The sequence below is a fragment of the Anopheles stephensi genome, chromosome 3 (assembly GCF_013141755.1).
Source record: "Anopheles stephensi strain Indian chromosome 3, UCI_ANSTEP_V1.0, whole genome shotgun sequence".
Taxonomy (NCBI): Eukaryota; Metazoa; Arthropoda; class Insecta; order Diptera; family Culicidae; genus Anopheles; species Anopheles stephensi.
Genome location: NC_050203.1, coordinates 66,764,914 through 66,828,545, shown reverse-complemented (window position 1 = coordinate 66,828,545; position 63,632 = coordinate 66,764,914). Strand labels below are relative to the sequence as shown.

General features: G+C 44.8%; 5 protein-coding genes across 8 annotated transcripts; 3 read left to right on the top strand and 2 right to left on the bottom strand.

Annotated features, from left to right (window-relative positions):
- The first annotated feature begins 17,918 nt into the window (after positions 1–17,918).
- Positions 17,919–53,878, top strand: LOC118511757 (developmental protein eyes absent). Of its 3 annotated transcripts, none has more exons than XM_036055225.1 (8): positions 17,919–18,238; positions 24,824–25,508; positions 30,815–30,861; positions 49,649–51,209; positions 51,497–51,692; positions 51,830–51,947; positions 52,029–52,273; positions 52,343–53,878. In XM_036055225.1, the coding sequence occupies exons 2-8, from the start codon at positions 25,428–25,430 to the stop codon at positions 52,522–52,524; spliced, it is 2,430 nt and encodes an 809-aa protein (XP_035911118.1). In that variant the 5' UTR covers positions 17,919–18,238; positions 24,824–25,427; the 3' UTR covers positions 52,525–53,878. The 3 variants fall into 3 exon arrangements, with proteins under 3 accessions (XP_035911118.1, XP_035911119.1, XP_035911117.1); XM_036055226.1 differs by having other exon boundaries at positions 17,919–18,297; positions 51,833–51,947; XM_036055224.1 differs by having other exon boundaries at positions 17,919–18,297.
- Positions 53,879–54,466: 588 nt separating this feature from the next.
- Positions 54,467–55,935, top strand: LOC118511755. 2 transcript variants are annotated; one of them, XM_036055220.1, is made up of 3 exons: positions 54,467–54,621; positions 55,158–55,369; positions 55,471–55,935. In XM_036055220.1, the coding sequence occupies exons 2-3, from the start codon at positions 55,163–55,165 to the stop codon at positions 55,795–55,797; spliced, it is 534 nt and encodes a 177-aa protein (XP_035911113.1). In that variant the 5' UTR covers positions 54,467–54,621; positions 55,158–55,162; the 3' UTR covers positions 55,798–55,935. The 2 variants fall into 2 exon arrangements, with proteins under 2 accessions (XP_035911113.1, XP_035911115.1); XM_036055222.1 differs by having other exon boundaries at positions 54,545–54,738.
- Positions 55,936–56,591: 656 nt separating this feature from the next.
- Positions 56,592–60,388, bottom strand: LOC118511753 (protein shuttle craft). The gene is made up of 4 exons (XM_036055218.1): positions 60,249–60,388; positions 57,497–60,105; positions 57,067–57,418; positions 56,592–56,993 (listed from the first exon to the last, which is right to left on the bottom strand). Exons 2-4 carry the CDS (start codon positions 59,989–59,991, stop codon positions 56,862–56,864), a joined length of 2,979 nt encoding a protein of 992 aa, XP_035911111.1. The 5' UTR covers positions 59,992–60,105; positions 60,249–60,388; the 3' UTR covers positions 56,592–56,861.
- LOC118511754 (alkaline ceramidase) lies at positions 60,267–62,337 on the top strand. The gene is made up of 5 exons (XM_036055219.1): positions 60,267–60,504; positions 60,598–60,723; positions 60,979–61,235; positions 61,315–61,452; positions 61,535–62,337. Exons 1-5 carry the CDS (start codon positions 60,373–60,375, stop codon positions 61,848–61,850), a joined length of 969 nt encoding a protein of 322 aa, XP_035911112.1. The 5' UTR covers positions 60,267–60,372; the 3' UTR covers positions 61,851–62,337.
- On the bottom strand, positions 62,315–63,406 carry LOC118511756 (6-pyruvoyl tetrahydrobiopterin synthase). Its single transcript, XM_036055223.1, has 3 exons — positions 63,116–63,406; positions 62,976–63,055; positions 62,315–62,905 (listed from the first exon to the last, which is right to left on the bottom strand). Exons 1-3 carry the CDS (start codon positions 63,181–63,183, stop codon positions 62,523–62,525), a joined length of 531 nt encoding a protein of 176 aa, XP_035911116.1. The 5' UTR covers positions 63,184–63,406; the 3' UTR covers positions 62,315–62,522.
- Positions 63,407–63,632: the final 226 nt, after the last annotated feature.

Below are 63,632 nucleotides of genomic sequence, written 5' to 3'. Positions count from 1 at the left end.
CAGGACGAAGGAGCCATGTTCAACCTGTTGTGTGTTTGTGTGGTTATTTTGAGAGTATTTTTTGTTGTTGTTTCAAGTTTTCGATGTAGACGATCGCGAACGCAGATGAAGAAGTTCCGCGAAGTCTTCCGAATCGAAGACGGCCTGTGCGAGACCACCGAGTCGGAAGGTGCGAGTAAAACGCCAGACCAAAAAAAAAACCAGCTGGGAGAACGTGGAGCTGCTGTCTTAAGCTGTTACGAATTTCGTTTTCCTTATCTCGCCCCAAGGATCAGCCCAAACTGCCGATCAACGATGCCTGGTGGATGCTGCCAACGCAAAACACACACACACGCACACGCACACCGAAGAACAACCATTACCACCGGGGGGAGATGTGTTTAATTTATAGATCAGATGAATGCACACAGATAAGTGGCGTGAGGAATTGATAATTTACATAGATTCTGACCAGCCCGGTTTTCTTTTTGTTTCGGTCGAGCTGCTTCTTCTTCCCCATTGGAGCTTTGGACCTTGGAGGATCGAAATCGATCGAATGCTTCTACTCTGGGCTCAATAAGGCGTAAAGCGAAAGAATACTACTACCAGCCCAGATGGAAACGATTAGCGTTCTTGTGACAAATTTTTATTGGCAACAACTTCCCCTCACAAAACCTCCGTCCATGAACCCAGCCACCGCTAATAGAAGAATGGTTAGTGCAAATTTTCGACAACATCGATTTGTTTGAAGCTCTTTTTGTTTATATATATTTTTTGTCTGTCTTGTACGTCTATCTTCCAATCCCGAGAGACACCCGCAGCGTGACGGTATGCTGTCGTAGTGCAGGGGCCCCCGAATCTCCCGTGTAAGTTGGGGGGTGATCAAATGGTTTATGAGATATTCGATCGAATCACACCGATAATGAAGGTTCGTCTCTGTGCGGATTAGCTGCGCACGGTGAGTGAGGTGGATGTGGATGTTTGGGGTGCCCAAATTGAGTTATGATGTGGAGCGAGTAATATTTTCCCTCACATTCCGTTGCATCGGTTCCGGGCAGCTGCCCGGGCAGGCCGATTTAATTAGTGAGTATAATTTATTCGGCAAAATATGCGATGATTCAAATGCACGATAAAGCATTTGGGGGCTTGTGTGATCGGGCTCCACCATCTGCTTTGGGGTGCAGTGGTTTGGTGTTAATGTATTTAAAATTGAAATTGATAAGTGATAGATTGCAGTATACATTTTGGTTTATCTTTCAGAACTTTACATCAAATTGATCAATATAATAAGTATTATTTGAAATTTAGAACTTAAACCTCCGCTAGAACATGTTGCAAGCTTACTTGCCGACAACTCTCAATAGAAACCACATGTCCCAACGACAAACCGGCCCATCGCAGAGTCCAGTCCATATCGAAAGGATTCTCCGCCCCACCCGGAGAATCGCTCGACCAGACACACGCACATATGTGCCTCGGACTCAAGTGAAACATTAGAAGTTGAGCTGTCCGTTTAGGGAGAGAGAGAGTGCATCAGGCTCTTACCGTTTGCCACACACACACAAAAACCCCATCCGATCAACCCAACTTAACGGAGGGATCAAGTGCGTCGCAGAAGCATCACAACGGCAACGGTGCGTTATTCGCCGGGTTTTCGGTACTTTCAAGGTTGCATCGGCACCGAACCGAAGTGGCCACAATTTTGAAGGGCACGATCACGGCGGCCGGCTGGTACGCTACTAGACTCCTGCGAGCGGCGTGAAACCCTTCAAAGTCACTTTTGGGACTTAAGCGTACGTCCGGGCCACCATGTGTGTGTGTGGGTGAGTGTCCGGGTTTCCCGAAAGCCAGACCTAAGCCACAATCATTTGTGAACAGAAAGTGCTTCTCAACGTCCATCCAGCTTTGATTTTTTTTCCTCTCATACACTTAGTGTCTGTTGTGGCCATTTCCCCGGGCGAAACATAAAAAAACAACAACGGAAGACACTTCATTTGGGGACTACTAATGTTGGATAGAACGTAACACCCGAAACCGTTCCGAAATTATGCGAAATGTGAAGCATCTAAATATGTTTCGGATTATGCGGAAGTGGATGGGACAGATCACAAAAAAAAACAGGAACCCCCTACACATGCACACACAATGAGCTTATTGTACATTATGCTCGTGTTAATTCCTTCCTAACTGGTGCGAGGGGTCACTACTGCGGGAGAGTCTCTGCCGTCTGCCAACAAAACGGTTCAGTTCCTATGCCAGCAAAACAATTGGCAGAAAGAAAAAAAAAACAGGAGGTCTGGTGGGTCTTCACAAAAGGGGTGCAAAATTTGTTTTTGTGTCTGTTTTAATCATCACGCACGGTCTTCCTTCATCAGCACGTCTGCGTGAGGTTTCGGCAGCCTTTTAGCCGCCGAAAGAAGTCGACATTACGCATAATCCCTTTTGCTGCCGGTAGCAGCTACCTAGGGCTGCTACACCTGAATGCTTTTGTTATTGTATGTTTGCTAACATTTTTGCAAACACCTTCCATAAGCCGATCGGAGCTCCCGTTATCGGGGGTGCTGTCTTAAACATATCGGGAAGGAAGGAAAAACATGGTAAAAACAAGCGTAAGAGGATCGTTATGCACCTTGTGTACAGTGCGTGACATTGCTTGAAGAGGTCTGATGGAAAAAGTAGGATGTGTTTGCCTGTGTGGAATCATCCTTGGTAGTTTGGAGGGAAGTTTGCCTATTTTGATTTATTTATATTTTTAGTACTACGGCTCGACGCCGCATTTTCAACACCACGTGTGTTGATTATTACAAATTCACAAAAATTAACAAGACATTTCCTCCCTGATATTTGCCTTATCCCGGGCATGCTCGGTTGTGAGTGTGAAGTGGTTGCGGGGTGTGATGATCCAGGTTGTTGGTGTAGATGATGGAGATGTTAGTTATCTGGATCCGGTTCTATTGCTGTTTCTATTGATGTGAAGGCTGGATTTAGGGTTCAGGTGCCGGTGCGGATCGGAATTTGGACATCGTCCTTCTGTTTATCGGGTATGGGTTGAAACAATAACCAAAACAGTAAACTGGACATCACAAACATTGCCCATTTGAACACTGTTCCTCAAGCACCCCAGCAGTGATAGCCCGTGGTCGACCAGGCCAGCACCGAACTCAGAAGCTTTCGGCGAGCTCCATCCCATAACAGCAGTATCTCTGCTAATCACGATATTGAACTCCGAACTCAACGCCAGCAAGGCCGAACCCACTCCATCAAGGCTGGACTGGGATGAAGAACACTGTCCAAGAAGACCAACAGGATTTCCCTCGTTGACCGACGAGGCCACTGTCCCGGTAGTCCCCTAACTAAATGCATCATTCCATTGTTTGATTGCAATTTTGTCCAACGGGTTTGCAATATTCCACTATCCAGAAGAAACATTGAAAAAGTTGAGATACACATTGCCAAATCTTTTCTTTAATGGCTGCAGCATGTAATATCGATTAATGGAATGCACTTCTTTTAAAACATAAAAATCGCTTTTATGATTTAAATTTGTTTTTTACATTTTGAAGTCTCAACTTGCTTGCCCCGTGACCACATCAGAAGGATTGCTTTAAAACGGCGGCTAGCAGCACTCATACATCTACCACAACCAAAAGAACTCCCGCCACGATGGTCCCGTCAATCAACCGGGCGGAAGAACAACGTAAAATCCTTACGAACCTCCCCGGTACGCTTGAATTGCTCCGCATTCTTAGGGGTTTGAAGATCACAAGGGCCCTGACCGCAAAAGGCAAACGGCCAGTACCAAAAATGGACCTACGGACGATTAGCCAAACGGATTTGATGCTCTTTCCCCGGTTGTGCCTTGTCGGGCTTCGGCCTCACACGAACCTCACCGGAGCGTGGTTGAACAGTCATCCATCGGTGGGTGATCCTCGCCGTGGGCTTTGATCCCTTCAGCTTCAGATCAACTTTCCGCTGCACAAGGGTGAGCTGCATCCATTTTTTTTCCTGGTGAGTGAGCGGGGGGGGGAGGGAGGGCACAAAATTCGGAAGCCAGATACTGTCATGCATCGTTGAAATCGATTACAGTTTTCGGTCGAAGATTTCTAGGAAAATTTCATTAGCCATCACCTAGCCGCATCGTTGCTTCGCGCTCGATTCGTTGCCGGTCTCGATAAGTTGGTGTTTGGGCTACTCTCGTTCTCGTTCGCTAGCCTATAGATAGGTTGATGCAACACAAGGTCAGGATTGTCCGTGCGTGTGTGTGTGTGCCTCGGGTTTGGAATTATCTTAGCCGGTGGGCTTCGCTCACCTATCGATGGATCATCGTAAGGAAGCGAGCAAGGGTGAAGAGCGTTAGCTTTCTTCTGCGATGCGTTGTGTAAACAAGACTCAGCACTCCGCTTCCTTTATCTTGTCAGCTTCTTGACTGATAGTCGGGAACTGCCGTGGGAAATGTGTCTTATTTTTTGGTCTAGAAAAAAAGTCAGAATGTCAGGTGCATGATACGGATTATGAAGGATGCGTTAGAGTCATTGTTTTGAGATTGAAGAATCTTGAGAATGAGCCAATTGAGCAATAATAAAAGAGTGAAGGATTAAGACGTTTACTTGAAGGATTGTATTTTCAACAGCTTTTTTTTGATTGCCCAGATTTCTTCAATTGAGAAAATAAAATAGAGGCTTGTACACAAATCTTCTACTCTTGCCATATGTGATTCTGATGTGCTTCCAATTAAGTCAATACTGAAGCAGCATAATGATCTAATAAAAAAGGCCAAACCCCCCCGAACGCAAACGCTGCTCTGAAGTGCTCTGAAGGGAAATTCGAAAACGTATTCCTCAGCAACAAAAACTTTGCCACAGCAGCGAAGAAAAGGGCAAACCGCCGGTACAAATAATAACGAAACACTTGTTGAAGAAATCCGACTCCCAGTTGCTCCGAGTGGTAGAACGGGGTACGGTGGATGTGTGCGCTCCCGTGCAACATGACACCGTATCGGATGTATGAAATATTCATTCAATTTTCGGTGTTAATTTGGCCCATTGGGAGCGTTATCACTCGGCACGATCGTTATCGGGGGCTGGTGCCTTTTTTTCTCTCTCTTGCTTGACATCAAAAATCCCCTGAAGGTCCCCCATGTCTCAGTTCTTCAACCCGGTTTCCATCCATCCAGCTAGGGTGCGAAAGCTGGGAGTTCAATCCCCTTAAGGGTGCAGCGGTTCGCTCGGAAGGGCTGATGATTTATAAGATCAGGAAGCCGCATATCAAAATCCACAAATGATATGATTAAATTATTTGGCCACTTTATTACGGTGCGCAGGTGAGGGTGGCGCCTGTGTCAGCAAACGATAGCCGTCGTTTTCCCGACCGTAACGTTGGGTTTTCCCAGTGATGATAGAGATTGGCCGCGTCCGTTCGGGTGGGCTAATTTTCAGGACAAACTTACTTTTACTTACCGCGGGACACACAAACACACGAACGTATGATTTGCACGCAGTGGATGAGAAGAAAAATGTATGTAATTAATTTTCACACAACCCTTCAGGGGGTTTCGGTTGTTTGCGGAGTTTAACTGTTAGGAAGCCAATGGAGTTTGCGGGATTGCCTGTACAGTGGCAGATTTGAAGATCTAAAATATATAAAAAAAAAATAACGGAATTGGGACAATTTTTCATACTTAAAGTACAACTGTTTAATTTAGTTATATTTTCCGCTATTCATTATTTTTATTTATGTTCAATCAACAACAAAAATACACAAAGTTCATTAAAAAGTATATATTAGGAGATAAAACTATAAAAAAAAATGTTTGGATGTTTGGATTTATAGCTGCAATACAGTGCTTAACAAAGCTATCCAAACATATGGTATTTTGAAAATTAACCGAAAAAAGTATAGAAATTTCTTCAAAAATATAAACAATTTTAAACAATCGTTAGAAATGTTAGTTATGAAGTTTTGATTCAAATTTAAGATTTTTCTGTTTTAAGTTTTTTTCTTCATATTTTTCAATATTTATACCATGCCAAGTGCGGTCCAGGAGTAGATGCGACAGCGGTGCAGGTCTTCACACGGCCCAGGACCGTGGTTCAAATCCCATCTGGACCGTTCCCCCATAGTAAGGACCATAGCTATGCGGTATGACGTTAAGAGGTCTTCAGGCTAAGAAAGATGAAGAATAAGACCATGCCAAGTATTGAGCAAAAATTTCATAAACAGACACCAGGGAGGAATTATTGTTTTGTCCCACACTGTATATTAAGTAAAGTCTTTCATATTTAAAAACAGAAGAGTTTCTTCATAACGTACTAGAACATTGCTTTTATGCAGTTTTTTGAGCTTTTATTTTATTCTCAAATAATATGTGATGCTATAATTGCGCAAGTGACTGAAGAAATTAAATTTATCTCAACTTATGTTTTTTTTTTTTGCTGCTCGTTACAAAACTCAACTATTAGATTATTACATGTTTTTTTTGTCATTGATTTTTAAATTTGTTCATGTATATTTTGATCTCATAACGATCAAATGTAATGAAATTTGGGTTTCTTTATTCATGTCCTTCACCTTTTTCCTTTTTTCTTTCTTCCTGTTTATAATAAAAACAGGATAATCACACATTTCTTTTATCCCTTATTGCCGCCAGAGTAAGCTGGATTTAATCAAACACGAAAAAGTAGGGGGAAAAAGCTGACACACTCTAACCAGCCGCTCGCGCTACCGACGAGCTCGCTCGGAAAAGACACCCGTAATTTAAGGCATGCGAACATGACTCTCCGGTCCTGGCAGCATAATTCCCCACTACCGCTGCTGTGCAATTATTCCGGCTCGGTGTCCCGGGTGGTGCGTTTTCGCTGCCTAACGTTTTGCTCTTGGGACCTTTTTTCCTCCTGCCCAAGGTTTTTCCTGTATTTTTTTTCATCCTCCACTAACTCCAAACGTACGCGGTGGAAAATCTGTTTCGTTTTCTTTCGCTTTCGTACCAACCCAAACGGCAGGGGAGGAAAATGTGGCAAACTGCGGGCAAAATGAACTGAATTATAGGTACAATAACAACGGGCTTAGCGCGGTTTTTCGTAGGAGTGTGGGTTGTGTTTTATGGTGGGTCGTAGCAAGTAATGCTGTCACGTTCACTTGAAGGGGTTTTTGGATGATTTAGCAACACTGAATAGGAACAACAACAAAAAAACCTGCCACGGAAACACGGTGGATGATGGTGGCAACATCCAATTTCCCTTATTCTTGTTGATTTCCGATTCCTGGTCTGGGGAGGTTGAGTCTTCACGGTAGCAGAGAGATGTCGAAGTAATTTAAGGGGCGTTGCTATAACAACTTAACTTGCTGCTGTTGCCTGTCGGTGATGCTGTTGAGTTTGATTAGAATTTCCCGGGAGAGCAGGGAAAGTTTTTCCACCGGGCCGAAGGAATCGCATTATCCGCTCATGTACGGGAACACCTCCTCGGGGCGGCGGCACTCGACGGTTTGAAGACGGAAGCATATGTTTTTCCAGTTGTTCTGTTTATTGATAGCGTCGTTGGCTTTGGTCGATGATGATGATGATGATTGTTATGTTCTTTTGCAATAAATTAATTTACGCAAAGTGGTATTAGTATTATTACACCGATAATGAATTCAATAGGAATATTAATTAAATTTTCAGTTAATTACGACACTAAAGTGTTTTTTAAGGTATGGAGGGTATGGGAAATAGAGTTTACCAGAAATAACTCGTCGAATTAATATTATAAAGAAATATTTTCTTCTCATTTCATTACAACAATCTTATGGGTAATCGCTTTTCTTGATTTGTCACTCAGTTTGAATCACAAATTTGGCAATTTCCCTCACTGGGAAGGGTGTTGTTCAAAACCGATTGTAACCCATCTTTATTTTAGGAACCGTTGTCCGCTGTCCATCATTATCTAATGAGCGATGACAGACAAATTCTATTAACCAACTACCATGCCAGTCAATGTGAGGTGATGGTGGTTTGGCATGCTGCTGGCTGCCATAGCAACTTGTTCCTCCGCCTGCTTTGCTACCCGATCCCGATGCCCGCGTGACTGCATCCACCCGACCGTCGGTCGCTGTCAGTCTTCATGAGCCGGTTGGTTCCTGCTGTTTTGCGGGAACCTGAGTTGTTGCAGGGTATAAAATTGAGTGCAAATTTGCTGGCGTGTGATGCGAGCTATGGCACGTGTCCGCGGGATGTACGGCATTAATTATGGTGCGATAATGTTGATATGCTTATGGGGTTTGTTCTTTTCCTGTGATACGGTATGTGTGTGTGTGTTTTTGTTTTTTATGTTTTTCGGTGGATGGATGTCTTCTGGGTGAAGACTGACCTGGGTTGCTTGATGCCCCTTATCTTTTCGAGAGCTGTCGTGGGAAAATTGAAGTGAACAGTTTCTCGTACGGATTGGAAAGTTTCTTCAAAGCACAAACAACACGAACACAAAGGCTTACACAATTTTTTATTCGAATTTTTCGCTTTTTTTAATTATTTTTCAAAAAGGGTTGAATTAATGCTTTTATGCAATCCAACTTCCAGCGTAGCCTTGTGTTACAATAAATCAATCGGGAGGTCTAATTCAACTCACTATTGATTTTTGTGCAGAAAAGTGATTTTCCTCACAAATATTTCACAAAGAAACTCTTGTTAGTAAAGGTAGAAGAAAGAAATTCGCACGGAAAGCTGTGCTGATTGAATAATAGAACCGTTCTCCTTTCATTATTTAACCCTTTTTGATAAGACGTTGTTCGATTGAACGGGTTGTGCTGGGAAGCGAAGAAGTTTCCCCCTATTTTTTGTGCCCTAACCGAGGGTCATTAAAAATTGCCAATTATTTCGAATGAATCAAGCCTTTGAAAATATTTATCCTAAGTAAGTGTAAAATATTAAAAAGGTAAGGAAGTATGCTTAATTTAATATTCTCTACTGGTTTTTTTTATATTTCTTTCTTTTTCATTTGAAATAGAATTATTCTGTATTCTTTGAATTGTTTTTTTTTACTAATTTTTGATCGGGTGCATTAGTTGTATATAGTGTCTAAATACTAACCATATTTTTTATGTTTATTTGAATGTGTTATTAAGTTGTTGTTGAAAAGCATTATCTTTTAGGAGAGTAGGCGATATACCAGCTTGCTCTAGTTTTTGGAGTAGAATGTCTATGCAGGCAGAATCGAAAGTGCCCTGAATATCTAAGAATACGCAAGTCATTTCTCGTTTTTTTTTAAAAAAAAAAAAGCTAATTGTGAGAGGTATCGAGGATTGTTGCAGCAGGCCAAGACCGTAAAGCGATTGTAGCGCCTGATAATACTATAAATAATAATAGAATATAGAAAACAATGTAGAATTCAATATATAATAGAATAGAGATTAGAATAAAGAAAAGAATGTAAAATAGAATATAAAAAATAGAATAGAATATAAAATAGCAAATAGAAAAGAATAAATAATAGAATACATAATAAACTATAAACTAAAATATAGAATAAAAGAATAGAATATAGAACAGAATATAGAGTAGAATATAGAATAGAATATAGAAAATGAATCATGTTTTATTAATAACTTCTGTTGCAATTGTAGTTATTCCTAACCGTCGTTACACATTCTTTCCTAGTTTTATTTTAAATCATTTAACTTTTTTAATATTTTTTTTTATTTTACTTTATTTGCTATAAAAACAAAGGTCAAGGGAATGAATGTATTACCCTTAAGATTAAAAAATCCGGTCAAATTTTTCCCAGGGCTGGTAGAGAAAATATTTGTCCAAACCTTTGAACTTTTGTGCGTGTAAACAAAACAAAAGCAACCGACAATAAAGTGCAATAAAGATTGCCCCCGGAACGATGCATCGAATCAATCGCCGCAATCAATGTACCGTGGCATGTGAGCGTGTTCCCTAAACGTTCCTCTCCAAGGGTGAAGTAAAAGAAATTTTTAATTACAAGAAGGCTGCAGTAAGAAACGAGACAGCTTTAACGTTGCTGGAAAAGGGGTGTTACCATTCCTTTGAAGAACTGATTGCACATCTTTCTTGGTGCGAAAAAGATATTTTTAGCCCAAAAATTCTCACCACTTTTTTCCGTGCTGCTTCTCTTTAATTATTGAACTCTGAAGGGATGCACTGTGGAACGAACGGTCGGACGCGCGCGCGCACCCTTACACCGGTGCACTTTATTTCGATTGACCTCCCAATTAAGGGCACCTTTGCACCCAGAAGTTCAAAGCCATTAATGAAATTGGTTATTTGATACATTTTTTTTTCGTTGTCTTGTACTTGTTTGTTCGGCTCGTTTCGGTCTAGTTTTGTGTTTTATTGACGATTCGGTTGAAAAAAATAGGAAAGAAGGAAACCCACTCCAACGGTCAAAATTGGCAAAAGGGTTTGGCTGTCGGATGAAATATTCCTCACAACTTTGTATGATTCGCGCTGCTCGGGTGTACCGTGTCGAGTGGAGAGACCCGTAAATAGTTCCAATTATTGATGCCTGTAGGTCTTCTGGTAGGTTTGTTCGCTGTGCTACTACTACCATCGTTGGCCATAGCCTGTACGGGTTAGGAATGAAAAAAAAACGGTCCATCGAATGATTGTTCGTATTGATTGGACATCGATCCCACCATCGGTTCAACGCTTCGTTGGCTACCGGGCACAGACAGAGGCTCGGAAGGATTCGTTTATCCTTTTTCCCGTGCCTCTGCCATATGCTACCAGCGTTTTGATCTCACTTTAGCGTTACGTTAGCCTTTTCCTTCGACCTTAGTCTCTCGTGCGAGCCCCTCTTTGGTCCGACGTGCCGTCCCCGGGCGCAGGATGGGCAAAATGGCAATGGGTCGAAAAATTGGACTTGGAAAAATAAAATATCCATTTCCATTCGGCCATTTGCAAAGCCATGGGACATGGGCTGCCAGGCCTCGAACCGTTGTTCACTTCTCAGGAAAACAATTATTATTTATGTGCCCGTTGAGTGGAGCGAGTGAGATCATCGAGACCACAGACGAAAACCGCGACGGCACAAAGCGGTCGGCCAGGGGAGTTACGTCTTTTGGACTGCTTCGGTTGATTGATTTTTCCACCGAAACGGAAACAGATTGATTTGGTGCGCTTTTGTTCGTTAATACTCGCCATGCGTTCCTTTCGACATTGGAATGCTATTTCATTTCATATCGAGAGCTATCATTTTCATTGGTTATTGGTATGATGGTGGTGGTTTCGATTGTTGTTCGTATTGTTTTTTTTGTTGTGTGTCTATTTGACGGTACTCAATTTTTGTGTGGCCAGTTGCCATTTTGAGGTGGTGTAAGGTCGAATGGATTTGAGGGTTTTTTTTTTTTGGTTTGGTTTGGTCCTCCTTGGATATGGATCGATTCGTCAGCTTTGTTGGTGGCGGATGATACGACCGAACGGGTGGATCCAATTACCGAGCGCGATGTGGATGGTGAAGGAATAGTAAATTCGATCACCATATGCTGGTGATAATGAATTATGATGCAGGCGATACAATAGAGAGTGTGTGTGTTGGGTTCGTAACAACACGAATTTATTGAATTACAGTTTAATAAAACAAGATTTAACAACACTGTAACATAGCAGACAGAATCCTATTGACTACCGTCGTTTGTTATGTATAACATCAGCTTTTATATCTTAAATGGCTATTAAAAAAGGATGGAATAGTATTATCTACAAAGACTACAGTGTATGTCAGGCATAGCAACAAGTTAGGCAACCTACTACCTACTGTTCACTAATTGCGTGGAGGTATATAAGGAACCTTGAAGTCATTTAATTTCCACGACTAGGATCTTCAGACAATGAGCTGTCTTGGCAGACGAACGAGATCTCTTCATAGATAGGCTCATTCGACTCCAAGGTCTGTAGGAGCTAGATGAGGCTTGGATCTTTCAAGATGTGAATCCTTGAGGTCTCTTGAGAGTCTATGACTATGAGGTCTCTTCGGAGTGGAAGTCGTTTCGAAGACAAGATCCATTTAGACAACGAATTCCTTCAGGCGAGGAGTGTCCTGTTGAATGATAAGATATAGTAAGCTCCTCTAGATGGTAAAGACCCTTGCGATTTTGATGTCCCTTAGCAGTCGAAGAGCTCTTTTAGCAAATAATCCGCCTTCACAATCACAACACAACCGATGACGCCTCCAAGAGACTGAGCATTGTTTTAAGCAAGTGAACGTATCTTTTAAGGTCATCTTATGGTCTCATCTCGTTATATTCTTTATTCATAACTCAGAACTGTAGATTGATACATGAATGAGTGATCTACACTTAGTATTAAGCTATTCACTGCCTTACTGCTTTCGATCAACACTTGATCGATCCGTTTCGTACACCCGTTTGAAGCATTCCAGGAACGCCAACGAAAAGAAAAACTCTCCATTCTTCTACTTACCATTCATTCACCAAAGTGCATGCGGGGCTGGTAGCGAACTGTCGAGAAAACTGATCGAAAGAAGACAGAAACCCGTCCCATCAGCCCTCCAGGGTGAAGCAGGGTGCCAAATGTGCATGCTACCGCATGGTTCGGGTCTGTCCCACTCGCCCACTCTCCAAAACATTCTTCCTTCCAGCGGTGATCGATCCCTGGCCAACGCACGTTGATGCGTGCCTCCCATTGTGGGTGCGTTCGTGCTGACTACTGACAGTCGGCGGTCGGTTCGAGATCAGCTACTGTTTGCGGCACGGCACTACCCCATCACCAAACCCCGTGTCTCGCTTCTCCCATCCACTCTCAACCGACACTTGGCCCCGTGGTCCTTGTTTGCTTCCTGCCGCGATTTTGACAGGCAGCCAGGACTGGAACAGCCGGGATTGGTATGCGAGATTCGAGCTGCACGGGACGGAACGGGGAGGGGGGAGACGATGGACGACGGACGGTATCACGGTAGCCCATGATCCGATCCGAACGGCGAGATGGGTCGGGAACGCACGTCATAATTATGGGGCAAAATGCTTCGTGTATCTTATTCTAACGTCTGTCACTTTTGACAGTTGATAATTTTCAAACGAATCGGTGCTGCGTTTTTGGTGCGTTGTTGTTTTTTTCTTCCCCTTTTCGCGTTAGAAGGATTGTGGTTCATTTCTTGTGCGTATTGTTTCAAGGTGTATCTGTAGAAGTTTGAAAAGATGCTTACTTAACTTATGATGAGTGTGCAATAAATTTAATTTAATTTTATTTTTATAGCTAAAGCACAACGAGGACAGCACCTAAAACATTTGCTTAGAGCCTTCTATACAATCTTGATCGTTAAATCACTCGAAAACGATGGACTACAGGAGCAATCTGCTTCTGGATTTTGTCTTTATGATTTTTTATGATAGTTGTGTTTTTGGTTTTTGCTCCCCAGCATACATGCTCAAATCCCGTTTGATGTGCCGACGTCACGATCGCGGCTCGGTTTTGCTCGACGTTCATATCCCTGCTTTACTTCGATCCTGATTATTTCAGAACGAGTCGGTACGGCTAAAATGCCAACAGGGCGGTATGAAGAAGAAGAAGACGCTCGGGATCGTTATGATGATTTTGTTTTCGTGTGCTTGCAGGCTTGCTTGTGCCAGAGTACAATTACGTTTTTTTTGCTTTTCTCCTCTGGTTTTTGCTTCTCCGGCCACCATTCTCGTTCAATATGTGTGTAACATCTTACTCGAGCAAGGTAAATGTTTCGAAAAGTGACATATTAACGTCGGCCGTCCGTCGCTGTTGATTGATATGGTTAAAGAGAAACAGGAGACAACAAGTTGTTTCACAATCTCCCTTTGGGCATCGCAGCGGTGTATGGATGCTGTTGAATTAAATATTAAAAAAGAAACTATCGAATCGGATTGTTCAGTACTATATGGCTGTAAGCTAATGTTCTCCAACTGGAATAATATTTGTTTGAAAATATGAGCAATATGCAATTAAAGTTAAGTAATAATTTTTGTCATTAATGTTATGATTATCTCTAATCAAGCTGGAAAAGCTAGTGATATCAATCAAAACACATGTTTTTTAAAGGTATTTTTTTAATCGTGTTCAATAAATTATTTGAAAAAGAGAAAAAGACCGAACATTTACATCCTTGATGAACTCCAGAATAGAAGATATAATGCCCTTATTCTGCTAAACACATGATTATGTTATATGAGAACGGTTGCTTGCTGTATCAGTCTCTGGGCAAAAACAATCCTTGGATAGAACTAACATATATGCTCAGTTGATTCTCTCAGACACTCTGGCGATATTATCAAATATATTGTAACATACCGACTGGAAGAACAAGCAGGACCTTTGACCGCAAGGCTGTTTCCTTTGACACATTTTCCTCGAAGTTCTCCTCCAAGTCATCCTTGAAGAATTTTTAGCATGTTTTAGATCTGGCTGAGCATTTGTTTTGCTTTCACTGTAAGTAATTTGGCTGAAGTTTGATGGGCAGATTCAAGGTTTGTCAGATGTTGAAGTTAATCTTCTAACAAGAGTAGCTCGAAGGTGCATCGGCATCTTAAAGACCTTGCTGTGTGTGTTTATGAATTGCCGAATCAAGCTACTCATAGGAATATCCCATTATAAAAAAGAGTTAAGGCATTATTAGCATTAATTTCAAGGTTGCCCTGCTTATTTTAACACGGAAAAGACAGCAACTGTAGGAGTGTTAAAAAAAGGATCTGCTTAGCAATTTGCATGACTACATCCCAATTGTCGTTCATGGCCTTGCCAGTTTAGTTATTAATTTCTACAAATCTTAGTGATATATTTAAAATGCAGTTATTATCTCCTATTTTATGTAAAGCGTCAAACCAGGCATTATTTGCCTCGATCGCTTCTCAAGCACATTTAAGCTTGAATGCATTGATCAAGCCGTCCTGGCCGTTGCAGATGTCTCCAAGCTTAATAATGAGCTGGTACAGGTACGACAACGGATCACCTTGACTTACCCAACTTTAGGAAATAGGATAAATAGGATTAGAAAAACGTCCATTTACAAGCGGTCAAGATGAAGATCGGCTATCCATCCATCTCGAAGAAGACGAACTAGTCTTGCATCTAGAAAACAGTTGTAATAATTGCATATTGTTTTATACTTAAAAAGAAAATCTCTCGATGTCAAATACACCAGCAAGTGCTTTTCTTTCTGCTGCTTTAAATCCATTCCTTTGTGAAGAACTTGCAAAGCTAACATCGCAAAAACTTATTATACAGACAGTATTGCTCACAACAATAAACGCTAAAAGATAGAATTTGCAGTGTCGCCTTCAATATCTATGCTTTTGCTACCCTTAAAATTTGATCATCCCCGTATTTGCGTGTGTGTGTGAGCCGCACGCGAGAAGAGAGCAATCATCCCCTCCCCACACATACTCTGGGTCTCTCTCCGTGTACTACAAGGGCGAGGAGAGCATAAAGTAGGCGTGGCTAAACCCCGGTTCAGCAGCAATACATAAACGCGCACATAACACCACAGCGCGTGAATGATGTTGAACGATTTTGCGAAAGATTTTAGATACGTTTTGTGGAGGGTTTGCTTTTTTTTTCGTTTTCGCTTGCATGGATCATTTTGTAGAGCCAAATTGTTCTTTTCGTCAACCATTTCGTCCAACAGGCAGGCGCTGGAGAGAGAGCGAGCAAGAGAGGCGAGTTCGGTGGCATCGGGTGCCTGTCATCATGCATTCAAAATGCTGTTTTGAAAACCACTTACAAAAGCTTCCGCCGAGAACATGGTACAAATATCCGTGGCCAGCCATCATCAGCAGTTGTTAGGTGATCAATTTGAACATTGAAGAGTTTGCTGTGCCGAAGAACATACATTGTGTGTGGGTGGTGAAAGCTGAATGAAAAATAGTGTTCAAACACTAGACTCATAGACACACACACAGAGAGAGCTGTGTGATCCGGAATTCGAATTGCAAAGCGCAATTAGATAGGGATATTTGATGCTACGATTAAAGAACGCGTACACACACAATCAATGAATGATTTTATGCTCAACATTTCCGAACAAAGCGCGCGTAATGCAGTAGTTTGACGTTCAATCAAGTTGCCGTTTGGATTGGATTTTGTTGTGCGTTTGTTTGGACAAAACACGCTTTTCCTGGTAGCGCAGTGTTCGTGTTCCAAAAGCAATCAACGATATGCTCGTTCACATAATTATCAAGGGATGTTTGTGTTTGGCATGCGGAGCTGCTAAAGTACGATCGATGCAGCAGAAGGAGGCAATTATGTTTTTAAAACGGATTCCGCAAAGCATAAATTGTAGCACGAGAAAAGGTTTTTCTTCTTTCATTCATACTGCCGAGGCTAATCGATCGTTCACGATCGTACGTGATCGGTAGTTGTTGTGTTTACGCCACAAACGACATCACCACTTGCACTGAAAGTGCAACAGTTGGGTCGTCGGAAAAGGGGATCGGACTAAACAGTTGTGCCATTTTTGCCCCCTCTTCTTCAAATGTTTGCTCTTCAAGCCTGCCTTCAAGTGGGGGCAGCTCAAAGTGCAACGATCAATGCAAATCAATTAAGTTGTAATCCATCGAAAAGTTCATTGAGACGGTCGCGTTGAATGAGGAACGTGATGTGTTTACGTTTTTTTCGCAAACCCCCATAATACAAAAGTGGCGATGCTGCGTGCTGCACAAGCCTCTGGTTTATGCAAAACTCCCAATGCAAAGCGCAAACAAACGCAACCCAAACTGGGCCCTTAATTGTCAACAGTCGGTTGGTATGTTGCTGGCTTAGGCTTGGACTGAAGAATTGTTTACACGAGACTGCGTTGCGCTGTTTGTTCTACTTTCGCTTTGATTTTTTTTTTGCTTTGTTCGCTCTGAATGAAGGATGCAATGAATGAAGAGAATAAACACTGAAAAAGAACAAAAAGAAATTTAGTCCAATAAGATGTAATTGCAGTGACGATCAAAAAAAAGAAGATGAATTTTATATTTATCATACCCATATTAAGTTTATCTATTCCAACTATGGAAACAGTATCAGAAACGTCTTAACTTTCTTCGAAATTCTGTGTTAATATTACTTAAAATTATAAAACCATCCATTATAAATAAAGACCCACAATACGGCATCGTACTGTAATAATCAATAAATAAATAAAATAAATAAAGACCCACGAAGAGGTCAGTAAATTTTGTATTCAGAAAGTCTAACGTACTATGGTCAAAATTGAACCAGAGTTTGAGTTTTATAATAATATGGATATAGATGTAATTTTTTATTCAAATCTAAATCTGAATCCTGAAAGTACAAGACAAAATTTCTAAAAATAATATGACATAATACTTATCAATATAATAAGAGCATATTGCATATTGAACCATCAAGCATTGGAGTATTATTTTGTTCTCTTACAGAGGCAACAATAAGCATAAAATGCGCAACATACTTCCTGCCCATTCCTGCCCAATAATGACCGTGCATAAGTTCTCCAATAATGGGCACATCTTCTACCACTGCACAAAAAAGGACTTCTTTCGAGTGCACTTTTCGCTCCGTTGCATTGCTTTTCCCTTTTTGCGAAACGATCGCTCAGCACGAACTGGCGTAGGAAAAAGAAGCAAAGAAAACATTACACAACAAAATGTGAGAAGAAAATCTCCGAATGTGCTGAGGGCACAGGGAGCGAAATAAAAGCACAATCCTTCTCACAAAGAAAAGGGCGAAGCCAGCCAGCCCGGAGGATCCAAACGGTCTCGCACACCGTGTCGCTGGCAAAAACAGCAACAACACGCATCAACCATCATCAGGGGTGCAACATAAACCAGCATAAGCTTGGTAAGACACACACACACACTGGCGTGCTCTTTCTCGCACGCACGCATCGGACGTACTCTTTCTCACACTCACAAGTGCGCTCTCTCGCACGCGGCTAGGCTCTCTCTCTCCCGAGCCCCGTTCAGTGTAAGTTGAGGGAGATCAAAAAATGTGTTAAAAATTAGTTTCCATTTAAATCTCCGTCCGAGTGGATCGTGCGTGGTCCCGCGACCACGTGTACCGTTTGCGTTGTCGTGCGTTTCGAATGAAAAGTGGTTACGATCACGTAGTAGAAACGGTTTGAAAAGTGGACGAGAGAGAAAATAAGAAGGACGGGGAAACCTAGTTTGGTAGACTGGTTCGATAGCGAGTGATAAGCAAGTGGAATTTACTGAGTGTTAAAAAGCTTCAAAAACATGTTCATTTCACAAAAGAAGGGAAACGAAATTATGTGAATATGTGTGTGTGCAATATAAAAAATAATTAGCAGTTTGAAAAGTGAGTTGCAGATTGCTCAAAGTTATGTCCTCGCTGTAACAGTGCTCTGATTGAAAAAGGTGAATTTCCAATGCCTCCTATGCTATCTTCAATACATTTAAAAGGGGACAGTTTTTGGTTGTTGCTGGCTCAAAGCTGTGTGTTAAACAGCGGCTGTCCACAGAGAGAGATGGTTCAAAGCGCGAAGGATTAACACCGTTTTTACACGGCGGAATCGTCAACAGGAACAGCCCAAAGTGTACGATTACAGCTTAATCTTTTGCAGATGAATTGTTTGTTTGTGTTTGAAATTGAACGTATGTGTGTGTGTGTGTGATAGAGGTTTGTGCGTGTGTGTGTGTGTTTGGTTGTGAAAAAGGACGAATTTATTATGCTTCGAGTTCTGGCAGCATAATAGCGCCTGATGGGCGGACCATTGTAGCGTGTGACATATGAAACCGACCGGCACCAGAAGAAGATGGGCATGCAAAAGAAAAACCACCATCACCACCACCAGTGGAATCAAGGGAGCAGGACACACGGACAGGGACCATTTCGTGGAAGAGAACAAGATTATCCGAGCGTGAAAGAAAGTTCGGAGTATTGTTCGTAGCTGGCAAGGCTTCTGAAGAAATTTGAGCTACGCCAGCGAGGGAAGCGAAATTTTCACATTCCTAACCGTCTAGGGCTTTCTCTAGTTTGAGTTGCACTGTTGCGCTTGATTCAACATAAATGCTTTAATCCGTTAAAAAAATCTACTTGATTAGTAAATCCTGCTTGCTATTACAACCAGGATTGCGTTGGGGAATAACTCACATTCAAGCCTACTACAAAGTCAGGTCTGCTTAGCAGGTCCTCAGCGTTACGCGACAAATCGTTTTGTCACTTGACGGCGAAGCCCTACTTGACATCCCCACCGTAAAGGCCAGCGCAATTAGCGTCAACCCGTTTACAGAGCTCGTGCCCGCGGAACCCTTTTTGTTGCAAATCCGTCGGCAAACTGGGCAACCGCTGGTAGCGAAGGTGTACTACGTCCGGACGCCAGTAATCGGCGGATAATGTTGCTTTCTGTTCAACTGGCGGTGGCCTGCAGCAATTACCCGCCTGTGGGCACGTTCGTTATTTTCCGAGGAAAAAAACAACGATGCATTTAACAGTCTGGATGCACTTCCACTTGTGTGCAAAGAAAGTAATTAAAGACTGCAGCGCGCTTGGCTACGTTTTTCCGGTGTTGTTGGGATGATAAGAAAAAAGAAGGAATAGATAAAGGGCAGGGTAGTACGTGTCAGCTCCTCTACCAACTGCAACTGAAGATGGTTGCCTTATCATTGCGTGGTCATCGTCAGCCTACACTTACCCCCGGTAAACACGTCTAGCTAGACGATTGTTTGTTGTTTTCAGGTGAAGTTTTCCATTTGTTTGTTTAAACGAATGTGTTAAAAATGGACTAAAAGCGGTAGGGATTTGTTGGTAAACACCTGCACAAACTGGTGCATGAGGTTTGGGTTGAAGTTATGGCTTTGTTCCACCATTGAATGTTTGGCTGGTTTTGCCTACTTTTTAATGGACACACATCCATATTTAAAGGAGTTCAAAATAAGGTTGTCTTATTAACAGACTGCAGACTGTCTGGACAGACAAACAATGTTTATTATAAGTTAACAAGATTGTTACATACTGGTTATGAATGCTTTTTAATGAAATTTATGCTAAATCGAATTTCTCCTGCATAAAATGTATGAAAATCATATTTAGGAATGATACTTCATATGAGAGATATCTGAATTAACGCCCCGGCGTTTGTCTATACGTTGCAGCTAGGACGCATGGACTACGAACTTTCTGGCTTACTCAAATTCATGAGGCCGTTAATACAATTATAAAATTCTTAAAACAAATTACAACTCATTTAACACCGTAACATGACAACTAATCAGCCTAAGACTTTTTCGAAATTCAGTGTTCGTTTACTCAGTATTTTCTTTGCGGATTAAGTATTGTACTTTGAGCCTTTTTTTATCAGCATTTTGGCCATAAAAACAGTGTTTTTACCATTTAATTGTTTGTTCAGAAAAGAAGAAAAATAACAATCATTTAATTGGTATATTTTTTTTTAAATACGAGGGTTGTTAAGGTTAGCTGGCCAAGATGAAGAATATGGATAAAGAATAGTTATTAATATTGAAAACAAGTTATAAAAATAATCGTATGTAGGGCAGTACAGTTTACATTATTTTTCCGCAATTTTAGAAAAAAAGAATATAAATCGAATCATGTTTTTGCTCTCGTATTTGAAATAATTCTTTTGAGAATAATAGAAAAACAATATTTCAATGACACACAGGCAACCTCTGTACCCGTTAACAGTCTTCGATTGTTAGACAATTGGAGGAAATATTCTCTGACTCACAGAACAATACGCACTTTTATTAGATGTTTATACTTTGTTTACTATTCAATTTACTTTTTTCAGGTTTCTAAATGTAAAACATCTTTTCGATAGCCGCGAAACAGTTTTTACCTTTACAATTGAGCAATGACTTGACTTGAAAAGCACTTTTATGACTACATTACGAGTACTTTCACTATTGAGTTCTATCGATCAATAGCAAAAGGCGAATTTGCGAATAAGATAAGATTTTTTTACGAAAATTAGGGCAAAAAAATACCCAGAATTTATTGCTATGTTCAGCAGAAAGTAGCACATGTTCAACTGTTAACGAGTCGATTACGACGCGTAGAATAGATAAACACTTTATCAAAAGCAGAAAATGGATCTGGTGTTTGTAACTGAATACGCCCCTTGAAGCATAATAGACTAGCGGATGATGGAAGAGAACACTGATGCTGTATGATGCACTGATGTCTTGTATATTTTAAAAATAAGGCCGATACACGTTTTCTGTTAGGAAATTCTTAACATATTTCGCCTAAGATCTGTACACGACGGTGCCTTGTAACCGTCGGCCTGCAGGCGGACAAATGCGCTGTGACCGACTTATCGAAAATACTTTCGACCAACGCCACCGGGATCTGATCCTCTTTTCAACTTCAGAAGCCGGCTTTACCAGCCTGTCATGTTTACCAATATTGTACCGTTAATGCCGCTGTACCGTGTTTAATCTGGCTGGAATCTTCAAGCAATCTGTTCCATTCCGTAGTGCATTCCCGGGAACAATAATGCGATGGGGTAGGCAAATCAGATTTTATGAATCAATGGCTCTCGGAAACCTTTCGCACTCAGACATGAAAACGGTAGCTACCTGCCCTAATCCCTCTCGAGTCCCGTTGAGCCATCATCAGCCCGGTATGCCGAACTGTATGAACGTTCCGAGACAGCTCCGCGATGGATGGCGTACCGTTGAAGAAGAAGATGATCCGGTCCAGGACGGTTGGAATGTGGTGACCGATCGAGATAAAGCCCGATCGACTGAAGTGCCCGACATTCCTGACGTTCCGCGTACCGACAGTGTCTCGCGCAAAAACCTTGCTTCCTTTCTGCCTTCTTGTGCCCACCCAAACCGTTCTCGGTCCGGCGCGGGAACAGTCAGTCAGTCGCCTTGGTGAACTTGAGCTCGGCCTGCTGGTGAAATTTCACGGTTCACATTTCAAAGCAAAGTTGCCTGTAATTGGAGTTGCACGCGCCCGGAGTTCTGTGCCAGCGGCAACACACGACGCACACGATGTGATGTGCATTTTCGTCACCTTGCCTGCCGCTGGGTCGGAACGAATTTCCACATTTTCCACTCGTCTAGAGCGTTCGGGCGGGTAATGATGGATAAGAATGTCAAACATTTTCATTACGGCACCCTAATTGCTTGATCGATGATGGGTAACCGGGTTGATTGGGGCTTTGATGTTTTTCTGCGGTGTATCCTATGTTTCTGACGGATGCTACGGAACTTGGTTCACTGTTCTTAATATTTGTTGTGCTACAATCAATACAGTAATTGGGATAATGATAAAACGTGAGTTCGAAGTCTTGATTACGCCTTAAAAGGCCTCTGAACTATTACTAGAAAACCCCAGATAAGATCTTTCTACATATAAGACAATTTACTAATCCTTCATCAGAGTATTTTTGAGGGCATTACTCATATGAGTCGAGCTTGAAATACATACCCAATCATCTCGTTCGAATAAATATTATATTGACTCTGATGTCCAATTGGAGATGGTTAGCCAAAATTCTCAGAACTTTAATCTATCTTCGTACAATATAATCAATGATTGCGAAAAGATAATTAGACACTATTTCTCGGTGAAAATTTAAACGAAAAGATTTTACGAATCAAAGTTCACACCAACACCGAAACCATCCGGGATCTTCTGCAATCGTTTAAAATATCATTTATCCGTGATAACATCTTTTTTTGTCACCTCGACGCTGGGAAAAAGCTCATCGCCACAATTGTCCACTAGAAAGAAAATAAATGTTCATCCGATCATTGCACAAAGAGTTCGCATCGTGCACGTATCATCACTCCTGGCATCCTCTGGCGGCCGCCTCTGCTTACAAATTAGTGTCGAATATGCACGGTGCCGATGGGAACCACCATCCAATGCAATTGTTCATAATGCATCCCTTCGTCAGCTACGAAGCACAAATGCGTGAGTCATCACTCCTCCGACTGCTGCACACAGCTATCATGCCGGAAGGATCTTTAGCGTCGAGTTCGAATGTGATCTCTTCGTACGGCACCGGGTAAGGATCTCCCTGTGGTAGGGAAACTGTCAGCGGGTAAATTTATTATTTCAACAACACCCCCGACGGAGTGTCATCCCTTCCGATGACGAATGATTCTCGCTGATCGCGATCGATCGCGTCTCCATGCCTGCGTCTGGTGATGCTGTGTTGTATGTGGATTTTTTTCCCTGCGTCAGACTGCTTCTCTGTTGTCCGATTTTTTTGCAAGGCTTTTGCTTTCATCCCCTTCAAACATTGTCACACTGATGTATGGTGCATATTAATTTGCTCCACACCTTAAAGAGTACGAACGGGCGGGATCAACGGGTTTCGGAGGAGCCGGGCGGGAGTCGCTTCGTGGAATTGGGACCCCCATTTTTCATTTGTTTGATTTTCGTCTCGATGTTAATCAACTGGAAATCAATTATTTGATGATAATTTTCATCAACAGGTTTCAATTTGTCCACCCCAAAGCTGGCCACCCTTCCCGCGTTGAACGGGATGGACGAACGTGGACAGCAAACTGTCGGAAGGAATCGAATCGGCTCTCTAAGACCGGTCTTTCCCCGGGTGCGTGTGTGTGTCTGTTACCGCAGCAGCAGCAGGGGACACGCGTGGCCTTCGTCTCGAGTTCGAAGAAACTGTCACACAAACTGCGGCTGGATCGGCTCAGTGCCGCCGGCTGTGGCTCGTAGAACTGTCCCGGTTTTTGATCGAGGATCGTACATTTTTAAGAGTCTTTGGTCTAAAAGGAGAAACGAACAATCAAACCCTGTCGCTCGCGGTAGGTAAGGGTTGTCAAATGTGCTGCCCGGTTGCCAGGACCCGGGAAGCAACACGTTGACGGGAGGACTTGGATCGATAAGCGTCAGTGACAATGACGACGACAGATTGATTTGAATGTTTCAAGTGGGGGGGGGGGGGGGGAGGTTTGTTTTCTCGATGGCTTTTTTTTTTGTTGGTGGTTGTTGGTGTTGTCTAGCCCTTATCGAATGCCGATACACACCCGATGTGTACCGATAAGGCTGTTTTCGCCGCAGGAATATTGGGGGTAGGGAATTAAATTTTGAAAGATAAAGAATGTTTGGTACATGTTTAATTCCTATCCCGTTATATGAATGATGGGTGACATCATAAGACCCAACAAAACTGATCACCCGGGCGGCAGCGTCTTGCATGCACAATCTCACGCTGGTACTGTTGAGGTTGCCCCAACGAAACAATTTCCCATTCGAGGTCCGGAAGTATGGTTGAATGTGTACACCGGATTCGTCATAATCATCCACGGGTATCGTACCGAAGATCCGCAGTTTATGGCAAGCGTAACCGGGGCCTAGAGACAAATCTCTCGTGCAGGAGACCGTCTCAAACGCTTTTTGTTTTTGCATTCGATCGATCGAGGCAAGGCAAATTTCGGATTCTACCGAAAAACGTGAGAACCCTTCGCGGTGATCATAAATTTGGAATGATACATCGTCCGCATCTTAAGACACACACTGTGCCCGGTGAAGGTATGTGTATGTGTGTGTTTGGATATGCAATACAAAATGCTAAACATGCGCCGAAGACACACCGGCGGGACAGGTGATCCCGATGATGATGATGATGATGATGCTGGGCAGCAGCCGCAGCACCGTAGTAGTGGACGAAGATCATCGAAGATCTTTATCGCAAAGACGATCCGGGGCTCGAGCATAAAACGTTGCCTAGCGGGAGGTCCACCACACTCTAGGCACTCGGGACACTGGCGTAGTAATAATAATAACAATAATGTAAAAGCAATAAAACTTCCACCGGGCGGTGGGCATCATGGTTCAGGGGATGAATTGAGGTGGAACCGTTTTAGCCACCAAAGAACACAAGCAATAACAACTTCGAATGACATTAAAGTAAACCCACCTTCGCTTGCTTCTTTCTAGACTCCCGGCGGCAGCAGTTTAGCATCCTTTTCCATCAGCGAGACGTCAGCAGGGCATCGTCATCCACGGGCAATTGACACACCGAATGGACAAAATTGCAACGTGTGGTGCGTGTGTGCGTGTGTGTGTTTTTGTGCAGTGATTGTGTGCGCCTAGAACGCCGTTTGAAGTGTGACCAATGAGCCGTACCGGCTAGTGAAGTACTACTATTCATCCGTGCGTTGTGTGCGTGTGTGTGTTTGAGCTAAACGTCAAACAAACGCGTCATCATCGGTTAATAAAATCGTGCGGCTGGAACTGGTGCGCGACGATCGAGGGTAATCTTACTACGCAACGATTACTACTGCTGCTGCTGCTGCTACTACTACTACCACCCTTGCTACTACTGCAACTACTTCGCTGCTGCTTCTACTGACACCGACACCGCCTGCTACTAGCAACCACTGATCTTGCCTCGAGGTGTTGTTTGCCCCTCCCCCCCTAACCACACCGGTGCATGTAAGTGTGCCCGTCCGTGAACTTTGTGCATTATTTCGACGGTGATCGTGAGCGTGCGTGTGTGTGTGTGTGTTTCTGTCGATTCTTAATGTGAAAATCGTATGAAATGGTGACACTAATGCCTTGTAGCTATATATCTGCCCCCCGGATCTCCATCATTGATAAAATGATAGAGATAGAACCAAAGGTACACCCAATAAACCAATAGCCCTACTATACCAGGTATCGCGTTTACGTTTACACGGTTTTCCCTGTACGGGTGGCTCCCACCTTACTGCCACAAGCATGCCTTTAGGATCGGCTGATCTGCTATCTCTCTCTCTCTGTCCCATCTTATCTTCGATCCTCTAACACGGGATAGACCAACTTCACCTGTTTCAGTTTTTCCTAACCCACTGTTCTTGCTGCTTTATCGCTTTTCTTGCTGCCGTGTGGGGTTTTTTTTTCTTCTGTGTGTTCTCTACACTGCACCGGGGGTACACACGGAGACAATAAATTTATTTAGTTTTATGACTGTTTAGGGATACAAATTATTTACCCCTATTTGGAGTCGGAGCTCGAGAACGATGAACTACGGTTGATGATGATGTGGTTCGTAGAATGAATGGACGTGCTGGTTTTATTGGTTGTCTAACAAATTAGAAAGTTTGATTACTTGTACTTAACAAAAAAACTAATAGCACATAATATTTGAGTTTTTTTTTTTATTTAACTTTTCCTCATTAATTATCCTACTCCTGCAAAGCGCATAATATTTGCATTTCCTCATCAACCCTGTCATACCACTGCGTCACCTTCTTTCCTCCAATCCACCGTTGGTCACATTGGTTTATGGTTATTTTTCAAATTTCATTTGTCCGATCATTTCTCATACGCTACGCGTTCCCGGGACCAGGCCGTTCCCGGATCGCAGCCATAATTCTTCCATTCTTACGTGCTGCACGGCTATCTTCATCTGAAAATCTTTCCCTCGCTCGTTCCACGGCTGCTTTTTGGAGGCTGCTAAAATATGCCGTGTTAATGTTGTGTCTTTTTGTTTATTAATTTAATTTACCTTGATCATTCAAATGCCCGGTGGGGGATTCGAATGCTCGGAGATGCTTTTCGTGGCGTTCGTGTTTCGTTGTGTTGTGTTGGTTTGTGTTTGATGCTGTTGCTGATCGTTTTCGGTTTTAGTTGTCATGATGCACCGGTGCACTTGTTGGTGGTAGAGTATCTTTTTCTTGGGGATTTTTTGTATGCCTCTGACTCTGTTGTGTTGTGAGAAGGTTTTTTTTGCAGTTTTTTTTACTAAAAGAAGTGAGACTATCATATAAAAAATTGATTTGAATTTGAAACCATGGCTAGCATGAACATTACAAATATTGAGGATGTCTAATGACATGCTATCGAAGACTTGGAGTACTCATAGCAAAAGAGTTAGTCCTCGCTATCGATCATTCTATGTATGAGTGATGAGCAATCAATACTTAAAAGGCCTACAAAGAATGTCGTCAGTGTGATACGCATTAAAAACACAATTCTTACGCTTGTTGCTCCAATTTCTCAAAAACGAATATGTGTTAAAAAGTAGCTCATCAGCGTTAGACGAGCCAACTTTTCATGTCTTTTCCCCTGTTTCATCTCTCACAAACCAACAACACACCAGAAGATCGATGTAGTAAATTTATCTTCGGAACAAATCGACCCGCCAAAATGGTTGTTACGGGACCGTCCCTCGATGACACATGACGGGATTAAATCAAAACAAAACACACGTTGGGGTTTTTGGTGTGAGCGAAAAACTGAACAACCTCGAGCTTAAAGCAAACAAATAGCAACACACCCCACAGAACAGCGAGGAAGATAAATTAAACAATAATACAAAATTAATTATGTTTCAAATTATGCTACGAGCACACTTCTTGTGCTGTTTTGCTTTCCTCAAAAAAAAAAAGAAAAACTCCATTCCCATCGGGGGACGGCTTACGATCGGGGAACGATATGGTCCACACGATATAGACGGCGGCGGGTCCATGATTAAGCGAAACGAATAATAATGTGAACGAAACGACCAACAGACAACTCTCCCTTCTCGGGTGGGAGGGGGGAGAGCTTTTGGGGAGGACAAATTCTTGGAAAATCTTTCAACTAATATTTTTACCAGCTCTCCTCGGTCACTTTTCAAGTAGATTTATTAGATAGATGAGCGTAGCCCTTACGGCGGACCGGCCGGTGTTGATTAGTCGCTTTGTTTCGAAGGTCTTGCGAACCGTGTGGAAATTCGTGGCATGGAGAGCCTCTTAAACTGCAATTTGTGACTGCAGTTTTCTTCGCGCCCATGTCGGCGGATTATGCTCGCGTTGACCGATGGCTGTAAAAGGGGGTCGGCTTTACGCTACTTGACACGCCATTTGCAGTAGGCAGAGAGGGCAGCGGCCCATTCCAGGACACACGCTTGGTTGGATGGCCACCCATTCCACCAGCGAGGACACATGTTTTAGGCGTGATAAATGTTTGTCTCCCGTCGTCGGCAGGAACAGCTGCCCGTAGGGTTTCCCTGAGAGACCCCCCAAAACGGTTTCGGACATGCTGCTGCACATTTTATGCTTACACCTTAACACCGTCCTCGGGTTCGGTTGATCGTACTGATCGTTTGTCTTGGGATTTTGCAAGCGCTACCCTTAATCGCTGGGTGGTTCTGGGTCCATGTTTGTACGAAAGCTCGGACGCTGTAATCGGTGCTTTGGACATGCGAAAAAGCGACTCACAAATGATTATGTTGACCATATTTCACCAACCAAATGGTCGATATGGTCTTGTGTTTGGTCGATACACACACCCAACATTAAGCTCGTGACGGGACGGTGTTAACACGCATCAAAGTGGCAAGTTGGGCTATCGTGACCGTTCTCCTGCGAAAACAGGGTACATCGAATGAACGGGACACCCCGCCTTAATAGGTAAACGCGAGAGAGAGGGTAAATCGATACGCGCTTCTTCAGATGCCAGCGCTACAAAAACGGCACAACGGAAAACATTACGATCGATCAATCGATTGCACTCAAGACGGTGGCATTTTAGTGTGGTACTGTGTCCCGCACTTCTGCGCCGGTTCATTTTACGACAACGTTAAGCGTGATAAAAATTAAAAACAAATAAAATAATATCGATCCATAAAAGCCAGTAGGGAAACACACCCGGGCCCGAGGTGCACGCCCTTTGTCGCACGATCAGTTGTGGTGGCTAATAAAAATTAAGCAGACGAAACCTCAACAACATAATTCTTCACCCATTAATTTGGTTTTTATGGATATTATTTATGAACATTATTTATAGGCAGTCCCGACCGTCGTTGGCCGCTGAATCGATCGACGCCGAGATGATTGTTGCCGACGACGAACACGGGCGAAAGGAGCAAAATCCATCTCTAAGATTGACCCAGTGTTTGTCTTTTGGTGTTGTCACTTAGAAAATGTTTCGCTGCCAGCGGTCAATCTTTCGCCAGTTTCCAGTTTTCTTTTCCCCCCGATAGAAAGTTTAGGAAATGCTCGGATAAAACATTTTCAGCGGGAAACCTACCGATCGCCCGAATCTACCGTTCGTCGGTACATGGGCCGGTATAATTTTATCGTCTCCTTCACCCACCGAACCACGGGCTGCGTTGGGCTTCGTCCATTTCGTCCCCATCGTCCACATTCGGTTGATGAAATTTGTCTTGTTCACTTCGTGTTTTCGTGTTTACCCTCCCGAATCGAAAGGAGAACGAGAAGAATGACATGCCGTCGTAGGGAGACCCCAGACTCCACGGAGACCAACGGGTCTGATCTGCTTGATTTCCAGTTCAAATCCCTTCGAATAAACCCTTTCCAAGGGGGGCGACGGGAACAGACATTAAATCGCGCAAACGTGAAGGCAATTATCGTGGCGATATAAAAATCGTGTTCCGCGCGAGCAAAAACACGATAAACGCTCGATAAAGATGTGTTTTCCTATCACTTTGGTTGGTGTCTTTTTTTTTTTTGCTTGGTTGGTTTCGGTGCTGGTGTGGATTAATGTGACAAGAAGCGAGTGGATGGTTGGCTCGGGAGAGGGACAGACCGGTGATGATGATGATCGTCCGTCAACATGATGTATGGCCGGTTGGTTGATCTTTTCTGTAGCGCTCTTCGGTTTGGTTGGGCTAAACGTTGTGATAAGGCTTCTTGGAAGCAGATCAAAGATAGTGCCGAGACATCAGACCAATATATGTAGGACATGGGTTTGTTCTAATATCAGCTGATTATCGATACGACTAGTTTATCCAGTTTTTTCGAACTCTAATCATCAACGAAACTATTCAAATTTGAAAGATCGCCGAGTTTTTTATTTTGGGGCATACATAAACCGCTAAGTATGCCACATTTCATGCTTGCAATTGCTCATTCATTGGTCCTCAAAATCCTGTTGTCAACACATGCTCACTAGTTCGCCATGTCACACCAGAGTTGTGTCGACTCTTTATTTTTTTCTGTCTCCTCTAACAAACACTCCAAAAAAAAACTTCGATCGAGGACTTTAGTTCGTATTATTTTCTAAACACGTTGCGCCGTCTACTTTGGAGGCCTTCTGCTCGAGACCTTGCTGTTGACACCCATCAGTTGTCGCCTTTTTTATTTTTATGACTTTTCATTCGATTTTGAATATGCGTTTTTTGTTTGGTTGGTTGGTGTTGTTTTGCGCCCCCCTCCCTCCCTGCCCTCTTGTGGGTAGTTTCACTATTCTACGAACAAGAGTCCGGATCGGAGGAAGCCCTTAAATCAGTCAAGTGAATATCTTTCCCAAGCGATGCATAAAATACGAGATGCACTGTGACACCCGGGGAAGAGCGAAGCCCTACGAAGCGCAATGGGCAAAACAAGGCATCGACTGTTACACCCCGGTATCGGGATTGCTCGGTTCCTCTTCCCATCCGCATTCGTGCCCCGGATAGTGTTCTCCCACGTACGTTGGGTTTTGCTCCCAAGAGACCCCTTGGTCTCGCACCGATCATCCACCCGACCATCTTATCGCGCATTTTTGGGAAGCGTTTAAATAATTTGTTCCCGTTTAGCGTTTTATTGGGGGGGGTGATCTTTTTTTTCTTCCTTCCTTTCTTTCTCTCTTTGTGGTTTTCACAAACCAACGCTCCCAGTGGACAGAACCCAAACGGTGGGAAACTGTGCGGATCAGGGAGCAGGGAATCCAGGAAGCAAGGTGACGATAAATTACGAGCTCACCGACGAGCAACGCCCCGGTTGCTGATAAATCACGTAGACCGCTAAGTAGATAGGTGGCTGGTTAGTAGTTAGTTGTTCTTTGTATGAGCTTCGGTTGTTAAATATTAGGACACGGGGGGCTTTTGCTCAATGATTTGTTTCCAATTCGTGGACCGGTCGGATACTTTCACACGCAGTTGCGAAGGATTGGACAGGGGGTGGGAAAATGACATGCAAAGTTAACGCATTCGCTCTCCTCTTTCTCGGTTTCTTGCAGGGAAAACGATCGCGCACCGAAGGACCAGACACGACGGACCGTTCCCGGTAAGTAAAGTTTGCTCAAGCGGATCGGCTAGTTGCTGCGCACTGTTAATGTCAGCCTTTGGTACGGAATTGCTACGGTTGTTTATAGCGGTTCGGTGCACTTGGCACAGGCCTACATATAGTAGTCGTAAATCGATGTGTTCGTTCACAGCGGTCGTAAACGGAACAGTGCGTTGTGGTTAGTGAGCGGAGTGCGAAAACATTTTACGGCTCGCATGGATTTATGAACCCTGGTTAGGAACTGGGTTGCTTTATGGGGAATGGCTGTAAAGAGCAATTTGCGGAAACTGTTCCTAATAATAAATGTCGCTATCTATCGGTGCTACGGAGAGCGCGAGAAATATTTGCCAGAAGATAAAGACATTCGCTTGACATAGGAATGCTGTAGTATCTTGTAAATTAATGACTGCTTTTAAGATGGGATGGAAGTAAAATTGACTCACACTGATATTGTTGAACATACATTTGAGGCTTTTTTGTGTACTAAATCCTCAAAAATCTATTTCTGAGGTCTCCATCAGTACCTCAGGATTTTTCCATAAGGCAGGATTTTTAACTACTTTGTTCTGACTAAGAGTTTAAGAATCTGGATTTTCATGACTAAATGCAAACAAATTTAGGCAGAGTCTATACTTGAGCTATACTATACTATGGTGGAATGGTCGACAACGGTGGTGGTCTTCATACGGCTGGATCGGGGTTCAAATTCAATCCGGATCGTTCCCCTGTAGTGAGGACTGACTGTTCAGCTACGTGGTATCAGCAATGGCAGGCATGATCTAAGACATCGTTAGGCCAAGAAAATACTTGAACTTGAAGTTTGGAGATTGAATTTCCCAGATAACGGATTGGAAGTTTGATCTCAAAATTGAACAATAGCCTGTCAGGAAAAACTGGAAGGAATTTTCGAAACTTCAAATAAGTTAATGGTTTATAGAAGTTGTTGTCGTACATCAAACTAAGATCAGATAAGGCTTACATGTCAGTAGCGGGCCAGGATATTTGGAGACCCCGAGCGGAATGGCAGTTGAGGCCCCTCTAGATGTGATATTAGAGGGGAAACAATAGGATTTCCCTCGCCGACGAGGCCCAACTTACCGATGAGGCTCCGATATTGATCCGCCAATTGTTACATGTTGTAATCTTCTGGTGATCATTCTCAACACCTTGGAGACATATTTTTTTCCTAGACATAAACGTGGCAAACTTCTTCCGTAATAAGGAATGATCTTCAACTCTCAGTAGAAATCCCCAAAAATTCTAGATTTAACAGAATTATCCCTCAACATTGCTTCTTCACCGGGGTGAATGATTTATGTATCAACGATTACGGCCCAACACGATCATCATTCGATAAGGATACATGATTTCAAGCTTATCGCTAGAACCATTTCACCTCGTGCTCTACCGTGCCGGTGCTGCTACCTGGTGCGTTCGAGGGCGTTAAATCATAGATCGAATGGCCATAAAATTGAATGTGTTGACCAGGGCACACCGGGCAGGAAAATGGACGCTAATTTACGACGCTCCCGGTTCCCTGGTACGTTGTCCCATTCGTTCGACTGCAGGACATTCTCGCACCACGGATTCAGCAATTTTGGCCTAGCGCGGAATAAAACATGAATAAAACATAAACACACGGAACCGAGCGGATCGAACGCGTGAGGCCCATTTTGATTTTGGGGAGTGTTGGAACGAGACTGGAACCCGGGAAGGGTGGTGTAGCAGCAAGCAGAAACTTAAAATAAAGCCAAAATAAAACAAACAACCAAGCTGTGACAATGGATCGTTGACAAGCGCACTGAAGCTTCGTAGCTGGGAAGGCCTATGGGAAGCTCATCTGTATGCAGATGAAATGGTTGGCCCCTTGATGAGAAAAATCTCGCGGGAGGCGTGTGAGGATGATAGGGGTGGAGTGAGGGCGGGGGACGATCTCGCGATAAAGTATCTCCAAATGGTCGAAATATTTAGATAGCAGTCGTCCGCCGCTCCATCGTCATCGTGTGGTTCCGAAACCCGGAATGTCCCGTGGCTGCCGTTTCGACGCGATCGATTATCGATTAACGGCGTCTGTACGGTTGTCGCGTTGATCGAACCCGATCGATCGAGAAAAGGTGACAACGGAACGGAAAGTGTCGAAAGTCACGATCTTAGTCATCGGAATGGAATGCTTCCCTTCCGTTTGATTGGGTTAATGAAGAACCAATTATTTACTGCCAGCCACAGCACTTAACCACCGTCTGTGCATATTTTGAATTTGATGGTGGACATAATTCGCAGCGTTCGATGAATGTGTGTGGTGACAGGGGAACAAACTTATCATACTGCTGTGTTGTTTAATCAAACTAATCGAACTTTTAATTTACGCATCTCAAGGGCATCGAAAACCAAATCAGTGGCTGCCGCTTTTATTAAAATATGACATTATCCATACCTCATTTGCGAAAAGCATACCAGTCCATCATCTGCATTTATGTTGTGGGACCGAAATTTTTATCGTCGAAACCACAGCCACATTCCGTCCATATGATGAATCCACGATAAGCAGGATTATTCACATCTCATCACAACACATTCGGTGGCCGTGTCTCTTCTTCCGCAATAAGTTTTTGGTCCTTCAGCTGATGAACATGTCCATCATTGGTCGACCACTCAACGCACCAAAAACCCGAGACACAAGGCTTGTTCCAAAGAAAACGAAAAGTTAAACTAAGAAAACGGCACAATCCCTTTTAAAACCGTGCAGCCCTGTCAGATGATCCGAAAGATAAAAGCTACTGATGCCGCCGGGAGTCGGACAGATTAGCGGGCCGGTACCGCATGGTTGATCGTGACGGCGGCACGCATTTTCGCCAGACGACCGACGACGGGCGGCGTTTGATGGACTGCTAGTTTTCGTCTAATTAGATTATTATTAATACATCTCGCTCGCCGGTAGCCAGTTGCTGCAGGCGGACCGCTAGAAGATTGAATCCCATGTCACCAGCTTTCAGTTCCGCACGCAACCCGAATCTCCCGAACGTCGCCGGTGCTGAGGATCGTCGGGCACTGCGTCAGCAACTCCGGATTATGGTTTCGATCGTTTACGATCTCGTTAGTAATCGGTGGTAATTTGCGAAAATCTTGATTGAGCGTTGAGGAGGAGATTGAAGGGCGGCCTTGGTAGAATTAATTCGTTTCCCCCCCCCCCCCCCCTTGTCGAGCGTCCTGACCCTTGGATGCCGTCGGTCGATCATACCTTGGGCGGTGATAAATATATATATATATGCCCGCACCCGAGTCCATATCGCCAGAACGTTTAAATTATTGTCCACATCTTGCGGCGGTGTTGCGAATTGTTACCGTCCGTTTCCTACGTCCCTTTTCCGTTTGTCAATAAATTGACGACGATTTGTTAGGAAACGGTATTGATGTCGGTTTGAGTTAGTGTGACGGAACAATCCGCGACGAGTCCGCTCGGTCGAACTCGCGTCCGTAGTATTATCGCGTACCAGGCAAAGGGCGACAAAGGAGAATACAAAATAATGATGTTGCTAAGGTGATGTTGGACATGTGGGTGGAGAGGGAGCCGGGGTGAACAGGGTGGCCAGAAGGAACGCAAATAGTGTCTCCCAGCCGGACCACCGGATGGTTCGTGGACACGCGAGCTTAATGCAAACGGACGTTCGGTAACGGGCGCGAATTCAAAACAAAGAATCTTTAGGTGCGATAGCGGACCCCAGAAAACAGCGAGATAAAGAAACTCATCGCGCGAACGGGACCCCAGCGAGCGGGTGACGATGATTGGAGTGGGGGGGGGGATTGGTGTTTTTGAAGAAAAAAAAAACGAAGATATATGCAGGAAAAGACACAGCGATGATGAAGATAAAGATTATGATTTAAGACATTCGCCGTCGGGGAAAGAGATATCGACTCGAGGACGACTCCGTGCAGTGTCGTCCCGGTGTCAACCCGTAGTGGTACGGCGCCTGGCGATGTTGGCTCTGTGTGGAGGATGTGCGTGGTGGACTTGGCCCGGGGGCTTTGTATGTAACGGGAGAGCACATAATGGGCCCACTGAACAAACACAGCGGTCGGTGGGTGGTCCACGGTTCCCGGGATCGCGAGTGCCAACGGAATGGGAAAATTAAATTCACACCACACTGGCGATCGATCGATCGATCGGGAGAAGAGACCAGCCTCCATTCCCTTAACCACTCGGAAGTGTGTAAATCGGACTGATTGGACACACTGGATGCGTGGCTGCGTGTGCGTGTGTGTGTCACACTTTTGATGGCGTTGGTTGGCGTTGGCAGCGTATCGAATTTAACGATGCCAACCGAATATTAGACATCTATGTTTAAGTATTTTTTCTATTCTGATGAAAGCGATAGTGCGCAGGAAACTGGCCAACGATGCACCGTATTGATTTTCCTGTCGAAAATTTATCGATCAGTGTATGTTTTCTAATGCTCTATTTAGACAGAGAGCATAAATCAATAAATTGACGGCTTTTAATGCTCGATTTGTGATGTTGTGAGTCCATCTGGTTGTGAGTTTTTCCTAGCAAATTATGTATGCTTTTTTATCGGCTAACAGACTGGCTTTGATTCGAATAGAGACAAACATAATGAAATATGTGACAGAGAACTGCATTGGTGTAGAGGATCAGCATTATCCGTTTTTCATTCTTAATGATCATGTCAGGACACTGACATCGTTATCCTTATGTAATTTATCAAAAACAATTGTTTGGCTTAATTTTCCCAAAAAATATTGTAAAGGACTATGCAATACTTACTATTAAAACTTTTTAACTAATAACTTCGCTGATTGTTTAATCAGCTAATGAAATATCAAAGAACATACAATGAGTTTATACACTTTGAACTGTCAAACATTATTTTAATTAATATTTAGTCGTCCGATGATGGAGCTTAAGTATCAAAACAATACTACAGTATTGGGAAAAGGCTATAACACAAGTTTGTAGTAAGCTGTAGTACAAGTTTTTAAAGACATTTTTTAAATATAAAATTTTTCTATAATATTCATTGATAACTCTTATCCAAATTTTACTCGTACGAATCGTATTTTTAACTACAAAAGGATGCGTGTAAGCGACAGTGGCACCGGTCTTCACATGGCAGGACCGGGTTCTAATCCCATCTGAGCCGTTCCGTCATAGTGAAGACTGACTATCCAACTATGCGGCACCAATATGTCTTGCAAGCCAGCAATGGCAGGCTTGACCTAAAAGGTCGTTAGGCCAAGAAAGAAGAAGAAATACGATGCACTACTCCCCAACAGTGTTTGTAGGTCTCTTTAAATGCAACAGAAACTGAACAGGAAAATCGAGGAAATTATCATTGTTTGGCAAGAACAAGATAGACATTATTGTACAAAAATCGCTATTTATGTCTGAAGCAAATCTGTTGATGTGAGAACAACATACGAGAGCGGCTGATCCATCATATGAAAAATGTTTTATTGAAAGCCCTTTGTCGATCGAAGAATGTAACTCATAGAGGCGACCAGTAAAATTTGTTGAGCTCTATCGGTGTCTATCGGTGACCTTTATTGAATCTTTCAAAAACGATGACGGACGCAGTAACTGATTATTAAGGACTAGAGACACATACAAACCAACGCTGAGGTCCCAGCTAATTACTGAAACCTATCTAGCTAAATAAAGCTAAATGAAACCTATCACGGCGTAAGACCCGTACCAAATCAGAAGGTAGTGTTTTTGTAGAAGCTTTTAATATTTTTTATTTTCTTAAGGAAATTTTTTAAAAAATTAAGATATTCTGAATAGTTTAATCCAAATTATCAGTCGGGGTCAATTTTTAACTGCAAATGACAATTGGCGATTCGACATAATTGAACACAGTTAGATCCAATTTCAATATTTCAACTACTGTCCCTTTATGTTAGTTAATGTTCGCAAATAATCTCCTAGCGTTTTTGCTTGCTTTTACTTCTCTCTGTTTATGCTTAACCCTTTCAGCGGATATATTATATCGTATTGTTCTTGCTGTTGCTTTTTCACCTCTGTTCGCAAACAAATATTAGTTGCGCATCGCTAGCTCTGATTTATGAAGTTCGTGCCACTGGTGGTGCAAAGTGTCATTAATAATGAGTTGCAGCGGAGCGCGTCCTACAGGATGCGCCACCAGAAACCGCGCCCAGCCAATTAGCCAAACTCGCATGCGCGCTGGAGGGAAACCTCCCGTCTTCAACGCGCGGCTTTTCAAAATAAACATAAACCTCCCGCTCTCCCCCGCTCTCGAAGAAGTCAAGTAGAGCTCATCAGATTCTTGGTGTGATGATAAACCATTCTTCCTGTCGCGTAATCGTTAAACCCTTCGTCCGGTTAGGCCGTGGCTGCCTGTTGGTTGATTTGGTTCGTTTCGCACATCGGACGGGCGGAAAGGCGACAATTTTCAGCACATTAAGCGTAGCGTGGGTTCGTTGGGCCACTTGATGTGTGCCAAGGGGACGGTGGAAACCGCACGCCTTACAAAACAATTAGCATCGCAAACATGGTGAAATCGTTCATCATCACAGTGTGTGTATGTGGAGGAAACGTTTTACAACGAGGAAATTAACGATCGAAATGCTCGTGCTCGCCCGCTTGCTACGGCGACGATGCTCGATCGACGCCGCTGCAGCACGAGATCAAGTGTGTTTCGAAGCGTGTGCGAAGAGCGCGTTAAAAGGCCGGGCAGGCGGTTTTTCAAACAATTCTTTTCCTATGAAAAGGAAAAAAAGCCCAACCAACGAAAAAAAGAGCAATGTGTGTCCGTATTTATCTTTTCCCTTTTCCGTAGAGTTTTCTTCCCGTTGTATTGTAACTACCGCGATCATAAAACCAGCATACATTCTGGCGCTGGGAAGAAAGCGAGCAGGGGCCGATTTTTCTTTTTCGGTGGCTCGGTGCGGACCAGTGCGCATAATAGAGCTCCTTTTTTATGCTTCCTCTCGAAAATTGCAGCGCTTTGAAAAATCTCAAATTTCAATCCGTGTGCGTATATAGTCGCGAAGGGAAGCTGTGGCTCCCTGCTGATGCTGCTGCTCTGCTGTGAGTGTACTTTGTGCCCTCGTCAAAAGTGCAGGGAAATAATGTGATCGAGAGTCCCCTTTGAGCTGGCAGGATAGGACAGACGACGTCGAAAAGAACAGTTAACGGTTTGATCATGAGGGAAAACCAAGCAAAAAGACAAAGGAGCAGCACATTGCCTCCCCCTTGCTTTTTGCTTCTAGCAATCGTGCAAGAACACCTGTAGCTTGTTTTGCCGTGGTAGAAATTGGAGCAATGGATTGGAAATACCATTAGAACGGAGAGAGATGGTTAGAGCTTGATTTGCCTCTAGATAAAAAGATTGGAATTTTAACAAAAAAGTGTAGAGTATGATGTAGAGTATACGAGAAAGGTAGAATAACAAAATTAGGTAAAATCCTTTAAAAATAGCTTGTTAACGCTACTGTGTCAGATGATCCAGACAGATCCAAGAAGATCTCACCAAGTATGTACTCGATCATTTGGCAGCTTCAACAAGTCTCTACTGAATTTTCCAAAGCCGGGTGCTAGAGGTCCAAAGACCGTGCGTATGCCAAATGCGATAAAATTGCCTCGTGACCCCTCAGATTGTTCACAACTCGGTACGTTCCATCAGGTCACATGTCATGGAGACTAATATCTCGAAAGAATAAAATTGCTAACCAAGTGCTACAGCAGATTAAATTGGTAAACCAGTATTCTGGAGCAAAGCTGTTTAATATCAATAGACATTTTCAAAAACCAATTCGTATTACTAGACTAGTAGATAAAGATATTCTGGAGAAGGCGTCTTTTAAGTTTCAAACCTAGCACCCCGTCTGGTTTGGCTAACTTATCAGAAGTCGTAGTCCGGTGGTAGAGGCGATAACGGAAACGGTTTTCATACGGTAGGACCGTGGTTCAAATCGTATTCGGACCGTTGCCCCGTAGTGAGGACTGACTATCCACCTACGTGGTATCATTATGTCTCGTAAGCTAGAAATGGCAGACATAAGAAGTCGTTAGGCCAAAGAAGCAGAAGATAGGACCTCACGACAGCGGATTAATTTGCTGGAATGTTGAAGCAAAATACTTCAAAATATTTTAATTTAGTGTTGTCGGGACTCGAAAATCTTTGTTTCATAAGAATCACTAGGAATTCGATTGGGCCGGATTTTATTTGAAGGCGATAGAGGCACCGGTCTTTACACGGCAAGACCGAGGATATAGTCCCATCCAGAGTGCCTTCCCGTACGCAGGGATAACTTCCCATTTGCTATGGGTAAAACCAAATCACAGAGGGCCAGAAATTGTAGGCCGAAGCCTTTCGAGGTTTGAAGTGCCAAAGAAGCAGAGGAAGTCTATCCCCGTGGACTTAAAGCAACACATGCATACACGCTCGTTTGGCCACTTGCAAGGCGTTGCAAAACTGTGTCACCATTATGCCACATCCGCTACACGACAACTTACGCCTCATCTCGTGCCCTCGTGAACACTTGAAAAGTGTGGATAATTGTCGGGGCACGGTCGATAAATCACAGCAACTCCGCCAAATTGCGCTCTCGAAAGCTGCGACGTCGTCCTATCCCTAGTCCTATTTTTTGTCACCCGACGATCAAAAGGACAAGGAAAAATAGTAATAAAATAAAACAGAACAGAAGTTTTAGTTTGCAGGACACTTTTTTCCTGCATAGCTGGGTGTTCCCAACTACTTTACGTGCCACTTGGCGTGATCCTTCCCACACACGCATACCCTTACTGTCCGAGCATTATCGGCATTTAGCGCATCGGAATGTCCCTCATGGGCCTTTTTTTCTTTTGTAGTTGTATGCTCGTTAATTTATTTGTCGGGGTTCCAGGCCAGGCCGAAGGATGATGGTACCGAAAAGGATGCACATGTGTTGCACAAATGCGCCCGCATAATGCACCCGCTCCAAAGCAAAGAGAAGGAGTGACAATAGCAGAGAAGCGGCAAGTGGTTCATGTGGAAAAGCGGACAGGGTGAAAACCCCGTACCAACACCAACGTTTGGAGTTTGTTTTAGCCGATGCATCATCATGCGTTTGGGTGAGCCGGCCGGTTTTGGGCATAGATTTCGGACTGATCCAAGGCAAGGCAGCAACACAGACGGTTTGTTTTTCCTACAAACATATTTTAGCATACAGAACGATCATGCCTGAAGCCATCACGGGGTTTGCGAACCCCGGTACTGGTCGTACCAGCTGGCTTTGCTTAAGAGCTCTGGACAAACAGCCCACAACTCTACCGCCTTAGCTCAAGTGGCAACGAAACAGGCCAGGCAAAGTGGGTACGTTTTAGTTCTGGCTTTGAGCAAATTTTCGCATCTGAAAATTTAAAAAAATGTTTCGCACGTGGTACGCCAATAATTCAAAACCAAAACTCTGTAGACGAGTGCAAGACGCGTGCAAGACAGCGAAACATTTGTCAAACAAGAAAGCTAGCTTGTGTTAAACAAAGGAGCGATTAACTTTCGCGCCGGCCCTGGTTATAAACACGCGAGAGACAAACGAGTGGCGGCATCATGTTTTTATTGATAATAAAAATGAAGCACTTCTTAGAGCCTTCTCTAACATGTCGTGTGTGTGTGTGTTTTTTTCCTCTACCTCCTGCGCAATCTAATGCCCAATAAAACGACGCTTTATTTGTTGCTTCCGTTTGGTGTGACGCTTTTGTTTACGCTTGTTTCAAATTTCATCGACACTTACCGAATTCTACGCGAGGACGACGAGGGAATTACACAAATTCTTAGCGCGTCTTAAGCGTCGAGATTCTTGGACTTTTTTAACCATAAACATAAGATATGTTTTAGCGTGTTTTTGAGGGGGTTTCTTGTAGCGATAATGGTAACCTAAACAATTGGTGCTTTTAAGGGAGGCTGTATGTATCCCATGCAATGGTCTCTCGAAATGATCGTTCTATCCCATGCGCTCTGCTGATCCGTTGAATATTGCGTAATGCTGTTTACTTTATTCTCGGCCGTCCGATTCTCTGACTCGCCCCGGAACGCGACAATGGGCACTGTAATTATTATGTAATTCTAGCATTATTACACCACGCTCCCGTCATGCGTTGGTAACTGATCCGGCCCCACGAGCTATCAAATGCACTATAAATAGGTTTTAATTCATTTGCCCTCTAAACTCCACGCAGCTTCCGTCCCGAGCCATCCCCTTTTCGGTGGCAATCAATTGAATACTGACTGTCGGTCATAGTGTCAGTCGTCCCTCGCCCCCCCAAAAAAAGCCGGATGCAATGCTGGATGCATCCAGAATGGTATGCACACGCTAGCTCCACTTCCTGGCATTTCCGCATCACGTCATTCGCCTTAGTAGACCAACCAACCGTCGGTTTTAGATAGCCGCGTTTATTGCGCACATGGAAGGAGGCGGGAAAAAAAAACAAACGGAACCGGAACGGATCTTGGCTGGCGTGGGTTGCGAGGGCAGGAAGGGATATTAAATTCGATACCTTTCTGTCGCCAACGCTACCGTTTTCTTCTAGTCCGCTGGGGATACGTGGCAGGGCGATACGCAAGTAATAGGAGCGCAATATCATCCGGATGTCTAAAAACAGACGCTTGGGCGCGAGCCAAAATGGATGGAAATGCTGAAGTATTTGAAGAAGGTACTGTTTTGGAATTTTTTATCGGCCCTATTGGGCCTGAATCGTGAATGTATTTGATTTAATTGCCGGATTAAAGGGATCTATGTAGGAAGTGATTAAGCGATGTTAGTAAAAACCAATTGTTCAATACGAGCTCATGCATCCATTAAACTTGGTGAGGAAAGCAAGACTATTGAATTGAATGCTGTTAAGTATAATAAGTTATAAAAAGTTTAATAAGTCGTGGCGGCCCGGTAGTAAATGCGACAGCGGCGTCGGTCTTCACAAGGCAGGGCACGGGTTCAAATCCAATAGTGAGGACTAGACTAGACCAGAAATGGCAAGCCGTCGTTAAGCCAAAAGAGAAGAAAAGTATAATAAGTTTGTACTTCAATTTAGCCACCGTGATGAAATATATAACGCGATAAGAATAGTAATTCTAATTAGATTTATGTAATATAACAATATCAAACCTCTTTTGATAGTCCGTGTCCGTGTGGACGGCCTAAAAGGACTTCACGGGCTGGGTAGTCCGGTATCATTCTCATGACGTGGCCAGCCCACCGGAGTCTGGTGAGTTTAATTCGCTGCACGATGGTGAGATTATCGTACAGCTCGTAGAGCTCGTCATTGAAGCGGTTCCTCTATTGTACTTCTACACATACGGGGGCAAAAATCCTTCTGAGCATCTTCCTCTCGAGCTCGGACTAGAGGTTTGCGTCAATTTCGGACAGAGTCCACAACACAAGACACAAGATAAATGTTTTTCAGTCCACAATCTTAAGCCAGGGATATTTATATCTTTCTACGATATCTTTTTTTTTTTAAATAAATTTTAATTCGAATATCGTTGGGATAATAAGTCCAAGTGCAAGGAATGTATGCTCATCATTGATTGATAACTACCTAGATTTCTTCTACAGCCTTCGAGACTGTTGAACTCATGAAATCCTCCATTATATGCCAGGATATTCAAGCTATCACACACTCTCAAGTTGCCCACAGAACTTAGGCAGGCAAAAGATAGAAATGACCTTTCAAAGTCCTTTCAATATTCCAAACTTGCTTAAGTACTATGAAGTATTTCAATATGCGTGAAAAAGCTATTTGCAGCAGTTACTTGCCATAAATCTTCTGTTAACTATGTATCTTTACACCTAGAACGATCTATTCATGAAGAATCGTCCACTCGTATCGATTTTTCATCCACGTGCCTATGGTAACACGCTGACACGTCGTTTGCCCCGATAGCATCACGATGGTGTGCGTCAGTAAGCTAGTAAATAAACCGTCTGATTCGTTGATGCTACTACACCTAACCTACGCGGAAGGCACAGGGAAAAAACGACGAAAAATAGACAAAATCAACAAATTGGGGGAAAACTCCCCCAATCATTTCCCAACCAACCGACGAAGTGTGAAAATACGCACCAATCACGCATCGTTTCGAGCCAAACTCGATCGTACGGGTGTGCGTGTGGATCTATATTCAACACACACAGACACAGGAAAAGATGTGCTGCTTGCTGCTTTTCCTAACGAGATCCACAACGATGGGGGAGGTTGAAAACTTCCGAAGGGGCCACCGATACGTTCGTAGAAAAACCTTTAATCACTAACAGCGTCGTGTTGGAGGAATTGGAAAACCCATCGCAGAAAAAAACCGTATGCTTTTGATCGATTTTTCCACCATTTTCCTGCCTGTTGGACGTACTCTCGGTGCTAACGATTTCAATGCTCCAAACGTCAAACGTATCGTCATTGCTATGGTGACGGTGATGATGAGCATGATGAGCATGATGTTCCGTCGCTCGGAAGGGAGGAGGCGTAAAATATCATATTACCTGTTGGGTGGGACGGATGGGCGCTTGGGCATCAAACGAAAACAAAGCAAAAACACAGTGTGCCTTCCAGCTGGGAAAAGATCCATCCCTCAAACAGGGAAAACACCCCGATCCGCACTATATTTATGTGTTCTTATGTGCTTTTCTTGATGAAGCTTTCATTCCGGAGGGTGAGATAATGGGAAACATAAGATGAATGTCATCGACAACGGTCCTGAGGGGCTGTTTGGTAGGGAGCACGTAGCAAGCGCACGAGTGTGGCGAACAACGGGAAACACGGCTTAAAGCCGAGTATGTTTAGAGACAAATCGTGAAAATTTGGACAATAAAGGAAGCCACACGCATAAATAGTCGTCCCGTCCTGAGCCCTGCTATTAATATAATAAAAATTGATTTGATGAGATTCAAAGAGAGATTGAGTGATTTGGGAATTCTTATTCTCTCATTAATTTTTTAGACTGTTAGTGCGCTTCCTTGGATGAATTTAATGAATCTGTTGGCGCATAAATACATTCCTCCACCACCAAAAAAAAAAAAAAAAAATCCTACCTAGAAAGGCCTTAAACATATCGGGATCATAAATCAAGTGAGGTCTCACGGACGGACCAGCATGGACCAGTATGTGGAAACTGTTGCTGTTGCTCCGTTGGTGGTATCGGAAGCGAACGGTCGACACGGCTGGCAATGAAGACATTCGGTCAATTGGATTAGGAACGGATTATTATGATTGCCACACCATCCACACCGGCGGCGCGTCGTAGGGCGGCCGAGGAATGTCCCATGGATTTTTAAACCGTCCATCGCTCCGTTTGTGCTCGGTTTGTGGTCAGATCGGGGCGAAGTGTTTTTTTTTTTTTATGGACAACACGTGCTACAGTTTATGTTGAACCATTTCCTTCGATTTATTTCCGACGTTTGTCCACTTCGTCCTATGGCGTGATTCGATGGTGTTAAAATTAAGATGTTTTCAGTTTGATTGCCGCACGCGGACGGAACGGTCTGGTATAAATTGGAACAAATGCTATGAGGTGGTTTGCTTAATTTATAGCATGTACAACACGATCGTCAAGCAAGATCATTACAACGGCCCTCTTCTGTTTGGAGTGGTTAGACATGACTATTGTGTGTTGTTGTGTTTCAGGCAACCTCAGAGAGAATCGGAAAGTGATAAGTGATTATTGGGAGTTTAAAACAAATTTTTAAAAATATTACCTTCACAATACTGAAAATTGGATAATTTTTGTTAATACCAAAGCTTAAACAATTTTAATTCATGTGCCATGATCAGTATCACTATCAAAACAACCCCAAAAGCGTTTAAAATCTTCCACCACCATGACGCTGCTGGAAGGTGGCGATGCTACACACGCGATTAGATTACACTAGATCCCATGGATGTATCCTAGACTCGAACACCCACACTTCACCCGACCAGTGCAAAACGGTGGGAAAATTATACAGCCGGAAACGCTCCATTTCCCACCGGAGAGGGCGAGAGACCTATACGGCACGAATACGCGGACTGACCGCACTGTCGCCAGCTCGGTGGTTAGACAATTCAAATTAACTATCGTTGGTCGCTCCCGCACTCGTAGACGCACATGGATGAAGATGAATCGGTTGGTTGGTTTTGTGGATGGAAGTTCTGTGTTTTTTTCTGCTGGGAGGGAAGAGACATACGACGACCACCCTGTCGAAGTACCATTTAGAGACGCATGCTTTTGTGTCCCGGTAGTGGCTGGAAGATTTGGGGCTCTGTGTGTGGTCAGCAGCAGTAAGCACCACACAGAGCATACATACATGGTGATTGTATTTTGGCTCAAAAACCTCTACAGAGGCATCTTGGGCTGCCACACATCCTTGATTCTTTACGGTTTCTGAGCGATCTGGGGCTGAGCAGTGATGGGGTTTTAAGGGATTTTGTGCTAGTAATTGACACGGCTACCACTCTTCCACCTAAAGGTTCAAACAGTAACGGTTCAGATAATATTTAATACTGGTCCTGTCGTGTTCAGGAGGAGTCTTTAAATTATTATGTTAGTGTAACAAAAGCTGTATTTTCCACATTATGATTTTACTATGCATAAAACAATTTTCTAGATGATTATCTAAATTCACATGATCTCAACATCAGATCAGATCAACAGAGCTATTCGATAAGATGCTTATATAGTCCATTATAATCTTTATCGTGTGAATTGATATTCTGACCCCTTGATCTAAGTTTCACAAAGAAAATACCTTGAGTTTTGCGTTTTTTTTTGCCTCATTTAAAAGGAGTTATAACAATGTTAGGGAGCTGGTTTCTGTTCCAAATTATACTGTTTTGTGTTGTGTCTAATGGTCGGCCTGGTGGTAGAGGCGACAAAAATGGCCGAAATCATCTTAAGGGTAAGAGGTCGTTAGGCCAAGAAAGAGTGATAAATTTGTCATGTCATTCGAATTGGTTGTAGAGGCCTGGATGTGTCTTTCTATTCCTAGCTTATTTGGTCAGGGCTTAAACTCAAAGTACAAATAAAGCTTCAAGTGCAAATGTTAAGACTGTTTGAGCCAAAATAGCTGCTTAAAATCAATCGATAAGCCTGTAAAAACTGGTCATCGTGTGAAAATCATTGAATTTATTCTATTCTTTAAGGCGCACGTTATTGCTTTCTCGTAACCGCAAAGTCCGTACAAAAATTACTTTTTAAGCTTAATAATTTAAACTAACGCTTACACACACAAGAACGCCCAATGCTGATCATTAAGAAAACAACAGGTCGGCTGTATTAGTTGGCTGTATGCTTCATCAAAACTTACATTCAAACCAATTCATTCAAAAAACGTGATATTCTCGACACCAGTCCCAACCCAAACCATTCCAAACAGTTCCCCCTCCACAAATATTGTCCCTGTACCTGTACCTTGTATCCCAGTGTCTTGTACGTTTCAGGATTTTTAGTGCCGGGAAAGCACAAAAATTTTCTCACACTCTGTCTCTTTAGCAAAGATCGACAAAAATTTGCTCCTCCACAGTTTTGCGGTGCGGTATTTTGCACTTTGCATTTGTTTGTTTGTTGTTTTGCTTACCTTTCCTCAATTGGCGGTTTGGTTTTTTCGTTGTTGGCTTCGGTTTGTTTGGTGTACTGCAGGCCAATTTATCTATTGCCGAAAAACGGTAAATGTTTGGCAGGTTGAAGACGCGCAAGCACACGGCAAAAAAAAAAAACAAAATGGAATTGAAATACAGCTTGACTGGCAAAAAAGAAAAAGAAATGCTTCGTCGGAGTCGTTTGTTTATGGTTTTTGAGTCCAGGCCGGACTTGTTGCTTGAAATAAAACAGAAGCGGCCACAGAGACATTTGTTTGCATTGCCGTTTTAAGCAACGAAGAATTCCTCCCCATTTCCTATGCTGCTATCGCTTTTACCACACTCGGATGTACATTCGACACGGGATTCTAGGAGCGGTTCCCGGAATTGACCATCCCGGACGAAAACCCCCTAACAAAGCCCCAGCACGAGATGAGCACTGTCAGCGAATTCCAGCCCCATCACGATCGTGTCGTGGATCCTGTTGCTTCCTCTCCGTCAGATCCTTCATAGCCTCATCGGTTTGACACATTAGCCGCACAAAAAACGTTGGGAAAATGGGTCTCTCGGCACCTAGACAGTGGGGTAGCGATCTTGCTTCGGTGTGCAGAAATTTGAGTGAAAGAAACTCTAAACCACGGAACGGGAAACAGTTACGGGCTCCACACTACACGCGCGCGGTTCTCGGCCAACCTAAGCAAAGGTCACCTTCCGGCAAAAATGCACCAGCAGTGGAACGGGCTCTCGCATCGGCGTGTGGATCGTGTTACTACGTATGAATCGCACTTTGAAAACTGTGACGATACACAGTGCCAGCAGACTCATCCCTTTCCGTTGGTAGAGAATGGGCACACGAATGCACCTTATGGGTGAGACAATGCCGGCATTTTGTTTTTTTTTTTTTTGTTGTTTAAGTTTCAAAAGCGGGAGTCTCATCATTGACCTTGATTTTAGTGTGTGCGTTGTATCGGTTTCAAGACGATATGGAGGCAACTTGGATTATTTCCGTTACCTCCAGACAGTAGTGGCAGGCTGGCTGCACTTATTATTAATTGTATTCCTCTGAAGAAAAATCAATTATGGTGTTGAGCCTTTTTTATTCTAAAATACCTAATCCAACCGGAAGTTTTCGTAGGATTATAAAATAAAAAAAGATCACACCTCAAGCAAAGCTTTTTAAGCATTTACTTGTTCAATAAGCGTTTGAACAGCTGATTAACTCAATCATATGATTAAAATGGCAAAATATCACTCACCTCACATTTAAATGGTTTCGGAAGAATGAAAGCGCCATTATTTATTCTTTATTTATTGTGATTTGAATTACATTAAATTATTTCTGAATTAGAAAACCAATATCTTTGGATTGTTTTTAAAGAACCGATAACAAAGATTACCGTTCTGTCGCTAAGCTAATGAAGCATTCCCAGGTCGGCGAATCCTCCGATCGTTAGCAGACCTAGAGTTTCCAGGTATTTTTGAATCCATTCCACGGTTTTTTGTCGATTTCTCCGATATGTTTGAATCCTTATCGCGGAGTCCCTATTTTTTTTGGATTTGGGAACACCTGTGATTCGGATTATATCGAAAGATTTAAGAGATCGAAACAAACTATTTTTTTAAATTTCCAATCTATTGAATTTTTAGTATCAAAAAACATTTCAAATAAAATTATTAAAAAAATTGCAAATATTTTCACCACAGTAATAGGAATTGTAATACTTTTTCTTCGTACGCTCCAGGACGGTGAGAAAGATCTTTCCAAAGCGATCGAACCCAAGTCATCATTGGGTTCTTCTTACACTTCTTCCTTCTTATGCGATATTTTGCTAATTTCATTCTTTGTCAATTTACTTGCACAGGATTTTTTATCATTTTCTACAAAAACAACAACGTATTTTTAAACTTCAATATATGTGTTCTTAACTCCTTAGAGAAGATTCATAAAAAATCTTGAGTCGAATCCAGAAATATTTGAGAACATGTCAGTCTATAGACACAGTCGGAAATTTCTGAGGGGCTGTCCATAAAGCATCTTACAAATCATGTTATAATATTACATGCAAAAAATCATTACAAAACCAACATCAATTAATCCTTTGTTTTGTGCTTGTTCCTCTTATTCCATTCACTGCATATGGTGAAGCCTTTTACTACGCTCCTTAGTGGAAATTGCTGATAAATAGGTTTTCATTGTCGTTTGAGCGAGCAGCACATTTTAACCCCTTTTTCATCGTGGTTTTTCTCCGGGTCCACGTATCGAACTCCACCACGAATACCCGGCAGCATTGCTCGGTTCCCATTACAACACACGCCGATCCACACCGGTGCCGCATGTGTCGGCGGTGAGTGTTCGTAATTAGGAAGAAAGTGTGAAATTACAATAAAATTAATGCACCAAGACATTTTGGTGAGTAAACTGTGAGTAGCCATGGGTGGGAGAGGTATGGGAAAAACGGGGTACACGCGCACGCGAGCCCGGTGGAAAACCGATCCCGATGCCAAGCTCTTCTCAGGCGTATAGGCATTTTTTTGCTGCTGCTGTGCATTTGGCTGATCAACATTAATATTTGTATCTGCTATCGTGTTGTTTGTTGGTTGCTTCGGTGTCAGGGACCAAACCAAAATAAATACGATACAAGTCGACCGAAAAAGGAAAAGGGAAAACCTCATAACCCAACAAAAAAAAAAGAAGCTCATGAGCGACGGACATTTTGGGTTGTTGATGCGTCATAATAATGAAGGTGGTGCTAGTAGCGGTGGTAGTGGTAGGTAGGTTTGTTTTGCGCCCTGACACGTCTCGACCCACATAAATCAAGCAAAACCAACCGAACACTCCCTCCCTCACCACGAATACGGGAATCTGCACCGTCTTTTTCCGGCTGGAGAGATATACTTTGCTGCTTAGTTGCGAAGGATAAAAAATGGAGGCCTGCCGTGTCGCCTCAAGGGTTAATGAAGATCGTCCACCAAGCCACAAGGATATGAGGCTGAAGAAAAACGGGGAAAAACTGAATTCAGTGATTTATGCGCTTTGCGGCGTACGTTGTCAGCTATGGTCTCACCTATGAGTAATGGTTGTAATCTGAACTTAAACGAAGACACTTTCCCATTAGACCCTTGTTACGGACAAAGTGACACAACTTTGTGTCTAACTCGCACCTTATGCGTGCTATCTACTTTTTCTAATGTGTTTTTACCCCTCTTTTTTTGGACCCCAATTTGCAGTATCTACAGTAATCTGTCGGAGTCACCACTAGGACCGGGAACGACAGTGCCAACGCTGGACAGTATCGGTAGCGGGTCGGCCTTAGCCTTGGGCACACCGTTCCACTATCCGGCCGGTGCGTTGTCAGCGCACAGTCATCACGCCACTGGCGGTGTCAGTAGTGATCACAACGTGTTCAATCATACTGCACTCGGTGCCACCACGGCAACGACGGCCATCGGAAGTAGTTCGATAGCTTCCAGTTCCTATCGGCTGGGTGGCAATACCTCCGGCGGTTCGATCGCGCTGCACAACGGGCTCAACTTAAGCTACGGACCATTGCCGAACGGTAGTGGCTCAGGAATTGGCAGTAGTAGTGGTGGTGGTGGTGGTGGTGGTGGTACTCTCCTGACAAGTCCTGGATCGCTCGCAAGCCGTCTGAACAATAGCGCCGGCAGTAGCAGCAGCAGTAGCGCAAGCAGTGGTGGTGGCAGTAGCGCATCGACCACCGTCACCTCGGGGACTGGTTCCGGTGGAAGTTCGGCGGGATCCAGCACGGCGGGAGGGCTGGTGGATGGATTGTCCACGCTGGCAACTGGTGGAACTGGCAGCAGCGGCAGCACTGTAGGTCTGCTAACGACCGGAGGATCCGCCGAGCTGGGAATGTCGCACTGGCTTAGCGACGGTACGGTCAAGTCGGAACTGCGCAGCCCCGGACTGGACGCGAATCTGGCGGCGACGGCAACCAACCTACCGCTCGGGTCCACCACCACCGCCCACCTCGACGGAACCGGTCTGTTCTGTGCCAATCCCGGCACTACCGCTGCCACGCTGGACGCGCTCCAGAGCCAGTCGGCTGCGGCCTCGAATGTGTACGACCACAAGTCGGACTACTACAACTACTACAACAGCATGCAGCAGTACACGCCGGCATTCTACTCGTCCGCGTACGGTGCGACGGCGTACGGTGCGCGGACGGCCTCCACCAAGATCCCGTCCCCGAACACCTATCTGGCGTCGCCGTACGCCGCGGCCGCCGCCGCCAGCAACAACAATTCCGCCCAGCTCTACTCCTCCTACGGGTACAACTCGTCGTTTGGTCAGTTCGGGGCGGGCCAGCAGGATGGGTACAGCTACTACAACGATCAGTACAGTCCGTACTATGCCAACACCGCCAGCTATTCGCCCTACGTCAGTTCGCCTGGCTCGAGCGGTAGCCAGGCTGGGTTCCATGTGGCGGCTGGGCTTTCGGCGGACAGTCCGTCCGAAGCGCATGCCACTACACCGAACATGCTGGCCCACTCGCACTCGCCACAGTCACCGATCTCGATCTCACCTACGGCCGGCATTGGAGCGGTCCCGGGTGTGGGAGGATCGGTCAGCAGCAAGACAACGCCGACCGGGAAATCGGGACGCGCCCGTGGAAGGCGGCACGCACATCCAAGTCCGACGCGCAGCTCGACCAGTGAGCCGGGCATTAGTGAGAAGGCTCCGGAGCGGATCTTCGTGTGGGATCTCGACGAGACGATCATCATCTTCCACTCGCTGCTAACTGGGTCTTATGCTGGGCGATACAATAAGGTAGGTTATGGATCCTGATACAACTTCCTGTAGGCTCATTTAGGCTCATTCAGCCAGAAATATTGTCGTCGAGAGTGCTCAACTTCCAAAAACGGTGGAAAATATTCAAGACATGATTGAGCCGGAATGCCGGCAAGAAATCTCTGGTCAGCTTCAATAAACGTAATGACGTGTTTACGTAGTTAATATAATAATTGAAGTGTAGCTAGAGCAAATTGAGCACTCTCCCAGTTATTTCAAAGCCTTCCTTTTAAATCGTTCATTCGAACCCCTTCGTCTGCTTTCAGAACCGCGACCACCAGGTGCAGCTGGGCTACCGGATGGAGGAGCTGATCTTCAACATGGCCGACGCGTACTTCTTCTTCAACGATCTGGAAGAGTGCGATCAGATACATATCGACGATGTGGCGTCCGACGACAATGGGCAGGATCTCAACAACTACAACTTTGCCGCCGACGGGTTCCACAATGCCACACCGCAAGGTAAACATCCCTTCGTCGGTTTCCGGGCTCACATCCTAAGTCAACATTTGACCTAGGTGCAGCAGCGGTACCGGGTTTTTTTTTTGTCCCCCTCAGAGCCTTTCTATAGAGTTCGGGTGTTTTCGTTTCCTTTCCAGCAGGAGCTCCACCCAATGTTTGTCTTCCGAATGGTGTGCGCGGTGGCGTCGACTGGATGCGAAAGCTCGCGTTTCGCTATCGGAAAATCAAGGACACGTACAACACCTACCGGAACAAGTAAGTAGGGAGCGTGCGAGATGGATGAATGGCTCGGTCGTGAGGTGCTAACGAGAGTATTTTGTCCATTTTTCATTACAGTGTTGGTGGTTTGCTAGGACCGCAGAAACGTGACCACTGGTTGCAGGTGCGTTCCGAAATTGAGCTGGAGACGGACAGCTGGCACAGTCTAACGCTGAAGTGCTTAAACATGATCGCCCAGCGCGAAAACTGCGTCAACGTGCTCGTGACTACGACGCAGCTTGTGCCGGCCCTCGCCAAGATACTTCTGTACGGGTTGGGCCAAGTGTTCCCGGTGGAGAACGTGTACAGTGCGAACAAAATTGGTAAGCCGAACGACGCCAGTGGGATTCGGTCTATCCCTTACTAACTGACTGCTTCTTCGTCGTCCCTAGGTAAGGAACAATGCTTCGAGCGCATCGTTACCCGGTTCGGACGCAAGAGCACGTACGTGGTGGTTGGCGATGGGCAGGATGAGGAGAATGCGGCCAAAAATCTCAACTTTCCGTTCTGGCGGATATCGAGCCACAGTGACATCCGATCGTTGCATACCGCGCTCGAGATGGGTTTCTTATGAAAGCCTTACCGTACTGCCACGTGCTCTCCGTGTGCGAACGGGACGATGCCGATGGGTGGCCGAAAGTCATCGCTTCTCCACGTTTGGCCGGTGGCCAAACACCAAAACCAAAAGACAAGGCTTCTCTGGCGTCTCCAGCACTTATCGCTCAACCGGAAAACCTACGGAGTCACGTGTCTGCAACGATTGTGCGCCGTCGTGACGTTGGTAGGCAGCCAGTATTTATTATTGTTTATAGTGTAGCTTATTAGGGTATAAATTATTTCGTAAAGCTCCAAACACATGGGTGTGTGAGTGTGTGTGTACTCGCTTTCGAATGCAGCAGAGTAGAGAAGAGTCTAGAACTGCTCAAAACGATAGGAAAACGGACCCAGGTCGTGCAAGTCAGACCATGCCAAACAGCACTAATGTGGTGAACGTAGAGAAAAGTCCTGTAAATCAAACATCTTCTAGCTGCTGTACGAGAGCACGAGTGTATAGAAACGTCAAGCGCATAAACGGATTTTATATACGGATATAAACACGATATATACATATACTAAGGTGGGCCACAATGGGGCGGCCAGAAAGCCCAATATCCCAGTGCAAATATCTCTTTCTTTCCGCCTAACAATTGTCTATATACAGTATGTAAAATTACAGTCGAATAATGGAAAAACTATATGAAGAGAGAGAGAGAGAGAGAGAGAGAGAGAGAGAGAGAGAGAGAGAGCTGTGTGAAAACGGATGTAGAAAGTGAGGCAAAATGGCCGCTAGTAATTGCGTACATTATCCCTTTCTTTTCATTAGATAGAACCGCAAGATATGTTTAGAGTAGAAAGTTGCGCGTGCGTGCGTAAGGATACTATATCATCAGCTAGTAGCCCAGACGGACCTCCGGTTGAAGTTTTTCCCGCGTTTCTGTGTATCATCAAAACCCGTTTGATAGGTCGCTGTAAATATCTTATCCAAAACGGTCCCGTATTATCCGGAAGTGTTGGGATCGTTCCATCTGTAGGTGTAATTTGTTGTAGCTGTGACATTAAGAGAAAAGCGATGGTAAAATGGGTGGGTTGATCGGATAGCAAAATACACACAACAACAACAAAAATTACTATACAACCCTCCAAGAACGGTACGACGGCATGGTGTACATATTTGTGCGATGGTTTACTCAAATCAAAATATTATCCTATAGTCAATAAAGTTTATCGCAGAAATCGCAGCCACTGTCACGCGATCATTGGATCAATCTTGTAAGTGTTTGGCACATGCACATGGTTTTCGTTGGCAGTTACGGGACGGTGTGTCCCAAACTGCGTGCCAAGCAGATGGTCTGTAAAACGAATAAAGTGAAAAACAAAGTACATCAGCAAAAGCATTGCTTGGAATGTGTTTTTGTTTAGTTTTTTTGGTTGGTAAAGTCCTGAGAAGAGTCACAACATCGTGGTCGTTACTTCAACTTCGGTTTAGTCCTATAAATGGTTGAGATCGACGCGCCTGGGCTTGCGAAAGGCTATCAAGGAATTACTCTTTATCGTGTAGTTGGGTGCAGACGAGATTCGAATTTGACGTGTAAAATCCCGAAAACGGTCTTGTCCGAGAGCCCCTCATTTGAAAAATCTAAAGCTCATCTTGTACCAATGGTTCGCGGGTTCAACAGGGTTGAATTATCACAAACAATTATCATATACTGGCTCGAGTCCCAACGTGGCAGCGTACTTTGCATACTAACTGATCCTCTGTAGAGCCGACGTTTCGTGAGCAATGTGAAGGAATCTGAATAAAGGTGAGAACGGAAAAGGTAGTTTAAGCTCTGGATAAGCAGCACAGGTAGATTGGTATTAGTCATTTTTTAAATAAAATATCGAAGTATGTAAAACATGTGGTCAATAACACCATTTTAATTTTAAATATGGCCAGCTCGGCACGTTCCGTTTTCTCACTAGAGAGCAGCACTATAATTCACAATATTAAGCAGCTGTCACTTCCGATGACCGAAGCGTTTACCACTGTGCTTCGCTGACAGGTCGATCAAAATTTGCACCCCCTTTTTCCTAAACACAGGCGTAGCGAAAAAACTTCTTCGATTCTCGGTCGGTTCGAAATTCACTGGAGGTGAGTGTTTGCTGGTGCTGACTTTACAAAAACACCTCGAGCGAACGGGCTAGGCAGTGATAGTTCTCCCCACATTCCGAAGCCCTTTGCCGCTAGTGTATTACGACCGATATACGGGTAATGGCGAGGACCGTTCTGTAGCTGGTTGCCAGGAGCAGACAGTGTCGCTTTTTTTTTGTTTTTGGGGTTATGATTTCGTAATCGGAGAAAGATGGTGAAAATAAGCTGAATTTCTGGAAGCGGGGATGCACATTTTAACCTGCATGGACTTCCTTATCGGTGGCGGTACAGTTTGCGTGCGCTTTGAAGACCGGGCGTGATTGTACTGCACCCCCGTGGTGCAGAGAAAAGGGCTAAATGTAGGGTTACATAATGCTGTGCTTTTTTCTTGTGCAATGTCGCGCACCGTTCCCGATCAAAGCAGTCATATGTTCTTGGGCAGAGCCGTCATCACTGTCATTCGCGGCTTTGCTGGAATCCTTTCCCAAGTTCAGCAATAATCCGGAGTTTTTCATCGCGTCTTTCTACTCAAACAGGAACGATGGCCAACGTGAACCTTGCGTCGGTGGTGCTGCGAAATGCGCTGCGTACGAAGATGGGCACCCGCCAGGCCCATGACATGATCTCGCAGAAGATCGGCAAACGGGAGGTCGTCGGACACGGCTGGAACGGACTGCCAGTTTACGCTGACCGCGTCGACTACCCGATGCCGGCCATCCGCTTCAAGGAAAACACCCGTGACGTCCTGGTAGGTGTGCACCGCCAGACCCCCGGTCGTTACGCTTTGTTGTCATTGTGGAATGTGCTTCTTATGATTGTTTTTTTTCCTCCCCGCTTGTCACACCGTAGGCTCTGCGCGAGAAGGAGAAGGGTGACTGGAAGAAGCTGTCGGTGCAGGAAAAGAAAGCCCTGTACCGTGCATCGTTCTGCCAAACCTTTGCCGAGATGAAGCACCCGACCGGTGAATGGAAGGCTTGTCTCGGTGCTGCCCTCATCGCCACGTCCATGAGTCTGATCGGCATGATGCTGCTGAAGACGTTCGTGTACGACCCGATCCCGGAAACGTTCGACGAAGAGCACCAGAAGGCACAGCTGAAGCGTATGCTTGACCTCAACATTAACCCGATCCATGGTGTGTCGTCCAAGTGGGACTACGAGAACAACAAGTGGAAGTAAACCGTCACCGGCACGAGGTGCTGTGAGCTGTGCAAGTAATTAAATTCCGTGATCCGTGTAACCATGGCTCACAGCCTCTGTTGTTCTGTGGGCGCCTGTTGAGCAAATAAATATCAGTGAAGCCTCTAGGATACTTGATGTGGTGTTACCCTGGTGTAGTTGGAAAAACCAAAGCAAATAGGTTGTGAAATGGACGGGGCAAAACAGGTGCTCAAGAATAACTCTTCTTTGTCTGACGACGACGACGACTGGTTGGTGCGTTCATAACTTCGGTCTTATATAATTCGGCGATGAAGCAATAACGCTACCTAAGTGTTCGGAGATGTTTAAAAAAAGATTTTTTCTTGATCTGTGATGGATCTAGACTAGCGGAGGCCTGTGGTGGGAATGACCCTGAATAAGACTCTTTCAAGACTCGACAAAGACAAGGCCTTTTTGACTACAGGGTGGTGGATAAGATTCCTTTGACTACAAGGTTTTCATGGGAGGTAGACGAGGCTTGAGTGAGGAAAGCTCTATGCGGTATCTTGGTAGAGGAGGTCCATTTGGTCAAGGACTTCCGGTGGATGAGACTTTATACCGCTGGACCGGGGATCAAATCCCTTTCGGACCGTTCCCCCGTAGTGAGGGACTGACTACGGGAGACCCAGAAGCCAGAGAGCCCGAAATGGCAGGCATGACCTAAGAGGACGTTAGGCCATGAAGAGAGAAAGAGGGAGGTATTGCAGCCCGGACGACTCTCAGTACCTGCAAAACGGCACAAACAATTATCCCTAGACAGATCCTCTATATCGTGTTTGCCTTTTATCGTCGCCCATTCTTCACCCCCTCTCCACTTTCATTCGCAGGCAGGCTGACGCGTGTTTTATTGACAATTCATAAATACCGAATTAATTACAATCACCAAAAAAGCAATCTACACAAAAGAACAGCTTCCTTGAGGCATTTATATAACCCATTCGTTTAAAAATGGTAATGTAGACCGAACCAATTTAAAAAAAAAGTCCCAAAAATATAAAACAAAACACTGTTGCTGATGCCCTCAGATTAGGCCGCCCCCCATTTCACTTGCTGCTCGAACTTGCCGCACCAGCGTAGTTCGTACGACCCCAAGCATTCAGGTTCGGCACAATGATACGGCGCTGGCCATTCTCACGCTGCAGGACCTCCATTAGGCTCATGCTCGGTAACCACGACTGAAAAAAATATACAAAACAGCGCTTTTAGACAGTCTTTCGGCAGAGAAAACACCCCCAACAAGCCACCTACCGTCAGTCGGTCCGCCGTAGCGACCACATTCCGATTCGGTTCCGCATCGTACGCAACCGATTCGACGCCAAACATGTGACACATTTCGTGCACTATCGCACGCTTCTCACGGTTCATGACCGGGAACGAATAGGACCGTGACTTTTGTTTGCTTTCCTTCGCCAGCTTCACCAGCTCGGTGAGCTTGTCGTGTATCATCTTCACCAAGGCCGGATCTTTCTTTGCATAGGCACGCAACGTTTCGGAATAGTTTGGCTGCAGCTTCGACGGCAGATCGGGATTACGGATCTGCAGTGCGATCGCAAGACGGCGGTTACGTTCCAGCAGTCGGCATTCTTCAGTACACTCCAGTCTGTAAGGTGGTCAATGAGAGAGAGAGAAAGAGCGTTAAATGAGTTTACTTCCCCACCGGAAGCTCGTCATTACTCACGTTTTGTTGGATTTCGGTCGAGCCGGTCCAAGAATGTCGCTCAGCTCGACCGATCCACCACGCTGCATTTCCTGCACGGACGAGGCGAGCTGGGCGGTTGCTATGCGACGGTACTCTTTGGCGAAATCGTGACACGTGCGTTGCTGCTTCCGATTGCCACACTCACACGTTACTTCGACCATAATCTTGCACGGTGTGTCCGGGCATTCCTCCTCGTGGCACGGTGCATTACACGGATGAACGCACGTTTCCCGCGTCTTCGTGCAGCTTTGCTTGCAGACGGTACCTTCCGGTGCGCACTCATCTTCATGGCACGTTCTAATGCATTTATGCCGACCGCACACGAGCGGCTTCGCACAGGGCATCCCGCAGCTAAACGATTCCTGATAGCAGGGGATGGTTTTACGCTGCTCGTGCTTACCGTAGCAGTACTTCGTCGTCAGCACCACACACGGCGGACATTCCGGTTCGGCGTGACAGTTGTGCAGTGCCGGATGTTCACACACATGCCGCCGATTGCACGGCCGATCACAGGCAGGTTTCTTGGTGCCGCAGGGTACGGGCGGATAGATCACGTTGGCCCCACAGTCACACGTAAGCTCGTCGAACGAAACGCGCGGACACGGCCGACAATTGCCCTTGTGGCAGGGCTTATCACAGCGATGCCGTCCACAGGACAGCGGCAGCGAGCAGGTTTTCGGACAGATGTGATCGAAATCGATGCAGCACACCTGGTTGCATTTGTGTTTCGCACAGCTGCGCCTTCGCACGCACCGCTTCTTGCACCGCGCATCGTCCGCACGCGTCGTCAGGTCCTTGCACTTCATCGGCTGATCCATGCTGCCGCAGCGGCACTTGACCGTGGTGGACTTTTTGCACGGTGGACACCCGCCCGGATGGCACTGCGCCTCACAGCAATGGGCTGCACCGGGTGGACCACACGACAGCTTGCGGCCACAGTTTCCGGTGCAGGTCGGTATCGGGTCGAGGCAGGATTGACGGCTTCCCGGTTCGATCGCTTCCCGCCCACACGGGCAGCTGAGCACGCGGTTCGGTGCATCGGCACACGGTTCACATTCGCCCTCGTGGCACAGCCGCTGACACTTGTGATTGCCGCACGATAACGGAACTTCACATTTTTTTCCACACCCGTACCGGGTTCGCTCCAGGTTTGCCACGCTACAGGCCACCATCCGTTCGCTTTTGCCACAGTAACAGTTATGCTGGACCTGTTCCGCACACGCCTCGCATTCCCCAGCGTGGCAACGTTTCACGCACCGATGCAACGCACAGTTTAGTGGCTTATCGCAAACGGCATCACACAACAGCTCATCCTTCTGGCAGCACTGCACCAGCTTTGCCAACCGTCCACAGCCACACCGACGCTGTACCGAGGCCTGACACGGTGGACACGGCCCGGGATGACACAGCAGCCCACACGCGTGCTCACAAATCTCACGCCGGCCACACAGCTTACCGCACGAGTGTGCCAAATCCTCCCGATTGTAGGCCGGATTTTTCATCTTCCCACAGAAACAGTGATACTCGCGCGGGATCTTCTTCGTTACGTGCTGGCAGGCGGGACAGCGCCACCCCGAACCATCCTCCGCCTGCGAGCTCGTAGCCCACCTGGTCACGCAAGCGAGATGCAGTATGTGATAGCAATTGCCACAGGACCAGATCGATTGCATCGGTTTCACTATTTCACAGCACACTAGACACTCCAGCCGGTAGCATTCGATTTCGCGCATAAGCTTTTCACGCTGGGAACACTTGGACAGTGGCTTTATCGCCGGGGATGATTCCGCCGGTTTGTGCGCCCCATTCGAACGCCGCTCGTCCGGTTCGGCTGGTATCGTACGATTTCCACCCCACTGTCTTGTCCCGGTACGCCGGGACGAGTGGTCACCGTTCCGGGGTGGACCATCGCCCGCATACTCATCTGTATCGTGCACCCGTACACGCCCACTTCCGGCAGTAGCTTGGTTAGATTTCCATTTTCCCGGACGACCCACGGGCCGGTCGTCTCGCGTATGCCAACCGTTGCGTGGTTTAAGGCTCTCGTTTCTACGTGGCCGGCCCGCCGAAGATCTGCCCGCGCCGTAGTGATTCGATGGTCCGGCACGCACATTTTCCCTATCATCAGCATCATCATCGCGATCCATCTCGGCAGGCGCGAGAAGTGTAGAAGTGGTTGCCATCGAAACTGTCGTCGGTTGCGCGGTAGTGACGCCATCGTTTGTTGCCGCTTCCGTTTGGTACTTGCGTGGGATAAATTCGGCCGCCGTTGGAGTTAGGTTGGAGGTAAAGCCATAATACTGGAACGTTGGCTGGTTCGACGGTTCCTGGTCGGTAGTGCCGGTGGGATTCGATCGGAGGTATTGCAGTTGCTGCTGTATTTGGACCCGTGCATTGAACTGGGAAATGAAATCATCAAAGCTGGCGCTGCCACTACTGCCACCGCCCGGTGCAGCATTGCCATCGCTCGTTGCCATGGTGGCCGGAATGCTGCGTCCGGCTCTCGGGCGAACCCGGCAAAGCGTACACCCCCCTGCGACCGGTGGTTCCTGTTTGGGGGAAAGCTGTTGGCCGCTGCGATAAAGATTTAGCTGGGAATGATAAAAACGAAATCATTGCTCTAGGTGGCGAAATCGCAAATCGGGCACACGCATGGTTTTAAGTAGCGGAAAAGGATCACAATCTGGAATGTTTGTTTACTCTCCCACTAGCTCCTCGCACAACCTTTACGCACCTAGCAAATGAATTAAGTGGGTAGATTTCGCTATAAATTAAATAATAAAATACAAAATTAATCACAATGTACACGGGAACCACGACTCTGCGCAAGGCTCTGTAGCAGCAGAATTGCTGTGTGTATGCGTGCTGTCACTTTTGACAGCATTCAAGCGAGCAGCTGTCAAATAGCGCATGCATTGCCAGACAAAAAGGAAAAGAAACACACAAAGAAAACACAACAGCAGTCAGCAGGCAGTTCAACAACAAACTTGGTAAGGCATACAATTTTCTAATCACAGTGACCTCGCTCGCTAGCAAAAACACGCATTGTAGCGAAAAAGTACACAAAATCGTTTCCATTGCAGTTGAATCTCGGATCCAATCTATGTGGCACCATGACGTGGGAACATCTAGAACGAGGAAGCTCGCCAGTGGATTGGTGCGAGGGCAACTATCTCGTCTCACCCGATATTGCGGAATTTGTTAATACGGTTGGTACACTGCAAGATTTAAACTTTTTAAGTTTTAGAAAATCAAAAAGTGTCCCTAAAATTAGCTTTCGAACTGGTCATGGCGAATTGGTGCAAATCCGCGTGTAATTGCATTATATAATTACACGTATATCCCTTCTACTTTCATGTGCGCAATTACCACACACAAACAGCATTGGTGTGCATTGCCGACGCAACAACACATTTTCCGGCCAACTTGATATTTCCACCTTAAACGTACTTTCTCTTTCGCAGGTGAGCAATGTTCTGTTCCTGCTCGGTCCACCGTTTCTCATCTACCTGTTTAAAGATTATGGCCGGTTCATACAACCGGCTATTCATCTGATTTGGGTGCTGCTGATAGTGGTCGGTCTTTCGTCGGCCTACTTCCATGCGACGCTTAGCCTGCTCGGTCAGCTGCTGGACGAGCTGACCATACTGTGGGTATTTATGGCTACGTTGAGTCTGTTCTGTCCGCGGCGCCATTTCCCCCGCATTTTCAAGCGATCGAGGTAAGTGTGCTTGTGGGACTGGTTTAAAAAAAAAATCGTGTAGCAATTTAAATTTTATTACCTTTTTTTTCTTTACCAGGAAACGCTTCTGTTTGTCGATGACGATATTTTCGATCGTGGCAACGGCTCTCTCGTTTTGCCATCCCGCCATAAATGCGTTCGCGCTCATGTTCCTCGCCATACCGGCCACCTATTTGCTGTACAAGGAGCTGAAAATGTAAGTGTGTGTGTGTGCGTTCCAGTTAACGAGATTTTAAAGACCGCGTGTTTTTTTTGCGATCGATCCTTTCCCGCCGCAGTGTGCAAGATGAACGCGTGTATCGGCTCGGTGTGCGTAACACGACCATCCTGATCGTGGCCATCGTTTGCTGGATTAACGATCGCATGTTCTGCGATGCCTGGTCGTCGATGAACTTTCCGTACCTGCACGGGTTCTGGCACATCCTCATCTTCATCTCCGCCTATCCGGCCTGCGTACTGTTTGCCTACTTCTTCGTCAACGACGAACGGCCCGAAAGTCGCCCCACGCTCAAGTACTGGCCACGGAACGATTTCGAGCTGGGCATACCGTACGTGTCGATTAATTACGACAAAAAGTTTGATGATGCTATTTAGACGCGTTTAGTTCGGTTAGGTAAATTTAATGTAGGAATTCAATTTATCGGTCTCTCACTCACTCTCTCTCTCTAAGCATGCCAATAGAATGCACTTCATTACCTTTTCATTACCGTAGCGAATGGTTGTTCAAGCAACAGCACGATACGAACGAATGGTGAATGGAAGTTTCGTAAACGGTACCAAAAAAGAAAACAGAACGCTTTAAAAGACGCGAAGTGATTGGTTTGGTTTTGCAACGGTTTCGTTCCAGTGCACCATTACCGCGTTTTTTTGCTGATAATCGTGTACAAAGCAAACAGCACCATACTAAGGAATTGTCGATACTAGAAATATGATTTTAATTCGTTGCTGTAGGCGACAGAGTGATAGGACAGCGGTTAGGAGAAAGTATTTATAATTATCCCCATCCCACGGTTTGTTGTGCCGATTGGTTCGCAAGAGTTTTAATAAACCAGTTCTGGTAGGTTTTAATGCGCTATGGAAACATTTTTATTAGCTCCTAAAGTACTGTGGCGACCTGGTTCACTTTCTTTTGTCAAAAAAAGCCCGAAAAGCGTACTCGGTGTGGTACATGGAATCTTGGTCATGGGGATGTACAGGCGTATTTCAGATCTATTAGGCGTCGAGGATTGTCCGCAATACTGGTCACACAACAGCAGCAACGTGTGTCTAACCGTCCGAGTCGGACGAGAGATTCGACGAGTTTTCGGACGAGTGCGTCACGCGCGACTGTTTAACCGCTTCGTGGTGATGATGGTGATGCCCAACCGTATGCTTTTCCCCACGATAGATGACCGAGTTTTTGTCCGTCTCGTATATTTTAATCTCGTACAGCAGCTCCGGCTTGTCCATGATTAGCTTCAAACTGTCCCAGATGAAGATGGCCACATTTTCCGTGGTGCTGGCCAAGTTCTTAAAGTATGGCACATCTTTGTCCAGGTTCAGATGGTCTAACTTTTTCATGATGGCCTGCTCCATGTACTCCTTCAGGTCGGTTATGTTCATCACCATGCCCGTCTTGCTATCGACTGGGCCACGTACCGTGACCTCCACTGTGCAACGAAAACAGAAACGCGAAAGTTTCGAAACAATTCTTGAAGGTTAAATGTTACGGCGGCTTACCGGTGTAGTTGTGTCCATGCCCGTTGGGATTGTTACACTTGCCGTAAACCTGTCGGTTGGCTTCCTCGCTTAGAAAGGGACTAGAAGGGGTAGATGACGATTTTAGTTTGGTTCACAAACTCCTACCACCACTAGCTTACCTATGCAACCGGTGGCACGCACTGAAACATTCCTTACGGGTCAAGTACACTTGTGGCCGGGAGGACATGATCCACTTTACGAAGGCCTGAAAGCTGCCTAGTAAACAGTCCGGAACAAACAAATAAATCCACTCACAACCTGTTGAATGCTCAAACGGAACGGAACTTTGTTCTAACAAAATACAGTAAATCCTTGGGGAAAACACCACCCTCGTCACGTTTTTCCTTTTCTTCCCTGGGATGTGGACAGCCAAAACAAAACAGTCAGCACATTCCTGGCACTATGGGGTTGGCACGGATCAGAAGTGGAAGTGGAATGTAACTGGTTTTTAAGGGAAAAGAGTATTCGCAAGCTATATTAAGTTTAACAGGATATGTTTTCATAAGCAAAATCGGTTTTTTGAAAGCGAGCTTCATTAGAAAGGGTGTTTAAATAAAGAAATGTTATGTTTTGTTTAAAAGAGTAGAGAAAATAATGATAAGTCCCGCACTGTTTTGGTGTTTTCCCACTGTGCAA

What these genes read in the sequence shown, in the direction of transcription:
- LOC118511757 (XM_036055225.1), top strand. Translation starts at nt 25,428, where the DNA reads ATGGTGACACTAATGCCTTGTAGCTATATATCTGCCCCCCGGATCTCC. An exon ending in GACACGACGGACCGTTCCCG is followed by an intron (nt 30,862 to 49,648) that starts GTAAGTAAAGTT and finishes CCCAATTTGCAG; the next exon opens with TATCTACAGTAATCTGTCGG. An exon ending in GTACAGTGCGAACAAAATTG is followed by an intron (nt 52,274 to 52,342) that starts GTAAGCCGAACG and finishes CGTCGTCCCTAG; the next exon opens with GTAAGGAACAATGCTTCGAG.
- LOC118511754 (XM_036055219.1), top strand. Translation starts at nt 60,373, where the DNA reads ATGCGTGCTGTCACTTTTGACAGCATTCAAGCGAGCAGCTGTCAAATA. An exon ending in CGCATTTTCAAGCGATCGAG is followed by an intron (nt 61,236 to 61,314) that starts GTAAGTGTGCTT and finishes TTTCTTTACCAG; the next exon opens with GAAACGCTTCTGTTTGTCGA. An exon ending in CTGTACAAGGAGCTGAAAAT is followed by an intron (nt 61,453 to 61,534) that starts GTAAGTGTGTGT and finishes TTCCCGCCGCAG; the next exon opens with TGTGCAAGATGAACGCGTGT.
- LOC118511753 (XM_036055218.1), bottom strand. Translation starts at nt 59,991, where the DNA reads ATGGCAACGAGCGATGGCAATGCTGCACCGGGCGGTGGCAGTAGTGGC. An exon ending in CGACCGAAATCCAACAAAAC is followed by an intron (nt 57,419 to 57,496) that starts GTGAGTAATGAC and finishes ACCACCTTACAG; the next exon opens with ACTGGAGTGTACTGAAGAAT. An exon ending in CTACGGCGGACCGACTGACG is followed by an intron (nt 56,994 to 57,066) that starts GTAGGTGGCTTG and finishes TATTTTTTTCAG; the next exon opens with TCGTGGTTACCGAGCATGAG.
- LOC118511756 (XM_036055223.1), bottom strand. Translation starts at nt 63,183, where the DNA reads ATGTCCTCCCGGCCACAAGTGTACTTGACCCGTAAGGAATGTTTCAGT. An exon ending in GCGTGCCACCGGTTGCATAG is followed by an intron (nt 63,056 to 63,115) that starts GTAAGCTAGTGG and finishes TACCCCTTCTAG; the next exon opens with TCCCTTTCTAAGCGAGGAAG. An exon ending in GCATGGACACAACTACACCG is followed by an intron (nt 62,906 to 62,975) that starts GTAAGCCGCCGT and finishes TTCGTTGCACAG; the next exon opens with TGGAGGTCACGGTACGTGGC.
- LOC118511755 (XM_036055220.1), top strand. Translation starts at nt 55,163, where the DNA reads ATGGCCAACGTGAACCTTGCGTCGGTGGTGCTGCGAAATGCGCTGCGT. An exon ending in AAAACACCCGTGACGTCCTG is followed by an intron (nt 55,370 to 55,470) that starts GTAGGTGTGCAC and finishes GTCACACCGTAG; the next exon opens with GCTCTGCGCGAGAAGGAGAA.